Genomic DNA, 71,764 nt, shown 5'->3' on the forward strand with positions numbered 1-71,764 from the left:
ATGCAATTTACTCAGGGACTCACCCTGAGCCTGTTTATGCTTATTGTAGAGAACTCTAGAAAACTTGATTTTCTGATTTTCTAGTACCCAGTAAATTAGAAGTAAAATATAGAATATATTGGAGAAAGCTACTGCTGAGGGCAATGAGAAGTGATAATTAACATCCTGACAGGGGAGAAAAAAGAAAGAGGAAGAACATTACATAAAGGGGAAAAAAATTCAGACCTTTTTAGTCTCTGAGGCCTAAATACCTTACTAGTTGCTGGAGTGGGCATACTCTACTGGCTGAGAAATATGCAGTGTATTTCTGATGGCTTTTATTTTTTTCAGATGGCTTGTAAATGATTTAATATTTTTATTAGTAATGGGAGGGAGGACTTCAGTTTTTAGAAAGATTTGCATATGAAAAATATCTCATTTTCATTAAAAAATGCTGGGTGAGTGAAAAGTGACAGTATTAAGTTATTACAGATGGCAGCCGTTCCTGCTAGCCTGTTTGTGCATGAGCATGTGCGGGATGGCTCTTTCTCAGTATCTTCGGGATAACCTTCTAGTAGTTACTCTACTTGTTTCTTTACCTTTCTCTTTCTCTCTTTCTAGCCGGAGACCACCCCCATCACCAACTCGTCCCACTATAATCCGTCCACTAGAATCCTCCCTGTTAGACTAAACGAAGTGTCTGGCATGGCAGTTAATTACTAATGAATTTTACGAAAGCAAAATAGTTGATAACTGCTGCAGTTAATCATGAGTAGTCGCATGTGTGGACATCAGTAGGCAAGTAACCAGTTTGACTAATGCATTCACCACTCACCTTCATTGCTCATGGTATGTCAAACTTTTGGGGTTTGACTGTTGAAAACTGCTGACTCTTTAAGGTTTTGTATGTTGTATCGACCAAAGTAGGCTGTATAGCAGCCCTCTGCTTTGTGGACCATTGGCCTACCCTGACATATATTTGAAATTGCTTTGACAGGTTTCCCACATTACCTACCAGAGAGCCCATTCAGTATAATTCTTAAGAGATAAGAGATGGTGGGCTTAGACCTAAATGATATATACTTATTTTCCTGCATTCTGTTTTGACTGATGGAAATTATATTGTCTATTATAAATGTTTCTGCCTACTCCAGGATTACCTGTTTAGAACCTCTCTCCTTCCTCTTTATTTCATAAAACTGATAGGGAATAATTTTTAAAATTAAGATTCCTTAAAAATAAAACTTTTCCAGAAGGACAAAGTTGTTTGCAAAGGAAAAGTTGATGCATTGCTTGCTCTAGAAGGCTTCTCATGCCAGTGTGTTTTTGATTCATGCTAGAAGCATATTCAACAGTGAATCAAAGCTTGCTTTTTGGTAGTCAGTCAGTAAATTTGGCTAGTTAGTTTCAGAGTTTAAGGAAGAAGCAAAATATCACATCTCAAGAAGTATCTGGACAAATGTAATTTCTTTATTCACCTGTGTACTTACCTCCTCACAGATTACAGTGAAGGCTAGCATAGAAAATATTTAATTTTTTATATTGATCTGATTTTAGGCATGACTGACTACACTTTGACACTAATTCCATTCGATTTATTTAGTTAGAGCAAAACTATATCTCTCTTTCCATGCTAAATATGTAATTACCTAATGCAAAAATTTAGCCTACCTTTGAAACAGGTTAATGTAACTTTTTATCCATTCTAGGTTTCCTTAATAAATCCTGAGCCTTATTATAGGATAGCCATATTTTAAAAATGGGACCTCGCATGGAAAAAAAAGATGCCCCGGTTTAAGAGCAGAGCTCATTCTCCTGCAGTCAAACAACTTCAGGGTCTCTTTCCAGGTCCTTCCAGAAAACAGTTAAGGCATCAAGATTTAAAGCAAATTGGCAAATTCTAACATTTCTAAAATTTACAAGTACAGCTTAGCCTGGGGGTTAATAGTTCAGTCTCGAGGCTGACTTTTGGACTACCTAGGAGTAGATGATTAGCACGTAGGAAACGGCCAGCAGCCAACTGGAATTTTGTCTGCTAACTGTCCCCAGACGGCAGACCAAATATTCACTGCCTATTTGTGTCCCATGACACCATTTCATGTTCTGCAGAAGTAAATCAGGTTGGCCAACTGAAATGTCTCCCTTTGAAAGCAGCAAACATGATTTGTACATTACCTTAACTTTAATTTCCTGTGTAGTTTATACCCAAAGCAGACACCCGTAAAGTATGAAGTAAAAATGCTTAACCGTTATTAAAAAGAGAACTTGCCAAGTTGAATGGTGTTGTTTTGAACTTATTCTAAAGGGTTAAAACTAGGCCACTCAGGCAAAAACAGAGAATACAAGATTTACAAAAAGAGCCCTTCAACTTTTAAATTACAAATGATTGTATAAAGAACTCCACCCTAAATCTTCTCATATCTTATGTTTTCTCCTGGAAAAAATTAACTCTTTGTGAATGGAACAGAGGTGCAAGATACATACTGTATTTTTAAAACAGCATTGCAGCTGAGTGGAAATATGTTAAGTAAAAGGAATAGTCTACAGTGAGATCTTTTTAGAAATTTTCCTCTTTTTAGGATTCCCTTTGCTTCTTCCTTTGAATTCTCTAAAATAGGCATCTAATGGATTATATACTTCAGGGTTTGGCTTTGTGCTGTATGTGGTTTTGCGTTTTTCTATATTTCAAAAGTTTCCTTTGGTTAAAGGAAAATATTGTGGATAACCACTGGTGTGTTCTTAGATCAGCACAAACCATGTCAAAGAAAATTGGAGATTGGTTTTCCAAGTTCCTTTGCACTGGTTTTATGCAGTCATAAACAATGGCATTTGCCACCTTTGGCTTTTGCTCTAGGTTTATAACTCCAGTTTCCCTGTCTCAGTTGTCTCATCTTGTGTGTACATTTTTATTTCATTTTACTTCTAAGCTATTTCTAATAGAACCCAGCCTCTCTCCTGGAATCTCAGCATCATGTTGGAAAATATTTTCACTTTACTGCAGTGTCATGTGATCAGTATTAATCCCATTTCCCAAAGGGTTTGCATCCTGTAAAAAGGAGATGTCAATGTAAGTGAAGTCACAAGCTCTAGGATGTGCAGTTTGGAGGACAGCGTTCATATCAGGCCTTTAGATGGGAATGTCACTTACTGAGCTTTCTAAGTATTCCCCATACACTTCAGGTCTTTCGTGTAACTGCCCCCTGATTCCTCCAATGTTGCCTGAACAACAGATGTAGTTCCATCATGTCTAGTATAATAAAATATACAGTGATTTTAGGATTTTGAAAAATAAACTGTGTGTTTATTTGATGGGTAAATCTATTTTATTGTCACATGCTAAATCTTGCATGCTTATTGACTAATTGGACCTGCCATCAACTCAGTTGTGGACAGATGATTGAAATAGTATTGATTTAGAGCAGATATATTACATTTTCAGATGTCATCTACCAAAATGATTCCTCTGAATATTGCTTCAAGCTGTAGTCTGTAACATAGAAGAGCAGTAGGGTCTGTTTAATTAGCAAATTGCCTACTTGTTCAGATAATAACACTATTCCAAAATGTGATAATAAAACCAAGTTCCTGTGATATAACTATAAGCCTTCTGACCTTAGAATTAAAGAGTAGTCATATATATTCATTTTATGACTTTTTAGTGTAGACTGTAGCCATAATTCTTAAGTATGAAATGGGACCTAATACCAGTATGTGACAAATGTTGCTGTTTTCTGTGTACACACATACTTTCTATGCATGTGTCTCTATACAGACTATGTGTATAGTATATACATAGTAAATTTGTGTAAGTACATGTATTTTGTGCCCTTTTGGGCAAGTAGGTTTAAAATTACTTGTTAAAATGCCATGAGCATGAATGTGATTGTATGTGTATCATGTATATATGTATATGTATGAGTGTAAATATGTATACATGTGCTTTGTATATGTGAGTATGAATTATTTTTTAAATTATGCTACTACAACAGTTAGCCTTAGAGTATCTGCCATAATATGTGATAACAGTGGTTCATTTTCCAAACATACATGAGGTGTACAAAATTTTTTTTGTATTGTATTCCTTCTGAGAGGCACAGGCTCAGAATTTCCATGACAACATGGTAGAATAACATCTGCAGACAAAAACAATAATGATAATCTACAGACATTTACATCTAAATTCACAACATTGCTCTTAAAGAAGAAATTATCTTTGCTAATATAGCTAGCTCATAGTAAGTGTAAGATCTGTAAACCTACCTTTAAGATCGCTGATAGAATTATAAAAATTACTCTTAGATTGCTGAGCTGAATCTTTTAAAGCTAAGTTGGTCTATATAGTCATCTTTTTCTCTATGGTAAATGTCAAACTTTTAGAGGGATCTAGCAGTATAATACAAGTAGTGGATTTTTCTGAGTAAATTGCTTAAAATGCAGGGAAGAAGTTATGTAATACCTCAAAGGCAAGTCATCTATTCACTTTTTCAGGTAGACATTTTTCATTTGTCAGACAGTATAATTATTTGAAATCAACAGAAATCTCCTTAATGTTGAGAATAAAGCTTAAATAGTAGGTCTTTGAACTATGGAACTCGATGAAAGAAGATAATATTTGAGACTCAAGCCATGAGTTTTATATTATTTCACCAAGAGGACCGAAAGCTATGAACTCAGAGTTTAATGTGAATGAGGCTGTTGATAGTTTCCAAGAAACAGTTATTGGTTCACTAGATTGCTCATTGCTTTCTCAAAAGCTCAAGTGTGTCTTTTAGATAATCTTCAGTCACCCTGTCTAGTTGGTATGTTTAACATTATGTGGTGTTCTGTATTGTGAAATTTTAAGATTTTGAAGCATATGTTGTATATGCATTGCTATCTGTATATATGTGTAAGAATGTTGGTATATATGAGAACAAAAGAGAGGGAACTCAAGGAAGAATCTCATGTTTGTCTTAAGACCTGTTCATACTGGTATATTGGTGAGACTTCTCACCTGTCTGGGCTTCCCTGGTGGCTCAGACAGTAAAGAATCTGACAGCAATATGGGAGACCTGGGTGGGAAGATCCCCTGGAGAAGGGAATGGCAATCCACTCCAGTGTTCTTGCCTGGAGAATTCCATGGACAGAGAAATCTGGCAGGCTTCAGTCCATGGGGTCGCCAAGAGTCAGACATGACTGACTTACACACACACACACAAACACACACACTCATCTCTCTGGTCTGAGGTTTTACATATGGCTCAGCTCAAGGCTTCATTTCTTTTTTACTTTTACCCTCTGATTTCTTAATGTAATGTTTTTTAAATTACTGTAAAATTATTCTGTCTAATCTCTTGCATTGTCTGTTGTCAATTTGATAAAAATGATCCTTCCCAATCAGAAATTCTACTATTACTTGATTTCTGTTTAATTTCATATGTATAGCATTTGTTTTGCTTGCCTATGTTTCTTTTCTCTCCCTTTTCAAAATCAAACTCATTTTTTTGCTTTTTTATATTAAGAAGGAGTGTACAGAAGCAAAATCTTGCCTTTTGTGTCAGTTCTTTAATTAATTTGAGCCAGAATACTTTTCACTGTCTTCTTGGCACTTTCAGGATTTCTTATTGCTGATATAAATGGATGGACTCTGTGAATGGACATTTTGAAGCAACTTCCTTTAAATCCTGTATCATTCTAGAAGGTCATGTGTACCTATTGTGAAAATGTGAAGCTGTACTACTGAACCTGAAATAAATGATAACATTTGAAGGACTCCCCCTTCCTCATTCTTGTATATATTTGAGTCATGTCTTTGCTTATCGGTAAGATCTGACTTGTAAATACTTAGAACTCTTTTTAATCCAATTGTCCCAGAATTACCAGTATGGAGAATGATAGCATTTGACATTACGGTCATTAATTTGGGAAAGAATGAAATTTTTAAAGGGAGAAAGTTGAACAAATCAAAGGCAGGAGAGTGGGAAACATTTTACTGCTGACTTGAAGTCATTGTTTTACTAAGTTAAAGAAGGACATAAACCTTAGGCTGCTGGAGTGTGCAAAGTGACACTTCCCAAGAAGCACCACGACACTTGGCTATTGAAAAGGAAGTGATTCTGAAAATCTAGGTCTACAGAAGGCATTTCTTACAGAAAGTAATTGAGCTTCTGACTCAACAGTTGACCTCCATTGTTTACTCATGGTGCATTGATGGGAAAAGTTACCGCTTTTCATTTCCCCAGTATTAAGAGAATGGAAGATTGTTCAGTAGTTACACATGTCCTTATCCTACCTGAATTTCCAGAGAATAGAGAAAGACTGTTTGTAAGAAGGGAATGGGAGGGGAGAAATTTTGATTTACTTTCCCTTTGTGTTCAGGATAGACTCCTTGTGGAAAGATGAATTGGAAAGACTGTTGGGTTAATTCACACTTTCCTGTTGTAATTTCTTTCTCATGTCTATACACGTTCTGTGAGAGGATCCATAAGTGTCTTCAGAGGAAGCCTCTTAACGGAAGAAAGACTCAGGATGCGAATCCTGCTGTGCCCCTGTGTTGTGTGTGTCTTACTGCATGATTCTTTATTCAGAATTGTTCCTGATAGAAATACCCAAACTGAAGGACCTTATTGTAACTGTTTGGCAGATTTCCATTTGTATTTTTAAAATAGTTCCGACATCAATGTAAATATCTGCCCGATTAGTTTTCAAGATTCTTGTTTTTCTGCTGGAATCTTTAAATCTCATACTGAGAAGTACTCATTTCATCACACACCTGACATTGCCCCTTTTAAGACCATTTCTTGAAGTTCTTTCATACTGAGGCAGCCTGATACTTAGAGAGTGCATGCAACAGATGTTGGCTAAAACTACAACTTTAATTTGGAGTTTCCCAAAGTCCACTCCATGAGATTTTAATGTTTTACACATTCATACACCAAGACCCTCTTGATTAAATATGCTTGGGAAAAGATGACTAAACACTAAAGGTTTCTTTACTAGAAGACTCTACAGGAGCTCTCATATCAGATTACAGGGCTAGTGTCTCCATGTTTCTCAGATTTATTTTAACATCAATGCTTTGTTCATAGAACATCTATGAACAGTACTACAGGACTAGTGTTCTGAGGTACATGCCTTAGGAAACACTGCTTTAGTGGCTTTAGGCTAGGTTCAGTTCAGTTCAGTTGCTCAGTTGTGTCCGGCTCTTTGCAACCCCATGAACCACATCATGCCAGGCCTCCCTGTCCATCACCAACTGCCAGAGTCTACCCAAATCCATGTCCATTGAGTCGGTGATGCCATCCAACCATCTCATCCTCTGTCGTCCCCTTCTCCTCCTTCCCTCAATCTTTCCCAGCATCAGGGTCTTTTCAACTGAGTCAGCTCTTCGCCTCAAGGCAAATGCATTGAGTGAGATTATCCCAGTACAGACCATCACTAACACAAAGTTGGGTGATAAAATAAAATGTCATCATAACGAGAGATCCCAATCTAGGACCATCCTCCTGGTATGCTGGTGCTTTGTCACAGTGGGGTCTGAGATGCAACCAGGAAGGTCACATAGGAGCAGGAGACCTGAAAGCAGGTAGCGACAGATGTGCCATGCATCCCGGGGAGCCTTGTGGAGAACTCAGAGCAGTTTCAATACGACTGTGACTCTCTCACTCCAAAGTGAAAGAAAATACTGAAGGCTTGGGAAAATGAGACAATAAAGGCAGTAAGAACAGGCATTCTTCTCAATGCTTCTCTGATGATCTCCACTTTTAAGTCAACTTAGATCTCTCCCTTCAGAAGAATACATTGGGGGTCATGTAATTACCTGAGAGAGGTATGCTGAGCCAGTCCCAGTATTTTCAGCAAATGCCTTCAAGCACTTCAGCATTGGGTTAAGTAACATAGAGCAGCAGTCCACAGCCTTTTTGGTTCCAGGGATTGGTTTCGTGGAAGACAATTTTTGCACTCCTTTGAATTAATTACATTACCCCTAATGTATTCTTGTGAAGGGAGAGATCGAAGTTGACTTAAAAGTGGAGATCATCAGAGAAACATTGAGAATAACGCCTGTTCTTACTGCCTTTCTTGTCTCACTTTCCCAAGCCTTCTGGCTCACCCACTTCTTAGGGATGTGAAGTTATCTAAGTGATGGGCAAAGGAAACAAGCAGAGCATGCTTTGTGAGATTGTAACAGAAGAGAACAAAAAGTTATAAGGAAGGCCTTCCCAGGGCTCTTCCCAGAGGAATGTCACCATAAGAACAGATTGCAGCATTGAGGTAGATCCAAGAAAATGTGGGTAATTCATTATTCTTATGAATAATGGGGTCTTTTATGTATATATGAATTATGCCCATGTTGTACACACAGTTTTTCCTGCCCTTTTACTTCCTGTTTTGGCCAAATGATTCTCTGAAGTTATTTTCAGAAAACTTAAGGAGGTATAACCTGAAATGATCATCTTGACTAGGGAGAATTTGCTTGTACAGTGAATGCTGGCATGATGAGCTTTCAAAAGTGTTAGCAACTGAGTATCCCCACTCAGTAGTCCAAACTCAGTACTTCAAGTTTCAATTGTTAGAAGTGGCAACGATAGAAAGTTCTTTGTTGCCCTTCATATAAAAAGCTCCAGTATTTTCAGCAAATGCCTTCAAGCATTTCAGCATTGTGTCAAGTAACACAGAGCAGCAGTCCCCAGGCTTTTTGGCTCCAGGGATCGGTTTCGTGGAAGACAATTTTTCCACTGACCAGGGCAGAGGTTCAGGGGGTGGGGATGATTTCAGGATGATTCAAATGCATTACATTTATTGTGCACTTTATTTCTAACTATTGTTACTTCAGCTCAATCTCAGATCATCAGTCATTATATTCCCAGAGGTTGGAGATTCCTGATATAGGAGATTCTGGAAATAGTAAAAAAAAAAAAAAAAAATTAGCCAAGATCCGTAATAGAAGTAGCTCTGAGCCAATGTATGGTGTCATCACCAAGGATGCCTTTTTGGCAACAAGTGGAAAGTTAGATACAGGGTCAGTGAAGAGGAAAGAAAAGAGCTAAGGGGATAAACATATACACATTTCTCTGATGGTTGAAGCAAACGTTCTAGCTGTTCATGAAATATATTCCAAGACATAAAGCTTCTGACCCTGTTTCTAGACTAGAACACCAAACTCAAACAGGAAAGTGCTTTGGCATATGCTGACAAAATGTCGCTTCAGCACTGTGGACTTGCTGTTCAATTTAATGGCTCACCTCCCCACCCTGCTGAGGTCATTAAAGTGTTCTAAAGCCCCTTCAGAACTCAAAAATAGTTTCTGTTTGCTGGGCAGGTGATAAATCTCAGCAAGCCTGACAGGAATTTAATTACACTTTCTTCACAAAAACACTAGGGATACCCATTACCTGGATCTCTAAAGCTAAAGGCTTGCAGACCCCCCACAGTTGAAAGGTTACGGACCCATAATAAGTTCATCATATAAATGGATGGGAGGCGTCCTTAAGTGCAGCCAGCTTAAATTGGACCAAAGAAAAATTGGTCTTGGACTTTAGGAAAGGTAAGATCATTTTTCACTGTTGCTAAGAACTAGCCCAGTCAGCTTGGCTCCATTAACATTTTATAGAAAATGAAAAAGAAGTTTGTTTTTGTTTTTGTTTTTTTGTAGACCTCCTTGCTCCACTCACTGAAGTGTTACAGAAGTAGGATGGAAGTGAGTATGTTGTTGAACACCTGGATGAGTAGCCAAAAAGAAGTCCCACAGGGAGCGGGGTACTGAACTAACCTCGCAGTTCTATGGCTTGCTGTAACGTTGAGCTCATTACCAGTTGGGTTAGAAAGAGGAAATTAAATGTAGACTTTTGCAGGAAACCCATGGGAAAGCTTCACTGGCCTGCTGTTTTCCTACTTACAGAGCTGTGCATTGCTCTGTAGCCTTTACTGTATCTGCTCTACCAGCCCATTATCCAGAGACGCTGATGTCAAAACTAACCACATCTCTGGATCCTTCTTTCACATCCAGTGAACGTGACAAGATGCAAGCCAGGCTAGGGATACAGAGAAAGAGCCAGCAAACCAAATTTCACTTACCCTGGACCCAGTTCAGAATGAATCAGAGCTTCAGTTGCACCTAACTCGGAGTCAAAGAGAAATTTTACAAAATCCTCACATCACCATGAACCAGATGTAGCCTCTGAATTTGCCTGCACCTAGAAAGGCTATCACAACAGGATTTTCACCTGGAGGAAATTCTCATTTTCCAATCCTTTTCTCTAAGATCGACCCCTGATATTTTCCACCTTGTGATTACATTGCTCACTGATCTCTTGCTGCCTTCTACTGTCCTTCATCTTAAAAAAAAATTTCCCCTGTCATATTGCTATATCAACTCCCTCTCCCCCTATGGCGATTTCACATTTATTGAAATCTTTGAAAATAACTGAATGTCACAAAATCAGGGTTGGGAAACAAATACTCAAGTTATAAAGGTATGTGGCTCTGGTACTGTTCCCAGTTTTCCTGAATATGATTGCGTGAATATCATTCCATGGTACAAAATAATACAGGTTTGGAGTAGACTCAAATGGCTCATACCTAGCACAAGACTGGTAGCCAGGAAACGGCCCAGGAGCTGCTTACTATGCCACGTGATTTCTCATTTCCCTTGCATGTCTGCATGTTTTTTGTCTGATTTAAATTTGATTTTTGTGGGATTATTTTTGCATGCTCTTATTTGGATTTGTTTTCTGGTTTAAACTTTGTTTTCTTCTTCCACATCTGTGTTTTTCTTTTTATTATTTTGTTTTGTTTTCACTAGGCGACCCCCTCCTGCAGTTCCTGGACGACCATCCTAACCCCCATCATTCATCTCCTTTTGTGTCCGACAACATGTCTATCTATCTGTGGTATTTAAAAGCCTTTCATTTGCACTGTATGTCATATGTACAGAAAAACTTTTATTTTTGATCCATGTCTATAATAAAAACAAAGTTTATTCTATATAAAAAATGAAATGTGTTCTGTTTCTTTTTCTAAAGAAGATCCAAGTTAAAGTAGGAGTTTGTTTCAACTAAAACCAGGTAAGGTGAAAAATACATAATTTGACCAGCAAAGGAGCTTCAGTTGAAAATGACTGATTTGAAGTTCTTAAAGCATTGTGATTTAGGATATTTGGTGGAGAATAGTAATCAATCTTCAGGTGAAATGTCTGTCCAATAGAAGAGTGAAAGATGAAGTAAAAATCCTGGGTGTCTAGAAAAGACACAGAGAACCGAATAAATTCAGTCTGCTCCCAGGAATCTCATTATTATTGCACCAAGACATTTTGCACCAAGACATTTTGGAGGAGGAGAAGGGGATGACAGAGGATGAGATAATTGTATGGCATCACCAACTCGATGGACATGCGTTTGAGCAAGCTCCGGGAGTTGGTGATGGACAGGGAAGCCTGGCATGCTGCGATTCATGGGGCCACAAAGAGTTGGACACGACTGAGCGACTGAACTGAACTGAACTGAAGCAACTGAACTAAAGACATTTTTTCCTATTTTCATTGTTTTTTAGGCAATAAAGTACATAAGATTATTTTAGATTATGGGAGAAATTTTTGGTCTGAAACATGTAAACCTCATATATTCTATTTGGCAAGTTCAGGGGAAAAAACATATCATTCGAGTAAAAGTACAAGGCAAAGAAATGTTGACACATTGAGAAGATTCCTAATGATGTCAGTAAAGTACTGGAAGAACAAAATCTTTATGAGTTTTCAGGAAGAGAACTTTTTTTTATACCTTAATCCTCAAATGATAATTTCAACACTGAAATTTTAAGCTATCATTAAAAACTAATCCCAAAGACTTACCCAAATAAAATGATTATTATTAACACACTATTGACTGGGGGATTTTTGGAGAAACTAATGTCTGTGGCTGGTGATTTGTTATATAAATGACTGTTGAAACACTCTGGACAATAATGCTTGGGTAACAAAAGATGAATTAATATGTCTGTGGTCAATAAGTTGTTATGGTAACACCTGCCAAATATGTGATCTGAAGCCTTCCACTAAAGGCTTGAGATTTAATTCGGAGTTTTCTTTTTGAATATTTATTTGGTCTACGTTAGAATTTTAAAGGCTCTCCTCTTGGATCATACTCCATGGGCCTCGCTTTAGCACATGAAGAAAGAAGCTACAGGATGGAAAAGTAAAACACTTGATCAGGACTCCATGTTCCACTCACTTCCTGGCTGATCTAGACAAGCACTGGCAAGGAGAGGCAGCTCAGATGTGGGCAAGAACCACCTCAGTACAGCAGTGAGGACCCTCGCTACCAATGTCCTTTCTCTAGGCCATAAAAACCTTTTTCAAGGACTACATCTCCTCCCCAAAATGCAAAACCAGCTTATTTCTCAGGTGAAAATTTTCATCTTGCATGTTAATACATCAGTGTGTACTTGCATCACAGGTCCAGTGACTGAAAGTCAGAAGCGCTGGTGACTAAGGAAATTCAAAGATACCAAAGCAGAGGGTCAACCAAAGCTCAACTTTACCTCAAAGTAACTGAACTGATGCAGTCTACCACACTGCTTGCAGTCTGTTGCCCTTCCTTTCACCTTCAGTCCAGTCATTTAACTTTTTAAATCAGTATTCTTATCGTGTAACATTCTCATTTGACAGCATTCTCATCCCAACAGACCCAGAGTTCCTGGGTTATATCACACCACCTCCCCAAATACAAACAGGAAGCAGGTTGTCAACAGGAAGGTTTTCATCAATTCATTTCTTTTTTTAAGTGTTTGATATTTTTCCACTGTCTTAATTTTGAACTTGTTTCTATGTGCAATGTTATACCATTTAGATGTTTAAAACTTAGATTGATCTGACGACCATGAGAACATAAAGCTCAAGTCATAATTGAATGAAATGATTCCCTGGCAATCCTAATCCATCTCTTCAACCAACAGGTATGGCCCCATCCTCACATTAGACTGGTGAGAAGAAAGGGGACTGACGGGATGGGGTGGTGGATGTGGGAAGAAGCCTGGAGTAAAATTAAACTATTCAGAGGTTTGTTCATTTTTCTTTATTGTTCATACCGTTTCTGTGTTTTATAATATACCCTTGCTCAGCTCTCCCACCCTCCTCACCCCTCAATATTGGATAGAGAGCTGAAGAAGTACAGTTCTTCAGAGGTGATTCAGGATCTTTGGGAGAAATAAACTATTATATCTTTAATACATATTCTTAAGTATTCCCATCCCTTTATTTATGTATCAAACATTTCTTGAATTTATAAGAATGTCCTAGTTACTGGGAATATCAGAGACGTTAATAGGATAAAAGTAGCTGACAAAATAGGTAAATAAGAAATTCCAATATAAGCTATGACAGGATTAATTTTTGGACTTTTTTCCAGGGAGAACTGTTACTGACTTCCATGCGAAAGCAACTATTTGAGTCCTAGAATCAGATTATCCACTTGACCCAAAGCCTGCTAGCATTCTAGAATGTGGTGATTTTGACCTCTGACAAAGAAATAATAGAACTCATTTCAGCCAATCAGAAACCAAACTTTTCATTTCTCATGAAATAGTGTAATAGAAGACTCTAAATCACATTAAGTGTGGGTTAAGGAAGACATAGTGGGATTGAAACTGAAGCAGTCTGTTGTTAACTTCGCTTTGGCTTCTAACAAGAAGGCTTTAGATTCAGAAGGTGTCCTGCATTGGTCTTCCACTGGACTCAGTGAGAGGAGTGAGAGTCCTCCAGCCTCTAGCTAGAAACTCCCAGACCACGCAAGAGATGGAGAAAAGAGAACTGAAGGTAGGGAAAAGTTTAAAAAAAAAAAAAAAAAAAAAACTTGCCATACTCTCCTTAGAGATTTCCACTGGTAAGCCTTAGGAACCACATGTACACTGAAGCATTTTTCAGCAAACATCCTCGAAGTTGAGAGCCAAGAAGAGATAAGGAGATAACCTCAGCTGTTCACATACAAACACTGACACCTTCAGTGGGTTTGGAGCTTGGACCCTTCAGTCCTTTTCATCCCTGAGTTTGAAAAAATACTGTACTTGCCAACATCTGTTTTATAATCAGCACTAAGTATGATTTTTTTTTAACTCAGGAAATTGATATTAGAATCTTTAGTCCAGTTTCATAGATTCTGAAATAAGTCTTTGCAACTGTGAATCCATTTCAAAGACATGATCCTCATCCACAGAGAGAAAAGATTGCTAAAAAACAAGAAAACCTCTATTGCCCTTTATAATCCTACAGAATCTATATCTGAATAAATCAGATGGAGCTCAAATGCCACCACACCCCTGTATGTTCCTCATTTAAATGGACACACTAGCTGTCTTTATTACCGTAATATACATCTGTTTTTTAAAAAATCTTTTTATTTTGTATAACCAAGTAACAACGTTGTGATAGTTTCAGGTGACCAGCACAGGGACTCGGTCATGCATATACATGTATCCATTCTCCCCCAAGCTTCCATCCCATCCAGGCTGCCACATAACACTGAGCAGAGTTCCTTGTGCCATATGGTAGGTCCTTGTTGGCTATCCATTTAAATATAGCAGTGTGTACATGTCCAACCCAAACTCCTTAATTATCCCTTCCTCCCGTCCTTCCCCCCAATAAGTTCATTCTCCAAGTCTTTGAGCCTCTTTTTTGTTTTGTAAGTAAGTTCATTTGAATATACATCTGTATTTTGTTTTTTTTATTTTTTAATACTATAAATTACTATTAGATCACAGTACTGTCAACATTTGAGATCAGATTAGGTGGTAGGTTGTTGGATGAGTCAAGGCTATAAACTGCTACTCTCACGGTGTTTTTAATCAAATCACATTTTACAGTACTTCTTATCAGATCCTGATCTCTCCACAGTTCACATCTTCAGTGATCCTCTTGAGGGGGCACACAGTAAAGACAGTCTTAGCAAGCCCCAGGGTCCAAAGAGATTACGATCCTCAAGATAGTAACACTGAAGTGGGTCCTCCCTCTCAAAACAGCTGCTAACAAAGGATATTTTTGAAGCTCCATATAACACAATGGAAAAACAAGTCTTTCAGATTCTTAAGGGCTCACTTTTCATCCTCCTCTCTGTGACTGTATTTTAGAGGCAGCAAAGAGAAGTTAGTGCCAAGGAGACTGTTCCTCCTGCTGCATTTTTCTCTTTTAAAGACAGAAACACACTCAGCCTCAAACACAAAAGCTGCCTGGGGCCTAAAGATCTGTTTATTTTGCAACTTAGAAAGAGCAGGAGACCCGCAGTATTCTCACTGACCAGAGTCCAAGTGTTCTTGGGCTCTGCAAAAGGCCCCGGGGCCGTCCTGTGAGTGAGCTGGGAAAAGCAGGAGCAGCCCCCTTAGCTGGGGAAAGCTAGCTTTTCAGGGGACTGAGGGGACAGTACCTCTCGACCTCAGCTCTGGTAAATGTGCTCCACCACCCCTGCAAAAGTACAGTCAAGGGACTGGAGAGCTCGTCTGTTAGGGCACAAGACCTCGCTCAGGCTGATCCTGAAACCCAGGTGCCAGCCGCTGCTGGATGATGACAGAAAAGGCCATGCCTTTCTAAGGCTCTTCCTTGGGCACTCTTTCCCCTGTGTCATACTACAGGCGAGATGGCACCTGAACCGTGGTGTTGCTAGGCCCCTGGTGCCCAGCAGATGTTGGCCTTTGGGGAAGCAGAGCCTCCCTTGTCTCTGCAGAGTCTTCCTGTTAATCACAGTAACAGATCTGGGAAGAAAAGGGCTTTTTGATTTGGCTGGTGATTGCTATTGTTCCCCAAGTAAATGAGCCAAAGTTAATTGCACCTGTGAGTTGTAAATCCTAAGCCAAAAGCAGTGGGCTGGTAAGCTAGCTCATTCCTACAGAACCTCAGCCATTTCTCCTCCGCCTCTGGCTGCAGCCAAGCTGGCCAGAGCCCTGTCAGTGGTCCGAGGAGCAGCCCTCCTCAGTCCTGATGGTTCCCAGGACCTTGGTCAAACCCTGGCTCTCACTTCAGCCCTGATCACTTTCCCCAAAATCAAACTTTCACTAGAAATGGCATGGCCCCACTGTTGGAAGTTTGCATGGTTCTCAGGAAATTAGTTATTAGCGCCCCACAAGGCTCTGGTCCATATGTTCATTTATCTACCAACCTTCAGTTCTTTCTCCCTTATCTCCTGATGATTTTAGCTCCTGTTTCACTGTCATTCTCCTGTCTTAATTCTTGGAGCTTTCCACCTACCTGTAGGTACTACTTCCAACACCCCACTCCCATCTCACTTCTCATTTCCTTGGACTTCACTCCTCCAATATCGTTGCCCTCCCCCCACCTCAGCTATTCACTTCCAAAGTCACAACCTTGTCTTTATCTTTTCTCCGGCCTTTACTTCCTGGCTTCCAAACCCCGTGAACCTCCAGTCCATAGAACTTTGCCCTGTCCTTCATCTCCCTGTTTTTCACCTTTCTTGAGGGTCATTCTCCCTCTTACTCAATTTAAATTCCATGGCCAATCATTATAATCATGCCCATGTATAATTACTGTTCTCCCTTGCCTTTCTCTCAATCTGATTAATCACCATCCTGGGTAAATTCAACTCCCCATCTGCTCTAGTTTGTGCTCATGTAGCTGTACAAGGTCAGCAAAACACACACACACACACACACACACACACACAACCAACTTCACTTTAAATTCATGACTACCAGTCTCAAGTGAGCCCTTCCTTACTACTGCTGGGCATTTATACTAAAGCATCCCTAGTTCATCCACTCCCCCAGTGTACCAAACTGTTTCATATCCCCTCATTCCATCAGTTCCCTTCACTTTCACTTCTCAGCTGATTCTTTGCCTCCTACTTCCCTGAGAGAATTGAAGCAATCAGAAAAGAACATCCACAGATTCCCATCACCTCATCTGTCCACTAGCCATCTACTCACTTACCTGCATCTGTATCTACGCGTTATGCCTTCCCACTTGTTCCCAGAGACCAACTCTTCCTTCTCTTCCTGAAGCCAGCCCCTCCCCTGTGCAGTAGATCCCATCACCTCTCACTTGCTCAAGAACATGACCTCAGCAGTTAATTCTCCTCTTTCTCACATCAACTTTCTACTGTTTCATTTCCATCAATATACAAACATTCTCCCATCTTAAAAAAAGACATTTCCCTTGCCCTCACCTCCCTTCAGTTTCTGACCTATTTCCTGGTTCCCTTTTGATGCAAAACTTCCAGAGTTGCCTGTACTTGCTGATCCGATTTCTCTTCTCTTGTTCTCTTAAACTTACTTCAAATAGGTTTCTATTCTCACCACTCCACAAATATATATATTAAGGGACACCAATCACCTCCTCCTTGCTAAATCCAATGATCAATGCTCAGTCCTTGCTTTCTTGATTTTTCAGATTTTGATCTAATCACAGTTGACCATCCCCTCTTCCTGAATCATTTGCACTTGGTTTCCAGGATTCTAAACTCTTTATCTTCCTCCTGCCTCAGTGGTTGTGCTTTCCAAATCTTTTTGTTTATTCTTCTCTCCAACATTTTACTTTGGATTTCTTAGTCCTCTTCTATATGAAATTCCTTCCTAGTGATGTCATCCAGTCACATAGCATTAAATGCCATTTATATACCAGCAAATCTTAAATTTATATCTCCATCCCATACATTGCTCCTGAAATTCAAACTCATATCCGCAACTCCTTACTCAGCATTTCATCTCGGGTGTCTACATTTCATACATGTCTACATACCCCAGACTGAACTCCTGACCCTCCTCCCCAGAATCTTTACCCCATATCTCCTGGGCCCCCATCTCAATGGATGCTGTCTCCATCTTTCAATTTGCTCAGGCCAAAACCCTCGAGTCTTTTATGATTCTTCTCTTGTGTTCATGCCCTCCATCTGATATATTAGGAAGCTCTTGACTATACCTGCAAACTATATCCAGAAGGTGACTGTTTTCCAGAACTTCCTTTGCTATCACTGTGGTCTGCGGCACCACCATATCCCCTGCTTGAGCCTCCTCTAACGCTTTCTGCTTCTACTCTTGCCCCACAGCATCCAGAATGAGCCTAGCCTCCCACATTCCCTTTCTGGCCTCCTCTTCTGCTCTCCTCGTTCACTTCATTTCGGCCACTCCTGGCTATTCCCCAAACACATCATGCCTTCTTCTGTCTCTGCAGCAGCTCCTCCCTCTGCCTGGAATGCTTTTCCCCTGAGACCCTGGATAATTCCCTCACTTCCTTCCAAACCTTTTGCCAAATGTTACCTTTTCTGTGAGACCTACCCTGACCCCCTTATTGAATTCCATTGCTACTTTTTCCTTTTTTTTTCAATAGTTTTATTACCTTCTGCTTATGTTTATCATCTGTCTCCTCTTGCTAGAATGTGTGCTTCACTAGGTCAAGGAACTTGGTCTATTTTACTCCTATGTAGGTTTATCTCAAGCAGACAGAACAAGTGGTATCTGTCATATAGTTAGTGTTCTGTTTTTGTTGAATGAATACATTTCTAAGGTTAAACATCATAAAATGTGAATGGTAGAAAGTGAATAGAAGTGGGCCTAGGTGGACAATAAATAGATATTGGGGAAAAGAATAAGGGATAAAGAGGGACTTGATAAAGCATTAAAAGCAACAGCCTACCAGTTAGCCCTGGATGCATTTCAAGACTTACATTGAATTTCATTATAAAAAGGAGTATCAATAACTTCCACAAGATGGCACTATGTCCCAGGCCTATTTTCCTGCATTTGAAGAGTTTGAAATATTGTAAAATTGTGTGACTGGTGCCCTCTGCTGGCTTGCTTTTGTTTTTGTTTTGTTTTTGTTTTTTGACCTTGAGCCTTTGGTTTAAAGATGTAAGTGCTGGGCTCCATATACTTCCTTGAAGATGCTGTGTGAATTCTTAAATCCATAATTTAAGCCAGCTTCCCAAAAGCACACCCAAAAGTTTACAGTACTAGCACAGCATACAGGCGTAACACTGGTACCAGTTTGATGGCCACAGAACCACTGTGGTGTGGGAACACTCAGATCCATGCACAGCATTCTAGCTACATACCAGTCACGCTCCACACCACAAAATCCAGCACACCTGCTGCCCTGGGCCTCTACCTCTCCTTGTTCCTTCCATCTCGACTACAATCCCTGGTACCATTTTGGAAGGATGGGCAAAACTGCCTTCCCATCCCTCTACCCTTGCTCTAGCTTGCCACCATCCCGCCTTACTTATAACTTATGGTAACAAGAAACAGAGCTGGGAGAAAGGAGTATAGCTTCTTATATAAATAAGTATTTGATAGGTTGGGCTTTTTTTAATCGGAGGATAATTACAAGGATTTTTATTCCAATGCTACTCTTCCCTTCCTCCCTCTACCAGCCACCCACATACACACACCATAATTAATATTCCCTGGAAATTTAGATCATTGATATCCTACTTGGACCCTTTCAGTGTGGTATAAATTTAGAAGGCTGATTAGACTACATACTTAAGTGATGAGTAACTTTCTCAGGAATTGTCACATTAGGGCCTATTGGTCATTAAGCAGGCCTGCACCACTATGCCAGCAGCAGCCCAAAGAAGCTGCCATATATGAGTTCATCACCCTTCAGGTGGCAATGCCTAAGGGCTTGGGATTTCTGAACATGTCCTTACAAGGCATTTATGGCTTTTTTATTTGCATCCCCCCACCCCGCAACTTTTGGATCCCATCTATATCCCTGGCTTGTGAAACATTTTGGACTTGCATGTAGAACGTTTTTAGAATTTTTTGTCTTAAATTTTCTGTTCAAAGGTGTCTGTCCTAGAAGGGCTCCCCCAGTGGCTCTGCAGCAAAGACTCCACCTAACAATGCAGGAGACGTGGCAGGAGACGCAGGGTCAGGAAGACCCCCCTGGAGAAGGAAATGGCAACCCACTCCAGTATTCTCACCTGCAAAATCCCATGGACAGAGAGGAGCCTGGTGGGCTACACTCCATAGGGTCGCAAAAGAGTTGGACACAACTTAAAGAGACTAAACAACAAAAACCTTCCTATATAAAGCATGATTTGGTGAGCAAATAACATTCACTTTCGTCACTAACCATTTTATAGGCAATGACTGGATCTCTTTTGAGCCCTTCTTGCAGGCTGTGGTGGTTCTATGCTCTAATCTGGTTTCATAGGCCAGCCTCCTTTCCCTCAGATTCCTACCATTTTGGTTATTCCAGTTATCCTTCTGTGATCCTTTTCTAATTCCACTATAGCCTGGTTGTGAGGCAACCAATTCTGTACAAAGAATTCCAAACACAACAGTGCTGGATTCTGTTTATATCTCAATAACCTCCTTGATAATGCCCAGAATTCTGAGCCAGTGTCCTCCAGATACTACATATGGAACTAAGGAGTTCGCTTGGGTGTACCACCTCAGGCACCTCGAACTTAACATGACCCGTTCCTTTCTTATCTATTTCCAAACCTGTTCTCACTTCTGTTTTCTCATGGTATAGTTGTTAGAAATACAGACATCCACTCAAGGCAGAAGCCCTCCCAGTCATCCTCTTCCCCTTCTACCTTCCAACATGAATTTTCCAAGTTCTAAAACTCTCTCATCAGAACCCTCACCTCCTTTGCCCACTGTCACCACGCTTAGTCTAGACTCTCTCATTTTTCACTATTGCCACGAAAGCTCCCCATGCTCAGCCTCTGTAGTTCAGCGTGAACACTGCTATTAGAATTTCACACACCATGGAAGTGTTAGGTGTGAATCCTAGATCCCTTTTTTTTTTAAACAAAAAATTTATTTACATTGGAGGATAACTGCTTTACAATATTGTATTGGTTTCTACCACACATCGGCATTAATCAGCCGTAGATGTACATATGTCCCCTCCCCCTTGAATCTCCCTTCCACCTCAGGTGGGAATCCTATATTCCTTTCCAAAAGCTCCTTCACTTGCCATTGACTCCAGAATCCAATAATTCAACATACTCACCACTCTCAGACCTCAGCTTCTCTGGCTGCAGCTCTTCCATTCTGCACTCCCCTCCACTGCCGAGAGGTATCAGGCCCTGTGCACCTGGACATACATCCATCCTTCTGCCCACAGATACCTCTTTTCTATCTGGATTGAATCTGCCGCCACACCCTGTACCCTAATAGCCAACCCACGACACCCCACCCCCTGCCACCTCCCCTCTGAACTACAACCACGAAACTGAACAGGGTCAGGCCTTGGGTAATGCCGAATATTAGACAGTATGACAGAGCTGAGCATGACAGCACAGGCACGTTAAGTGACCCCACTGAGCAAGTGTTCTTCAGAGGGGTTCAAGTCTGTGGAACTTTCTGCTCACCAACATGGATGCAGTTGCTATGTGAGTTCCCTAAAGTTGATCATCAGAAACCCATTCAGATAAGGAAAATATATTAAGACATTAAAAAACAAAAACAATTTTACTTGATGTTTGGCAAAAACCAACACAATATTGTAAAGCAATTATCAAAAGTAAATTTAAAAACAATTTATACAACTCTTATTACATTCCACCACCAACCCCTATCTTGTTTCTCATGTGGACTATATAACAATCATGAGCCAATTCTGGTCAGTCAGAGCATAGAGAGTAGTGTAGTGGTTACCTTGTTTGGACAGGCTGTGCTCTCCCAGTTCTCCAGCTGCCATTAGTCACACGAAGCATGCCAGCTCCACTTGCTCAGCCCAGGTATTGCTGACCTGAGCTAAAGGCTTTTGCCACTTTGTCTCCCAAACCATTTTTTCTTGCTGAAATCCCAACCTACCCTCCAGGACTAAAGCTCAAGTGCTGTCCCCTCTAAAAAATATTTCATTACTCCAGCTCTCTTTGCCCTCCAGCCTCTTTGAATTCCCCCAACATTTTGCTTGTGTATTATGGTAGGTCATACACCCCTTGTAGTTAGTTAGTGGCATACAGGCTTCATTAAGAACTAAGTGGAAACTCTGAGTCAAGGTTAAGAGATCAACTCTGTGATCTTTGGCAACAAAACTGGACATATTATCCAGGGTTCTAGCATTTAAGCTGTAGATAAATAACAGAGCCTGCATTTGGTATACTGAGAAAGGTAGAGAGAAGTGACTTTACATGCACACACATACACAAATTCTTACTCTCCATGGCCCTACTGTACGCCTTCTGCTTACAGAAAAGTCATGAGACAGCTTGATGTGTTGTTATTTTTTTAATAACTAGAAACCACACCACTTCATTTGTTACAGAGAAAAATGACAGGCAATAATTCGAGAGCCCTAAGAAGCTTTTTCATCCATAAGATAACAGAAAGGATGATCACCTTCACTGCCCAAGACTTTTGTTAACATTTTCTTTTGATCTCTGATCTCCCACCCACATCAGCATGCCACTTCCAGAATGGAACTCTGCCTTCAAATCTTCTACTATTTGGAAGGCTGGTCTATCAGCTTGTCTTAGTAACGGAATGGAGGTCCCCAACTCAGCTGAGAAACCTGGACAAATCTTCTTTGATTTCAGCCTCATCCCAAGGCCCATGAATGTTTTCTTTAAAAAGCTGCAGGCGAATGAGGTAGAAAGGGCAGAGACATGAGATGGAAACCAGCAGAAGAGCAAAGAGTATGGCTCCCACAGCACTGATGGACAGCAGGCCTCCTAAGGCTGAGAATGCAAAGAGCAGTGTGACCCCCACATAGCTGCGGGGCGTACATGCCTTCAGTTTCTTCTGTAACATGGGCCACAGGGCAAAAATCTGGATGGCAAATGTCACCATGATGAAGGCATGGAGGGATCGGGGCAGGCGGGAGGCAAGGCAGACAGAAGCAAAGATGGCCATGTTCAAGGACAGTGTGCTGGATACAATGGCAGCATTGGCACCATAGTCGAAGAAGATGAGGTGACCTAACAGCATGAAGACTGCCATGGCATAGATGGTGTCAGTGCTGACTGATTCTGTCAGGGTCTTCAGCACCGGCGAAAAGCCATATGTGAAAGTAATGAAGACTAGGGCACTCTTCAAGTCAGCCCACCGGGTCCGCCCACTCTTCCTCCGTCCTTCACCTCCGTCGATGAGATCAAACAAAACATAGCCAATCAGTGAAGAAGCCAGGCCGGTCCCAAAAAGCCACTGAGGGGCCAGAAGACCCTCATCCATATACCACCAGATAACCACAAAAACACAGACACTGCACAGCTGCTGTATCACCACACTGGACTCAAACACCACAGCCCAATATTGGTATTTCCGGGCATAGATGTTTTTCCGGAGCTCTTCCAGGAACCTCCGATCCACGTAGTTATCAGGAAAGGGCTGTCGCTCATACAAGACCTTCTGCCACCTGACCTCTTTGGTGTTAGCTACAGGCTGGGCACACATTATCCTTTCGCTCATACTCAGGCGACTTCAATCTCCCTTGCAGAAGTCCATGTGGTTCTTGTTCTTTATAAAGTTTTGAAGTAAGACGTCTCTGGAAATTCCATGCTGAGTTGTGGTTGATATTGTACTGACCTTCCCGTGCTATCAAAGGCAGCAACCCAGGCTAGGCCTACAGTAGATGAGTTTGTTCTCTGAGGCAGGACAATGCAGCTAAGTTCCTACAAAAAGAGAGACTATGAATCTATGAAAGGTCAAGGGTAGGACTGAGCTAAAATCAAATCAACTTGGTTTGTTAGCAGCCTGAACAAAATATACATACGTGGTGGCCGTCTTATACTATAAATATGAAAATTTCATTTCAGATTTTACACTGTAATTCTTTTTCAGCTGTCACTTATCCAGTGCCTACTATGTCCTGAGCCTTTGAAGCTTCTTCCACTTAATCTCCACAACCTTGCCAAGTTAGTGTCAGTCCCACTGTATCTAGTAAAACAGCTGAGATTCAAAGTGTATGCTTTACTTCAGTTCAAGCTAACGGTGGTAGTGGAGCCAGATTCAAACCAAAGTTTTGCCCAAAAGCCTGTACCTCTAAACCAGTTCTTTACTCAGGGGTTCACACACCCCTGAGGTCTATCGATGATCTTCAAGACCGTTCAAAAACCCTCCCTGTTAATGCATATTTGTTGCTGTGATTTATGCAAATTTCTAGGACTAGAATCCAAGTTTTTATTGGGTTCTCAAAGGCATCTGTTACTTAGAAAAAGTAGAAAAGAAGAAAGTTACCGGTCTATAGAGAAAGGTAAACCTCACAGTACGGAAAGATACGAGCTCTATGGTTTGTTTAACCAAAAGCAAAGATTCAAGATTCTTAATCCCTTAACTGAGCTCAACATCCTTTAAAGAGCTATCATCCTACTTATAAACGGCGAAACTCGGGAGGATCGAAGATAATGATCCCCTTTCCACAAAGGGAAAACTAAGTCAAAAATACCAAGGTCATCCAGTAAGTCTGAGAAGAAAATTCTTATTGCCCCACCTTATTTCTTCCAAGGGGACCACGGTAGGGTCCGAGGCGCCGAAAAGGGCAACTCCCACCCAAAGGGTGGGGGACAGGGCCGGGTGGGGTGTCCCCGGGGGCGCCCCACTCCCCCTCCTGGGCCTCCCCCGCCCGCCGCAGCCGCCGCCCTTCACCCGCATCGGGCCTGCGGGAGACGGCGGAGGAGGCGCGGAAACACTGACTCCCAATCGGAACCCACCTGCCCGCGAGTTCCTAGGGGTGCGCGGCCGGGGAAGGGCGGCCGCCCGCCTCCTTCCCCATCCGGGGCGCCGGGGTCGCGTCGATGGCTGAGCACTTCCGGGGCCGCCACAACCTCCGCGGCTAGAGCGCCCTTTCTCAGCGGGTGAGGCCGCGATGTCGCTGCTGCCTCCTCCTGGCCACTTAAGAGGAACCTCCAGTTCCTCTCCCAAAGGGGAATGCTCTGAGCCAGGAAAGCTGATCTTCAACAGCGAGACCCGGAATGTGGCATCGCAAGCCAGGCTGGAAGAAGAAAGGTTATAAGCGCGACTTGATTGAGCTCCTATTGTGAAGTCAAGCCCTCAGCTAGGGACATCCCATGCATCCGTGCAACCACTGGACACATAATAAATATCTACAGGTATCACGCACTGTTTCAGGTGCTAGTGATACAGCATTGAACAGAAGAGACAAGAATTCCTCCCAAGAGACGATGTCCTCCTCCTCTCATGGAAGACAAAACGGAGGCTCAGAGAGGTTGTGATCTGTCCAAGGCCACACACTTGGAAAGTGGATTAACCTAGATCAACATCCCATTGTCTATCGCTTGGAAGTGCAGTTCTTTCCTCTGCCTCCTGGAAGGGGTGAGGGTGGGGGGCCCTGTGACTGAAAACAGCCGGACACTTGGAATGGGAGACTGCTAACATTCAGCTGAGGTTGTGGAAATATAAGAGGATGCGTAAACAGATGGGAGTAATGGAGGAGCAAAGGGAGATAGGACACAAGATGTAGTGGACACAGAAGTCAGAAAACCTAAGTCCACTTACTGTCCGTGTGACTCAGCAAATCACACTGACTAAGCTTTGGTTTCTTCATCTGTAAATGGAGATAACACTGTTTCCTCTTGGCTACTTAATGGGAGAGTCAATGGGGTCAAATACGAAACATAAAAAATGTGAAGTGCTGACCGATGTATAGCTGCTATTAGCCTGCTTTCATCATCCTAATGATGGAAAAGGCCAAGTGAAATACATTCTGCAAAATGATCTCTTTCCATTTTTCCCTCTAGGTGTCTGTTCCAAGATTTGACAAGATTCCCTGGTTTAGTGAGGCCAGCTTCATGAACAAGCCATTAGTGCTCAGCCTCCCCAAAAGGTAAAAGCCCAACCACTGAGAGCAAAGATTTCAAGCAAGGTCTCATGGAAGATGATTTCTTCAGGATTAGGGACAATCATCTGAGGGGCATAGCTGGTCGCTTAAGAGGCTAAGTCAAGTGCTTAAAAACCAGAAAGGAGAACTTGCCCAGTAATCCAGTGGTTAAGATGATGCCTTCCAATGAAGGGGGTGCATGTTGGATCCCTGGTTGGAGAACTGAGATCCCACATGCCCCAGGGTGCCACCAAATTTTTTTTTTAATTAACAGCAACAAAATGGAAAGGGCCATGGTTTCTAACACAAAAGTGAGCCCTGAGAATTGGCCTGGCTAGTGTTCTTGCCTGGAGAATCCCAGGGATGGGGGAGCCTGGTGGGCCGCCGTCTATGGGGTCACACAGAGTTGGACACGACTGAAGCGACTTAGCAGCAGCAGCAGCAGAGGAGATAAGACCTCAATTAACTTCCTTCTGTTCCACTACCACTTAGCAATACAAGAAAATTTTGCCCATGGACACTGCCTTTCAAAACAATTCCATCCTCTTCATCATCTTACCCTGTCTCCCTGCTTTAATTTGAACGTTTTAAATTTTAACCATTAAAGTCTAGAATCATAAATTCTTATCTTCATAGAGTAGCAACTTCCTGTATTTTAATTTTGTTTGAGACAATCTCCTCCAATCTCACCAGTCCTGCCCTTTCAAACAAATGCCTGTGGAACATGTGTCTATCCTTTAAAATTGGGGGATTTCATGTGTGGGGAGTAGCTACTTGAAATAACTGAGTTCACTCATTCCTCCCCCATTTCGGATCCCCGGGTGTGATCCCCAGGTCTTATACTCTCCTCTGAAAGGGGAAATAAAAGGAAGGGTGAGTGTGAGGTTAATGTCAGGGTGAATGGGAAAAACCAGGGAAGACTGGGAGAGGGCAGTCCAGGAGCTAAGTTTATAGGTACACTATAGGTGAGAAATTGGCTCCCTGGCATGTAAGGTCATTTGCTGGAAAGATAATGCTCTCTGAAAGAGCCTTTCCTCGTTTTGGTAACTGTCATGTACCCTCTTGTCCATGGATAAATGACTGTGCATGATAAATATTCCCTCCACATCCCATTTTAATAACATACACCTTTGCTTCATCTGCTGCCCTTCTTAGAAACCACATTCTCAGTAAGCAGCTAGACAGTTTTGTATATTCTCAGAAGCACCTGTAAAGTGCTTGTTGTTCGGGGTTTGGTTTTTTTTTCCTCATAACTTGGAATATATCTAAACTCTAGCTAATGTCTTAATATAAAGCAGGCAATCTGAGATTGAATAAATCCAAAGGCTTGTTGACTAAATAAAAACACCAATGACTTAGTTCTTTATTAAGAGTTGTTAGCAGTTCAGGGATCAGCATGAGTACTGACAGTTTAGCACCCTTTAATTGGGGGCAGGGTACAAACTCACATGACAGTGGTAGATGGTCAGCACACATGAGTAGAGCTGGCCGAAGGGAACTATAATGAAGGGGAGATCACCTGCCTTCAGGAAAGGAACAGTCAGCCTCTACCCTGGTCAATGCTGCCTGCAGGTATGTGACCCCGTCTGTATTTCCAACGGTAGCAGAAACGTGGATTTCCATGTGAAATGGGTAGTGTCTGACATCTAACTAGGGTAACATCCTGCTATCCCATCCCACCCCACACCTCTTAGACCTCCCCCTGCAGCCATGAGCAAAGCATCCCTGTGCACGGCTCTCTCACTCCCAGCTCCCTTTTGCCTTGATTGTACAAGCCTTTGGTGGGAGGTAGGAAGGGAGCACTGGAGTAGGCAATGGCAACCCACTCCAGTATTCTTGCCTGGAAAATCCCATGGACAGAGGAGCCTGGCAGGCTACAGTCCATGAGCTTGCAAAGAGTTGGACATGACTGAGTGGCTGAGCATGCCCACAGGGAGCAGGGGTATGAAAAAGGCAGACCGAGAACACAACTGGGCACTCTCACGACCTGTTCAGTTTCACAGATGGGTCCTGGGGTGTCCCAGGGGCCAGCCAGCTGGGGAGAGAAAGAGTAGTTTTTCCATGCAGCCAGCCATGCTTGAGCCAGTTGCAAAGAGAAATAAGTTGGTATGGTATGGAGCTCTGCCCGTGTCTGTTCTGGGAGGATTTCTCAATACCTCTGAAGAGAAATGGTGCTTATCTACCTCACAAGAACTCTAAGATGACTAGACAGCACCTGTGAGGTGCCCTACCTTCAGAAGCACAAGATAGGAATGGAAAGTCTTTTGAAAGGATTCTCCAAGTCTCAACTGTTCCTAAGGATTGGAAACCCCTTCTCTGGCCATAGCTTGGAGTTCCAAGCTGTTTATTTCTGGAAAAAACCCTTTTCTAGGAACTTGGTTGGGAAGTTCTGAATGTGCTTTAAGTATTACTGAGCTTTGGACAAGGAGTTCCAACACAAAACTGTCTGAAAAAGAGAAAGGAAACTTCAGTGAAATGCACTCAGAGCACCCCTAACTGCGAGTTCTGGATACACATCTGCAGGCTTGGAGGAGGTGAGACCCGGTTCTGAGGGTCACTGCCCACAGACCCCTTCCTTCTAGGAGGTCTCTCTCTCAGGTCAGCCTGACTGTGCTGAAGCCACATCCATCATTTGTCTCAAAAGCCCTCATGTCACACTGTGGTCCTGTTTGTTTAACATTCTTGGGCGCCAAAGCAGTTCTAAAGGGGCCTCTGATCTCTCCTGGTCAGCATTTGGGTATAAGTTCAAGGCAAGCTGTTCACACGTCAAAGACAGAGGTGGTGAAGGAGCTGGATCAGACCTACTTCCCCACTCTCCCAGAGCAATGGTGGGAGAAATAAAACAATAAATGCCTCATGAACACCATGTGCATGACTTTGTTATAAATGAACAATGGACAATGAAATACTTCCTTATAAAAGAGGAGAGGTGTTCTTGGCAGAACTACCAGCATTCCATGTGAGTTTCCATTTCTCAGAGGCCAGGGAAGGCCCAAGGCTGCACACACAGGCTGCTTATGAGGCCCAGGCCCCCTGCACACCTTGGCTTCTTACAGTGTAATTAAACAACCCACAGTGGCCAGCAGGGTGGGTCACCCTGGGAAGAGAACTCTTGTTATTGCTGTAGCATCTCTGCCTCACCTTCTACCTGGAATGAAGGAATGTTCAAAGGAAGAGTATAATTGGAGGGAGATGTTCCATGGTAGGAAATGGGTAGATCATTTTAGGGTACAGGGACAGAAGCTCCGAGAAAGCAGGCCAGGCAGGAAAGGACTGCTCTTATTACATATCAGTGGCTTGTGTGCAGGCCTTGCCAAGAAGGAGCTCTGGGGTACATTTCACCCGTTATCTTTCTGCTTTTGTCAACAATTTTTTTCTTGCTTTGTTTGTACACCATCCACTAACAACCTACAATTGGCATTGGTTAGTTCAAAAAAAGGGATGAACTTCTCTGGTGGTGCAGTGGTAAGAATCTGCCTGCCAATGCAAGGTGTTTGATCCCTGGTCTGGGAAGATTCCCCGTGCCACAGGGCCAGCTAAAGTCTATGTGTCACAACTACTGAGCTCACGTGCTCCAGCTACTGAAACCCACGTGCCTAGAGCCTATGCTCCAAAACAAGAGAAGCCACCGCAATAAAAAGTCCACGCGCCACGAGGAGTAGCCCCCACTTGCCGCAACTAGAGAAGGCTGGCACAAAAGCAGCGAAGATCCAGTGCAGCCAAAAATAAGTTTAAAATTTTTTTAACATTAAAAAAAAAAAAGAAAAACTTAAAGGGCCAGAGAAGCCAGAGGGACTAAAGAGGAGAAATCTTATGGCAGCCTCAAAATGGCCGGGGCCCTCCAGGTTCAGGGTGAGAAGCAACAACTTGGGTGTCCCCCAGGTTCTCTCTGAAGTGCCCAAGGGCCTGACACTTCACACGGGGCACCTCGGTTCTAACTTACTCTTGTTTTGCCTTCTCAGATATCCTCATTCCTCTGCCACTTTTCTGGTTGCATCCAAGAAGGATATGAATTTGCCAATTTCGTTCCAAGTTCCAGACGTCTTATCTAAGGTACTCAATTATTTTTTAATCGAAAAGAAACCCGAGGCTATAAATAGTTCCAGGATGACAGAATATGAATACAAAGGGTATCGTATCTCCCTAACACAGCCGTGAGTCTGGATCATCCTCAGTGTTCAGCAGAGATTTGTTAAACGAAGTGAGTGAACACTGCCTGCCCCCTGTCCCATCCTGTCCTGAGTATCTTAGGGCTCCCATGCACTAGAACTAAGAATAAAGGCATCAGGTTACAATTATCAAAACGGGAACCCCCCACCCCCACCCCCGACACACACACCAAAAAAAAAAAAAAAATTCACATTGAAGGGCCTTCCCTGAGACCTTCAGGGACTGCTGCTCAGCCTGTGCCCAGAACCAGTCCGCCTTTCTGGAGTCTCTAACCCCTTCCCCCCACCACCATGAAGCCCTCTGTCTCCCACCTAAGACCCCCTAAACCCAGGGGATTTCACATTAAGAACTCCACACCAATCCTTCACCTTGCGGAAGCTTGCCACGACTGGCTGCTGGGGGACACTGCGGGGGGTGAGTTCCCATAGGAGGGGTGCTGGTGCAGCGAGCACCCGCCCCAGGTGGAGAAAGAGCATTCCAGGGGATGTGGGCAGTGTCTCCACCTGAAAAATCCCAAGTCACACTCCTAGGGCTGCTAAAGGCGGCACGCTAAGCGCTTGGCACAGTGCCCTTGGGTCAGGGGATGAACGCTTCCAGGGCCCTCGCGTTATGTGGTTGAAAGAGATGAGTGAGTCAGATGCCACCCACACACATGAGTGGGCGGACGGGCCAGGTACCCAACCGCGGACTCAGAGAAAGAGCAAAGTCCTGGCGAGGAGCTGGGGGGAAAGGTCACCTGCGGCCTGGGGGAGGGGCGAGGGAGGCTGCGAGAAGCAGCGGCACCTGCGCCGGATCTGGAAAATATCCTTTCCACCTGAGGAGGAAGGGCCGGGGCTGGGGGTGGCCAAGACTTGGAGCCTGGGCTTGCCGCCAGAGCATCCAGGGATCCCGCCGGCGGGAGCGCGGGCCCGGGGTGGGAGGGGCCCGACCCGAGGAGGCGGGCGGAGCCCGCCCGGGCACGAAGGTGTCGTTCCAGGTCTACAAGCACGGGAGTGGCGGGGTCAGGGCTGTGCTTGAGAGTCAAGCACGAATCCCCCGAACACCTTAGGCTGGACGGGCAAGTAGGTAAGAAAGGGACGGAGGGCCCTGAGCGGAGACGGCGTTGACCCCTTGTTTGCTGCAGCGCCAGCAAGAAGCCTTCCAGCCAGTCAGTCTCTGCAGTTGTTCCTGAGACAGGCTCTCCGCTGCCACCGAGCGCCTCCTCTTCGCGGGTGTGCCCTGGGTCTCAGCGCACCGTGTCATCCTTAGGCGCTAAGGCTCTGAGGGAGGAAAGCATCATGAGAGACAGGCCTGGTTTAGGATTTCGCGGCTCCAATACTCTGATGTGGCCACTAGATGGAAGCCAAGAGCAACAGCTCCCGCGGCCTCCCTGCAGGCTGAGCCGGGGAGGCTGGTCTCTGAGCAGACCCGGGAGGTCACAAGTCCATCGCTCCTGCTGCGACAGGAGACTCAGGTACTTCACCCACACCTTCACCCCCACCTTGTCAGAGACTGACCCTCCACCAGTGAGCGTGTGCGCGGGTGTGTAGGCCAAACAGGTGTAGGGGAGGCAAAATTTTACCTTTGCCGTCTTAGGGTTTGGGGCTGAACTAGAGATTTAAAGGGACAGCTTAATGGGAGAAAATTTTATTTACCAAAAGTTTTATGTGAAACAGGAGCCTTCATAAGGAAATGAAGATCCAAAGTAGCAAAATCGGAATGTTTTTATAGTAGGTGTCAAAAAAGGCAGTTGTGCAAGAGTGACTAAACTGAGGAGGCTGAAGGAGAACAGTTCTTTTGGCTTCATTTCTTGTCCTTGACGATAAGCACGTTACTTTTCTTCTGGTATTAGGACATCTTGTATATGCGATTTTATCTCCTTTTAGGAAGAAAAGGAGGAGGTTAGAGCACTTTTCTGGCCCGTGCTGTTTTTACAGAGCATCTTAGCTCAAAACAAGGCTTAGGCCAGTGTGGCCGGTTTGGGGAGGCATAGTCTGCCACCCTTCTTAGGGTGCTGGCATCTGTGGGGCATGGCGGGTACCTCATGTCAGATCTGAATCCAGCACCCAGAGTCAGTGGCAAGCCTGAGGCGCACATGTGTGTGCCTCTCCTCTCTAGAGAGAAGCTGTCTTCTGTCTCATGGGAGTGGAATGTACTGTCCCTCTCTTCCTTCCTCCTCCACACCAGGCACCTGTCAGGAGGCTGTGGTAGCCCTGAGATCCTGTCCGCAGGGCACAGGTGCAAAGGTCCTGCCACCTGGCTCCCTTCCTTCTCATCATCACGGGTCAAAAGGCATCGCTTTGAACATCCACATTCCAAGTGGCCTTTGCTGCCCAGGAGCAGTCCTGGGCAGGGCCGAGTGTGTGTGTCTGGAGCAGGACGCCTGCGTGCATCACCATAGAGACACAGAACCAGAGGCTCAGAGACAGAAAGACAGGGAGAGGGAGACAAACAGCAAGAGAGCAGAAGCCAGACACACAGAAGGGTCAGGGGACAACACACACCAAAAAGGAAACAAAAAAGGAGAGCTGGAGTCACAGAAAAGGAAAACAGGATGAAGACCGAGAAATGAGGCCTGAACGCGTCCCCTCTCAAACACCTGTGGAGCAGCTCTTTACAAGGCAGGGCTTTCACCTGCCTGTTCCAGGCCTGCACTTGACTCCTCCAGATTCCATGAGAGAAGAAAGTGACCATGGTAATCAGGTGACTGAGGCCAGGAGGTGACTCCCTCAGAGCTCACAGCCCAGCAGAGCGAACGTGGAGGCGATCGGGGAGCCATGGTGGGAGGCCCTGCAGCCTTGCCTGCGTCCTGGGTGGGCTGTGACCGAGTCCCCCCAGCCCTGTGCCATGGAGTGCAGAGTACCCCCACTCCCTCCATTGCTGCCCCATCCCCGTCTGCTCTCCTTGACTGGCTTTGTTGTTCCAGTCTAAAGAGTCACAGAGAAGAGGAGAACATTATCCACGCTGCTTCTGGCAGACTTGTGACAAAAAGCCCTCATTGACAAACACCATCCAGCAGCAGAGATGTGGCTGGGAACACTATAGGAGGCAACTTCCCATTTTCTGAGAACTCTTATTTCTCTATCATTGACTCTCAAGTTTTTGCAAATTCATGACCCCTCACATACGCCTCATTCCTTCTTTTTGTGTTGATCAAACACATATAACCACAAATCCAAGCTTTAAAGGAAAGAACTGACCTGAAATAATGATCTAGATATAAATAATGGTCTAAATAATGAAATCAAAACCAAGTTTCCTAAGTCTGGATGATAGTTACACGGCTGTTGATCATTTCGTGTATGTTTGAAATTTTTCCTAGTGAGCAGTAAGAGCATTTCTTAAACTGTGTTCACTTTTGTTTTTGAGATGCTTGGTATTATCCAAGAGCAGGGAAATGTGTAATTATGATGGGGGCTTTTTGTTTGAATATTGAATGTGGTTCTTCTACTGTTACTTTTTGGCTTCTAAGGGCTGCAGGAATCATCATGTCCTGATATGGACACTAGGAGTTCTCTCTCCCCCTGGGAAAAAGGTAGTCTTTCTTTGACCCCTTATCCAAAGAACTTTCTGGATGACAGAAACTACATGTATGGACAGTTGGACAAATCTCTTAACCTGTCTGAGCCACAGTTTCCTCACTGTGTCCACTGAAAGGGTGGAAGTAAGTGACAGTTGATGAGGTGTCTCAGTTAAGGCAGGAGTGAGCAGGAGGAAAGGAAGACAGGTGTGGGGTGAGAAGATAGGAGGCAGGCCTGTCAGTGCCCCTCGAATCATGTTTTTGATGGATATTTTTAAATTTGCCATCTGGTGCTTACATTTTTCAGTTTTTGTTAGGTGGACAGGTGTGTGTCTGAAAGAGAGCAAGAGACAGAGAGAGGAAGAGAGAAGGAGAGGGAGAAAAAAATTCTTTTTTTCCCTCTAAGATTCAAGGAGGCCCAGCACTTTGGCCACAAGCCAGAGTTCAGGGGCCTCAGCAGACACTAAGCTCAGATAAGAGGCTGTTTCCAGGTGATGTGAAGCGCAGGCTTTGGCCCTGGGGGTCGGCTGAGCTCTGCATCACCTTGGCTGGGCTCTCCTGGGGAAAGCTGCTCGGGAAATGAGAGACCCGTGGACATTTCAGAGCCTCTTTCCCTGATGGCTCCGACTCTGCAGATGACACAGCCGGAAGGCCTGTACTCAGAACCACCAGCCTGTTTATCTCCATTCCTGCTAGTATGCCAAGTGGGCATGAAGGCAATCAGGAATGAGAAGGAGAGACCGTAGAAGGAAAGGGCCTCGGTTTCAGAGCTGAGGCCCAGAAAGAACACATAATCCCAAAGAGTCTGCGTTAGTGTCTTTATAGACCGGCCAGGCAGGATTGCTCATCACGGCCGCCTCCCACACTGCACAGACACCCCTCTACCCCCAGCCCCCCACCTCCAGGCTCTCGCCCACCTCTCCAGGTGAGGAGGGACACAGTGGCTCTTCTGGGGACAAGGATTGGCTGACAGTGAGTCTCAGATGGGAATACCGCCACTCTCCTGGCAGAGTGACTGAAGCCACACATCAAAAACTGGTTCTTTCTGTCCCTAGAAGGCGTGAGCAGGATGAGAGTTAGCCTCTGGCCTTTTGGCCACAGAGACCAGCAGCAGCAGCAGCAGCAAGGGGCTGGGAGTAACAGAGTGTTTCAGTGATCGCCCAGTCAAGCTTCTCAGAGCCAGGTCTGGAACCAAGCAATTTGCCTTCCAGCCTTGGCTTTTCTAAGAACTTTGTGTCCATGAATTGGTTGCACACAAACGTTTCCCTGAAGAAAGTGCTATTGCAATAATGATCTTTGCACACATCTGTCTTGTGTTTTAGAGATTTATGGACATACATGTATGCTGCTGCTGCTGCTAAGTCACTTCAGTTGTGTCCAACTCTGTGCGACCCCATACACAGTGGCCCACCAGGCTCCACTGTGCCTGGGGTTCTCTAGGCAAGAACACTGGAGTGGGTTGCCATTTCCTTCTCCAATGTGTGAAAGTGAAAAGTGAAAGCGAAGTCACTCAGTCGTGTCCAACTCTTCGTGACCCCATGGACTGCAGCCCACCAGGCTCCTCCGTTCATGGGATTTTCCAGGCAAGAGGCTGCTGCTGCTAAGTTGCTTCAGTTGTGTCCGACTCTGTGTGACCCCATAGATGGCAGCCCACCAGGCTCCCCCGTCCCTGGGATTCTCAAGGCAAGAACACTGAATTTGGTTGCCATTTCCTTCTCCAGTGCATGAAAGTGAAGAGTTAAAGAGAAGTCACTCAGTCGTGTCTGCTTAGCGAGCCCATGGACTGCAGCCCACCAGGCTCCTCTGTTCATGGGATTTTCCAGGCAAGAGGCTAGTCCTGTCTATATACCTGATAGTTTAAAATGCTTACACTGACACATTCGTTCAACCAACATGTGTTGAGTGCCTACTGTGTGGCACACAGTAGGCTCTAGATTCCGGTACTACTTTGGGTCAGTGGTAATTATCAGTACTTCCCTCTGAAACTTGTATTTGTCGCTGTATGTGTTTGATCAACATGAAACTGGAGGACTTAGGAGATGCAGGGTAGTTGCTCTAGTGATCACAAGCTGTCAAAACTTGGGAGTCAATGAGAAGGAAATTATAAAAAGAGTTCTCTGTGGTGAGAAGATTGAAAGTCAGCCTCTTATATATCCAAAGATGTGTGAGATACATTCTTGCTCTTAGGAGGAAACAAACATGCTAAAAAGAAAACAGAATAACAGCACAAATTGCAACAAGAGTTATACTAAATCTCTGATGCAATCTGAGAGGCAGACACCCAGGTAAGGGAGTCAGGAGAAAGACTTTCCGAGAAAGAAACGTCTAAGCTAGATTGTACAGGATAAGGAGTTGCCAAAACCAGATCAAACAATATATATGACATGTTTTTCTCTCAGATTCCCAAGGATGACAGTCCTCAGAGTGCGGGACTCAGGTCACAGGTCCAACCATCGTTAAACTAGCAAGCTGCTGCCAGGCACCTGGTATGCTTGTTGCTTGATTTGGAATGAATCCTGTGACTCCAATCCCTGCGGGCTCTAGTGTTTTCTTCTGCAGACACCAGATGTCTGCAAGAGGGGCAGAATCAACTGCAGGAAACACAAGCACCTGCTTCTAACTCTACTGAAAACAAACCTGCCGAGGACCCTCCCACCCCACCTCCGCCCATCCAGGTCTTCCTCGTCCTTTCAGACCAAGCACAGATGCCACTTTCAGAAGCCTCTGCTGAGTCCTCCAGGGGGATACAGTCCATCTCTTTGCCGAAGGCCCAGAAGTACCCTTGCTTCTTCAGTGATGCCTAGCACATCCAGCCTTGAATTGCAGTTTCAGAGAGATGTCTTAGTCTCAGAACTCAAAGACATGAGGGACAGGGGGAGAAGCCTGGGCCCCAGGAGGTCCCATGCCCAGGATATCTGGGAAGAGAAGGTGGAAGTTTGAATGGGTCCAGCAGAGCAGAGGAGTCAGCCCAGGGTCAGGGTGAGGGTTTGTGGGGGGTCCTCTCCAGCCTCTCTTCTCCCCCCTCCCTCCTCTCCTACACAACTGGCCGTTCCAGGCTGTCCTAACTTACCTGAAGTGGATTTGCCAGGTCTTTCTTCCAAGTCACTGCGCAGTGTTCCTAGGTTGGAACACCGCCCCCTCTCCTTGCTCACCATCCAGCACCTACCCAAGCACTGCCTGTTCTTTCAACCCGCCTCAGAGCTTTCTCGTGACACCCCACCCCCACCAGGTGAGCTCAGGCCTCCTTTTGGCTCCCGGTGGCCTCAGCGTCTTTCTGCCTTCAACACTGGCACGCTTCTTGGTACCCAAACACTGGGTGCTGAGCAAGTTGCGGTCAGAAATGGTTTCTTCTTTATCTCCACATCCTCAGTACCTGGGGTTCCCTGGTGGCTCAGATGGTGAAGAATCTGCCTGTAATACAGGAGACCCAGGTTTGATCCTTGGGTTGGGAAGATCCCCTGGGAGGGAATGGCAACCCACTCCAGCATTAATGAATGGACAAACACATGAGTCTGTATTCTTCCCTGGTCTTCCTTTGGGCCAGAAATCTCTTATTCATCTTTGTGACCCCATCTCAGCGCCCTCCAGGCGGTGGAGTCACAGTGAAGGTTTGTGGCTGAATGAATGGATTAAGCTGTTCCCAGTCATGCTTTCACATGCCAGCCCAGTGTGGGAATACTGTTTCTTTGAGCTGATTCTTTGAAAATGGACTATAAACATGAAATGTATTTTAGATATTTGTCAGAAGAATCCAACATGGTGCATACTTTACAGTCCTCAGACCCCTAGTAATGCCTCACCCAAGTGTATCTCATGGAACAGTCCGGCAAAGGTCACCTTAGGAGCACGCCGCAGGCACTCCCCGTGCCATACGGGTCTATTCCCCACCTTCCTGTTCTGCACACCTGGCTGGAGAGCAGGAATGCATCAGGGCGCAGGTGGGCACACCTGCAGTGACAGATCACCAGGTCAATCAAATGAGAGAAAGCCTTCAGTTTGCAGTAACTGTCTGCTCGTCTCTGTGGCCCTCCTCTCCCTTGTATCTACGCTTCCTAACAATCTATCTCAGGACTCTGGTGTCAGTGTGAACAGGAAAGGGGAAGAGAGAATCCCCACACGGGATGCTAACCTCAAGTTGCCATCTGTTCCCTAACCAAGCTTTCACCAGCTATGCAAATGAGAAGCCTGCGTTTCAGGTGGAAATGCGCCGAAGCCCACCCTTTCCCCTTTTGGCAGAAATTGAGTCTGAAAGAAAGCAGTGAGCAGATGCGGCACCACTATCCCCCTGCTGGTGGTTTCTTTGCCTCCCTCCTCTGGGGGGAGACGGGGATCAGAATCCACACACCGGCTCCGGTTCTGCCCAGGTCTTGATCGGCCTCTCGGGTGGTGCAGAAGGGCCACGTGGTAGCAGTGTATGCTTGAGAGCTGATGTCACCCCAGAGTGAAGGCCTGACAAGAGAGGCTAGGATTTCAGAGAGACTGGAGAAAGCGGGCTTGCAGCAGAGAAGCCTTCTGTTTGTTTTTCTCAGGCCATCGGAGGGCCTCAACTAGTCAAGATGGTGGGAGTTGTACATGAAATTTAGAAAGTGTCACCTGTGAGAGAGGAAAGCCCCTCACACTGGAAAGAGGGACCTCACTGGATTTCAGCCCCCACCCACCCTGCCCCACCCCGCCCCCTGCCAGCTGTCTGACGCCCGTGTCACTGTATGTGGGCGCCCAAGGCCACTGTTTAGTCTGTGGCTCACCCTCCTGTCTAAACCCTGTCTGAGTCTAACATCCATCCTGGGCATGGCTGGGACCAGAGTGTTCATCTCTGTTTTGTGACAGAAGTAACTTATTCCTCCCACCCCTCCACCCCTTCCCCACTTCTTTGCCACCCAAGGTCCTCACCTCTCTCTGTCTCTCTCTCTGTCCCTGCAGGCCGGGTGGAACCAGAATGACCCCACACTGAGCAGAAACAAGCAGCTGTGCTCCACATGTCAAGATGTGAAAATGGTAGGTGAGGGGATGGCAGGTGTGGGCATGGGCATCCCCAGGGCACAGCACTACACCTTCCGCACCAAAGCCCAGCAGAGAGACCAGGATGGAGCCTGGCAGGAAGGGCCGCAGATGAGCAGCTGCTAGCCTGGGAGCACCATCACCTTACATGATTAACCCCCTCCATTTGCAACAAACCACAGATGAACCGAGGCAGGTTGAACCAGAGGAGAACGGAGTTGAGCTGCTTTGCTTGGACTCAGGTGACTACCCTACAGAGGTGCCGGAGGTTATGGAGCCTCTTCTCTGCCTAAACATGTCTCCAACACAACACTCCAGCATCACAGCCATGAAACAAGCAGCTTCATCCTGGGCTTTGTCATACATTCCGTCATCGCCTCAGTGGTGGTGGAGCTGGGGAGAGAATCTCTGGTACTTCCTGGCTGCAGGTGGTTGTTTGTTACTGGTGGTGGGGAATGGTGGGTGGGGGGAGTTTTAGGAAAGAAAAGGCTATCAAGGGGATGTGGGCGCCTCAAGAACAAAGCTCCGACATCTGAGTTGCTAAAGAAAGAGGTGTGTTTCAGGAGGGAGGCTGTACATACTGGAGTTAAGACTTGGGTCAGTGTAGGAAGCAGGGTTAGGGGCCCCCCGAGAAAGCATCGGGCTTGGACTGAAGGTTGGTTTGGGTTTGGGAAGCATCTCTTCAGTTCTGATCCTCTTTGACTCAAGGAGGAAAGTGAGGCTAGTCGTAGAGAAACAGGAAGGGGGCAAGGAGCAGAAGACAAACAGGACGCACGAGCGAGGCCCCTTTAATGAGTTCACGGTGAAACTGCTTCCAACGAGCGAGTGTTTCTCTGGGTTTATGAGTTTGTCGTGTGGGATTTGGAAATGTCACTGAAGCTACCAACAAAGGTGTACCTGGATGTTACAACCTCCATTCACGGTCTGCATAATTAGGACCACAGTGTTCAATATCAGCTTTGGCTGGGGTCTGGGAAATTGGGATTGGAATTTCTCCTGGTCCTATTTCTGGAATCACTTGTGTCTACGTTTAGAAGGCCCTGACCCCAGGCCTAAGCGGGCCCTGGCCAGTTGGCTCCCTGGGGACCTCAGCAGCTGTTCTCTCTCTCTCAAGACCTCTTTTCTGACTTTTGCTTTTGCCCAAACCAGCCCCAAGTGGAAGCACACAGCAGGGTTTTAGCATTCATTGGAATGCCCAAAGAAAGGGCCTCAGATGCAAAAGTGCCCGAGGGCCCTTCTCTAGTGCTGTCAGAACCGGGGCTCGCAGAGCCTGGGGGAAATGAAAAGAGGTTAGAAAATAAGTGTGAAGTGCTCTTGGCTCACTGTGTGCAGTAGCAGCTCCACTTCCTTGCTGGGGACCGCTTTGTCACCGAGAACCCTCCATTCGTGGGGTGGAGCGGAGATGCTGGCAAGGTATAAAAAGACTCCTAGGAAATTCCCTGGTGGGCAGTGGCTGACACTGCTTCCACCACAGGAGGCGTGGGTTCAATCCCTGGGCCTGCATGCCATGGGCAACGGCCAAGAAAGGAGACTCATAAAACTAGAAGGCACTTCCTCAACTTGACGTAGGGAGTCTACCAAAACCCACAGCTAACATCAGACTTACTGAGGAAAGACTGGATGTTTTTCCCTGAGATCAGGGACAGACCTGGATATGTACTCTTGCCTCTTCTGTTCACCATTGAGTATTTGTTCTAGTCAGGAAAATTAAGGCAAGAAAAAGAAACTGAAATTAGAATAAAAGAAATTAAAACTATGAAAACATAAAACCATATTTCAAATGATGTGATTTTATATATAGAAAACCTTAAGGGATCCACAAAACATTTACTAATAAATGAGTACAGCAAAGTTATGGGACACAAGATCTGTGTACAAAAAATAATTTTATTTCTAGGTATTAGCAATGAAAAATCCAAAAATGAAATAAAGAGAACTATTCCAATTATAATAGCAGCAAAAAAATTAAAATAGGAATAAATTCAATAAGAAAAAGGAGAAAATGATATATGAATGACTCATATTAAATGCTACTTGAGTTTGCTAAGATGGTATGTTATTTCTATAACGTAGAGTGCAGTTTTGGGCATTGTTATACATGAGACTTTCTTCCATAGGTGCAACCAAAAACTCTGATAATTCCAGATGATCTGAAACAATCCTTTGCAAATATTATGAATCATAGGTAAGTTAAAGATTTAAATCAGGACACAGATTTATATCTGGTTATATTCATTTGGGGACATAGGATAGTGGGTTGAGTAATAAGTAAAATGTTTAGGGAATGCTTAAGTGATGAGTTTCTTGAGTGGTTTCATTTTCTGGTTAAACTATCAGTACACAGTTAGACCCCCAAAATGGTTGTTTTTACCTTTTCCCTAAACAGCTATTGAAACTAATGTGCAAACTACAATCTTCCTTTCTACCTTCATAAGACCTGTACAAGGCATAGAATAGATTTGTTTGATAACTTAGAACTAAACACAAATTTTCCATGTAGATGACCTATCTAATTCATAAGACATGAGAGATCACGCATCATTTCTCTTGGGACTGGGACAGTCTCTGGTACGTTGCAGTGACTAAAATTACTGTTAACCATTCCTTTTGTTGTCATCTGCTGCTTTCTTACCAAGACCAAATATATCAGAAATAAAGTCCAGTCAAAGTTTGATTAGTTGGATTTCGGGAGGTTTTTCCTGCATGTTACTACCAGACAGGGAAGAAGAATTCAGTTTTCATTTTATTAAAAAACTCAAAACATGGAGTCACCCTGGATAAGGAACCGAGGTAGGTGGACTGGCCTTGCAGTAGACGGTTGAAAGGTGAGCCTGCACTGACCCTTACATATGACGAAGCCAAGAAGTGATATGTGATCTAATGACAATCAACTTGTTTCCTCTACAGAGAGCAATAATGTGGGAAAATAAATAGGCCCTTTTGTAACCTAGGATGGACAGTCGTAGATGTTATATTTCTCTGTATGAGTTTGAGGCCATTTACACAGACTAAGACGCGGACTCAGATGCATCAAATCCATGCCCTGGCCCAGGTAGACATGGTGGTGGCGGAAATGGGCGTTTGAATGGGACGGGCTCCAGCATGAACATTACCCACACCAACTCTATACTTATAAATGCTCTTAGATCACAGTAAATGAAACTCTCATAGATATTCTTTACAGACTTTAAATGGAAAATTGAACTATGTAAACTCAGGAATTTCTGAGCTAAAGTTCATTCTTCTATGAAAGAGACTTTTGAAAAGTTTTGACCCAATTTATTTATCTTGTATATTTGGTACTTTAAAGAAAGTCTCAAATCCTGAGTCATTAATTTTTTAAAAAATCAAGCTCTTCTTCCTTTAAAGCTTAGAGTGATGGCTGAACCAATCCTAAAATCATGTCAATCCCAGTATTATTAGATTGGTCATTTTTAGTTTTTATTTTCTAATAAAATGAAGGAAAACATCCTACTCTGTTTGAGATTTAGCTTGTGTGACTATAAAGTAAGATCCTGGTTCTGTTTGTAGCTTATAATTTCTCTCCTCACAGTCTCCAAGTATCAGTACGCATATAGGCTGATGGAATTGTCTTCATTCAAATACTTTTTAAGAAACTTTAATTATAGTCATTGTGGGAATTAAATGATGTTTGTTGATTGGAAGGAATGAAGGAAAAAGGAAAGGGAGAAAGGAAAAGACAGAGGAAATAAGTATGAGCAGATAGATATATATTTGCTGTATTATAGTGTAGGCAGTTCTTAAACTATTGTCTTACAAATACCACCTTCTTGTTTGCCAAAAATGGGCAGTTAAAGGTATTTTTCCTTTTCTCAGTACCAGTGAATCCTCCAATGGCAATTTAATAAAATTAACTGGCTGGATTCGCCATACTTTTAGTAGCAAAGTTAAAATAATCTTGGAAAATCTTTGTTGAAATAGATACCAAGAAATGAATGTAGAGATGTAGCTTGCCCATCTAAGTTTACAGATTGGTCAAGCTTTAGAAATAAAACAACTTAAAATAACGTAGAAATGGTTTGGGGCTTCCCTGATGGGTCAGTGGGTAAAGAATCTGCCTCCTAATGCAGGAGATGCCAGAGACATGGGTTCGATCCATGGGTCAGGAAGATCACCTGGAGAAGCAAATGGGAACCCACTCCAGTATTCTGCCTGGAAAATTCCGTGGACAGAGGAGCCTGGTGTCTACCATCCATGGGGTTTCAAAGAGTTGGACATGACTAAGCAATTGAGCACCTTTTGGTTGAGAGTCACTTCCAATCTTAGCTTACGGGAAAAAAAAGACAGTGGTCAAGACATTTTCTCCAAAATTGGAAGACTGTGATAAAAATTTGCTCAATTTTGCACTTGAAAGGTAGATTGTAAGTGTTACGTTTTTCTTGAGAACTGGAGGATTCTCTCCTTAATCCCTTCTATTTTCAGACTGTACATGTTCTGACAGTGAAATAAAATACTTTTTTAAATGCAGCTTTTATCAAAATCCATAAAAATATCACTTAAGTAAAAAGAGCTTCTGAAGTAGTGGTCTTTGACCAGTCATCTCACACTGCAGCCAAGTAATCTGAACACCAAGTTAGCAGGTGCTGGGTTCAAGAGCCCATCGGTGTTTTAAAATTTATAAAGACACATTCCTTTCTGTCAAGCCCTAGCCAAATCACTAATGTGTATTCTTGCTTCTTCCCATCAGAATGATGAGTCTCCATCCACCAAAAGCCCAGACTGTACCCAAACGTTCTTGTGATGACATCCTAACAGGTTTGCCTTCTTTTGGAGTACTTGTAGGGGGAAACATACCACCCTCATGGTAACAGAATGAAAAGTTTACTGCCTAAGATAATTTCTGAATTTTCTGAACAAATTCCCACTCTGCATCCCTTCTCTTTCACATTCTGCTTATTGACCTGCTTCGGTGGGTCCACAGCCCTCCCTTCACTCCAGCCCTCCCTGTCCCCTCTTCAGCCCTCACTTGGCCTTATCCGTGGTGTGTTCCTTCCCAGGTCTTCTCCATGCCACATTGCTCTGCCCCTTTTAAATAGCCCCATAATCCACTTGCTGAAGAATGTGTATAGATAATTCCCTTCTCAGACAGTCCTAATAGTCCCAATGAAGGGGAGAAAGCATGTATGTCCCCACTCCACTGGAATCGCCTTCCCAAGCCCTGAACCCTCCCTCCCACAGGCTCCTTGGAACACCTGCCTTCTCCTGGCAGCTGCCCAGTGCTATTCTTATATTCATTCACTGGTAATAGAATAAAAGGATAGCAACTCTATCTCTGGCTTCAGCATAAATCTTATCTTTTAGAGAAACCAATACAGGGCTGGTGAAGGAGGGGTGGCCCATTCTTTGGACTGATGTAATTTAAGGGTTTGATGCAGCAGAGGCTGTCACTTTATGTCCGTATTTTCATCCGCTCCCAGATTAACTGAAGCCACTTTCAGTTTTTCTTTTGATACACACAGTAAGGAAAATCAAGAGCACTTTCTTTACTTCATTCTGATGGAAAAGTCTAAGCTCTGTCCTGGGAGGTTGCAGGGGAGTTAGAGCCAGAATTGAACTGAGAAGACATCAGAAAGGAAATTTAAGGACAGAAGGGGTGTCTTGAAGGAGTGTCAAAAGGGAGGATCAGAGACTAAGGGGACAGCTGAGGTTAGGAGATTTCCACTCTAGTGGATCTCCAATCCCTTCTTATGTATGCAGAAATATTGGCTTCTCTTCTGCCTGTCATTTAGCCAAAGTGGACTGAAGAGCCAAGAGTTAAGCGCATCCTTCATGAAAGTTCCCCCATCTGCCTGCAACCACCTCATTCTCTTGAAGCCTAGGGAATGCTGGGCGAATAAACCCATGTGAGGCTGGTTTCAGGGTTCTCTCATCAGCTGCACATTCATTCTGAGTTTCCCTAAAGCCTGGATTTTTTTCAGGTCTGCCTCACAAAAGATGAAACCTATGTGTATACACACACTCACACATAATTACATGCCCTTCCCTAAGCAAAAATGTTTATTTTCTGATTTTACAGCACAATGTGATAAGATGCTTCTCATGAATTTATTAACCCTGGGGATATATTTTCAACCACCAATATAAGAGCTAGACTCGATGAATGTAGATCACATTAAGTTCTCGATAGACATGGTTCTTGTCCATAGTGTTCATCCAAGAACCACAGTCTTGGAGGTAGGACTTCAGGGAGTGCTTTTAGAGCTGAGGCTTTATAGATTGATAGCTGATTCCAGTTGCGACCCTTCTGAACTGAGCTTTGCTCTTGCGTATGCTTTCTGAGGTTAAAAAAAAAGGTACCTGGGAACAGAGAGACCTGGGTTTAGATCCTAGCCTTGCTAGACAGGTTTACCTATCTTGTTAAAACTCTCTGGGTCTCTGTGTTCCCACTTTTAAAACCACTCCCATCCTGGAGAGCCAGACACTCAGTACCAGCAGCCTTCACTTTTGATTGACCCAGAAAAGCTGCTGACACTGCCCCAGCCCCACTGGCTTATACAGCTTAGACGTGTCCCTATGTTGCATAGCCTGTGGACATGCTGCAAAATACCAAATGCCTGAGTCATCCCAGCAAACATCACTGCCAATGACTGCCCAACTCATTTTGTTGATCACGACAGTAATCCCTAGTGTTTTTCTGGATTCAGCTAAACTTCATAGATCCTCAATAATTACTAGTGAGAACTAAGTAAATGGAAAGAGCCTATCTCTATTAAGTGATGGGGTTTCTTCATCTTGACTTTGGCCTTGAGTCCAGAGTTCCATAACACTCACAAGCTCTTGTCCATAAACATTGGTACAGCTGCTAACCACCTGACTTAAGTCTACCACCTGGCCTGGTCTACCACTCCACCAGAGCTAAGCTGTGACACGAAGGGTTAGGATTAAGGAGACCTGGCTTCTGATCCTTAGTTCATCATGACCCTGTACCTCGGTTTCCTCTTCATTACAGTGATGACACTGAACTGGCTTGTGATCTTCTGACATCTCTTAGCTCTCATTCGCCTGGACCAGGGAGCTTTTCCAGAGAGTTCAGGACACCAGTTCCCTTAGTCATTCAGTGACTTCTGATAAGAATATGCTATTTTAGGCACTGATATACTCTCCTTCACAATGAGTAGTCACAAAAATGTTGAATAAATCAGCCATCTGTAAATAAACTGATAACCAAAGAAGAGGTCAGGATGGTAAGAGTTCTAAGGAGCCCTAAAATAAATTATTTCATAAAATGAAGGTTCCTTTTGAAATACAAGTGCGTTTGCCCTGCTGTAGGCTTTCGTAAGATCCCATTTGTTTGTTTGAAGAGCAGAACCACACATGTGTCTCTGAAAAGTCTTTTGAGGATTGTATCCTCTTTTCCCTTTAACTCGTTACAGTTCCAGTCTCACATTATCTTCATTTATAATTTAATTGGCAGTCTCTCTGAATATTTGAGTTTTGTTTCTAAACACTCTTTTCTGGCCTCTTTGACCAAGATATGTAAAAGCCCACGTGTGGTGGGGTAAGATGGTTCTCTTAGAGAGGATTTTCATGTGAATCTTGAAGCTATTTTATAAGGTTGAGAAGTCTTTGGTGACACTGGTTATTTTGAGTGTATTTTAAAAATAGAATCTAAGGAGCCCTTCTCCTTCCTTCTTGCTCTGTTCTCCAGAGAACGTTCACTACAGACTGCCCATTCTGGGCCCCAGGACAGCTGTCTTCCATGGACTGCTGTCAGATGCCTATGAAACCCTGCGGGAGACAGGACTCTCTTCCTTGCCCAGCAAAGAACCAGTGAGCAAAGCAGTGAGTCAGTGAGTGGTGGGAACGCATTGCCTTCCAGATGCTGAGGGAAAGCCACCTCACCAAGCAAGTTTCTGACACTGGTGCCTTCACGTCACTACCTCTCAGTATGAAGAAGGTGACTCAATTTTACCTTCCTAACCACTGTTAAAATTCTAGCTTTTACCATTATCTTCTCATTTCTCCTAAAGATAAAATAGTTTAATGGACATGATTATAAATGTGGTGATTAAAATGGAACATTTTGAGTGTCATTCATTTTATTTTGCTAAAGAGTCTCTATAATAGACAACAGTTTTGTTTCTAAGACATGAATTTTCTGTGAAAATCATTTCTTTCAGGATAAGGGCCGGAGATGGTTCCAGGAGGTCAGCATAGTAAGAATAAAAGAGAGAAATGGTGGTCGCCCTTCTGTCCTTATCTCAGTTAGTTAACTCAGATGACAGAGGTTACTGGATTGCAGTAACTAGTAAGTGGTAGGTGAAGTTTGTGTGTTCATATCACGTTAGGCTCATGGCTACCCAGGGCTTCCCTGGTGGCTCAGATGATAAAGAATGTGCCTGCAATGTGGGAGACCAGTGTTCGATCCCTGGGTCAGGAAGATCCCCTGGAAAAGGGAATGGCTACCCACTCAGTATTCTTACCTAAAGAAATTCCATGGATAGAGGAGCCTAGTAGGCCCAGTCCATGGAATCACAAAGAGTTGGACATAGGTGAGTGACTAACACTTTCACTTTTTTCACTTTTACTCTTGAGGACAGAAAAAGTATTTGTCTTGCCTTCCTCATGTAACCTCCATTAGTGTCTGGAATGTACTAGGGTGTTCATCTCATCCGTGTTCAGTCAAATTCAAATCAAATGCTTCTATTCTGTATTTTGGTTACTTTGGTTTGGGATGTATATCCAGCTCTGTCACAGTCCGTGTATGTGAGATAAAGGAAAATTCTAGGCTTGTAATATTATATTTGTGGGCACATATGCTCCATGTCCAGCTTCAGGAAGGCTCATGTAAAAAAAAGATCCCTTCCATTGCTTAGGAGGCAGTGGCCTTATGGAATCCCAAGATCCTGTCTAAAGGGGCACTGGGCCAACCTGTGGGAATGAACCTCTGTGCTGTGTTTGAAGAATGTAATTCAGAAGTCTCTAACAGATGGCCTGGTGACCAAACTGACCTCATTTCTTGCACATGCATGCATGCACAGAGACACTCACACAAACCCCCAAGCCGGAAAAGCTTGCTTGATTACCCTATATTCCTGGTAGGCTATGGATTCTTGGTTTCAGTTCATTTAGAGTTCAAGAATTCCAAAAATAGAATGCATTTCCTTTCAAATGAAGGCTGTATGCATGAATTGTGATCCCATTTCAGATAGTTGTCAAAGGACAGATGAAAATGTTCCCTTATCTTTTTTCTTTGCAAATTAACATATCCAGTAAAAGGATCTGGGCACACATACCTGTATGTTAGAGGAGGGTACATGCCCACAGCACAATTATTTAGAGGTTTTGAGGTAATCTGAATATTATCTACTTAGATAGAATACTTCCTAAATCTCTTTAAGCAGTCTTCACCTAGAATACTTGGGTGTTCCCCAAATCTCATTGAAAAGAATAACATGATGGTATTTTATTAGCATTCTAGCATGGTGACTGACAATGATGGTCTATATTGTGGTTCTTAAAATTTTTGATCTTAGGAACATTTTGCACTCCTAAATGTTGAGTGGGTTATATTCATTGACAGTTATTGTGTTATAAGTTAAGATGGAGAAATTTTAAAACACAACAGTACACAAGTACACCTTCCAACTTCTGTCAGAGTGATAACATTGTCACAGGTCATGCAGCCTCTGGAAAACTCCACTGTACCCCTGGGAGACAAGAAAAGAAAGGCAAGTAACATCTCAGTGTCATTATGAAAATAATTTTGACCTCAAAGAAATCCCCCAAAAGGATTTCAGAGACTCCAAGGGTCCCAAGACCATGCTTTGAGAACCAGTAATGTACAGGGTGTATGTACCCTTGCATCTTCAGCCTTCCAGGAGAAGGACTGCTAAGATGCTTTCACTCATCTACCTGAGAAATCTGGTCCCTTGGGAGAGATTAGAGAGAAGGCAACAGCAAGTTTTCAAAGTTTGGAGATATTAACTTTTTGAACACCTTTTACCTCTATTTGAACATCTTTTACTCTCTTTCCTCACATCATCTGTTTACCAACCTTAACTTGGTTTCTCAAATAGTGTCCTGGTGAGAAGAGGATGGGTTGATGAGTTGGCATAAGAACTCAAGTTCCCTTTGAACTCTCATTTTTCTATATGAATGCTTGTTAGCTTATTTGCTATGAAATAGCTAATTGGTTACTATGAAATCATTTCTCAGAATCTGAGGTCCAAGCCTTGACCCAAGGTGGGCCTGAACCCACTCGTGTTGTCCCATCAGCAGCTTTGTTGAACAATTAGCCAGCTGGTGAGTTTCCTTCAAATTTTACTCTGTAACTATACCTGTAATGGCACTGAGGGCAGATTGTCCTAGATTGGGAAGTCCAACCCTTGACTGCCTCTCCATACAACCTACCCAAGGCAATGATTTCAATTTAAACTCACAGATAGATCTATATGGGTATAGCCTGTTTTTTTCTACTGGTGATAATGTTTATAAGAAATTATCTTAAACATGCTTCTCTTTGTACCACGGGGGTTAAATGGTTGAGTCTACCATCTTCCTTGGTGCAATCTCTTCCTTACCTAATTGAATCCTTGGAGGTAATAATTGGGACTTGTCAGTTATGCTTTTATCTACTGCATGTTCCTAGGCTTCATCCACAAACCTCTCATAAATTGACCAGGATAATTTCTTCATGGTAAAAATCTAGTCATAATGTTATTCCTGATTCAAAGTCATGTACTGTTTGGATTAATTTTTTAACATGGATAATCTTGGCTAGATTTGTTTGTTTCAAGGCTAAAGCCTGATTTTTCTGTTTTAAAAATAAATGACTCTTGTTAAATAAAAATCCACAAACATGAGTCAGACTTACTCCTACTCTTTTATCTTCTTTCACCCCAACAGGGAACTTAAAAACCAATCAATCAGCATAGTTGTTGCCTTACTGCCAGGATTGGAGAGAAATGCTATATTTAGGAGAATCTGTACAAAAAATCAAGTATGTAACCCAAAGCCATTGTCATCTCCAGTCCCCAGTTTAACTTTGGGAAATCCCACAGGCCTTTACTGTCTTGTACCCTCCTCAGGGTCACTCGTCTTTTCCCTGGCCCCTGACTGTCAAAGTTAATGGGAGGCCAGTCAGGGGCCTGTTGGCTCCTGGGCCCTGCAATATTAACACTGGAGCTGCCCATCTTCCTAAAAATGCCCAAGAATCACGTAACTCCAAAGAGTAGATGTGAAACGGTGTTTGGCAGAATGGCCTTATCTCCTTTAAGGAAGCCCTGTTGAAGTATCCTGTGTGGGTGTAGTTCCCAGGTTGGGAGAGTCTGAGGATGAGGACGCCCATGCCCAATAGAATACAGATTTCCCAGAAGAGGAGGAAGCACAGACTTGTTTCTGTTAGTCAATCTGTGAACTGTAGTCTTAAGAATCAAGATTAAATTAGAATGTCTAGAAATAGATACACGTAATCTCTAGAGAAAACTAAGACGGTCAGTCCTGTTTCAGCCATGTCCCCCTCAAGCCCACCTCAATTTAGCACCTTAGTCAGCTCTGCCCATTTCGTATGTGTGACTCTTGTCTCTCTAGAAAAATGTGCCACTTCATGAGGATGAGGACAGTGTCTCCTGCTCCCCCCATATCCCTATGGGAACCACTCACATTCTAAAAATCTAGAAGAAAAGTCCATTTCTCAGTTGCTAAGCAAAATGAAAAAAATAGGAGGTGAGATCCTCGTATTTGGGGCTCTGAGGATACGAAAGGTTTAGGTACTAGGACCCTGCCTTTGAGTAACTTATCATTTCCGTTGGATAAATAACAAACGTATACACAAACAAAGAGCATGTGTACAGGCCAGTATGGAAACAAGTGTGAGTAACTCTCTAACTGCACCCTGGTGATTGCAGCAATAGTGCTCTCCTAGCACCAACCGTCCAGCTCTCTGGGTAGGAACAAAGATGCAATTGTGTGTCAGTGCCAGGAAAGTTGGTCAGAGGAGAGATAGCCATATCCACCCACACAGGATGTTATCTGGCATTCTTTGCAGGGTCTTTGGCAAGACATTTAACTACCTGCCTGGCCAGTGGAGTGCAAGTAAAATTAGGCATTGATAAATGTTTGCAGTTTTGAGGAAGACTTGTTCCTAAACTTCTTGGGATTGGCCTCTGCTCAGTCCTGTGTCTCAGTGACTATACTATGGGATGTCATATGGCTAGAGTCAGGAAACCCTTACAACCCAGATTCTCACATGGAGAAACTTGTGTGAAGAACAAGATGTGTCTAAACAGCAAGAGAGATACTGGTTCCCATTAGTTGACTCTTAGGAGTGGAACTGAATGGCTAGAGAAAAGACATTAGCAAAAGGAGAGTTTCCATTTTTCTTTACTCTTTGAATTTTACACCACAGAAATGGTTTCATTGACTCAAAAACAAGAGGAAATGAACAACAGCAAAAAACTCTGCAAAAGTTGCTAGGGGGCTTTCTAGCTTTAGAATTGGAAACCTAATAAACCTATCAACATCATTAACTGTATTCCTGACAAACAAGACAACAGAGTCCTTGAATACCACAAAGTTCAGGCAAACATCCAGGTCAAAGATAAATTTTATCTCTGGCCTTTGGAAGTTTTGCTACTGAAATGCTGCTGCTGCTAAGTTGCTTCAGTTGTGTCCGACTCTGTGCAACCCCATAGACGGCAGCCCACCAGGCTCCCCCGTCCCTGGGATTCTCCAGGCAAGAACACTGGAGTGGGTTGCCATTTCCTTCTCCAATGCATGAAAGTGAAAAGTGAAAGTGAAGTCACTCAGTCGTGTCTGACTCTAGCGACCCCATGGACTGTAGCCTACCAGGCTCCTCCATCCATGGGATTTTCCAGGCAAAAGTACTGGAGTGGGGTGCCATTGCCTTCTCCAACTGAAATGCTAGTTCTGGCAAATAGTAACTGATGTCTCATGCTTATGGAGCATTTTAAGGTTTTCAAAGCACTTGTCACTTACTTTTCCTCTCTCTTTACGTTCAAGTTCACCAGTGTTCTTCCATTAAACAGGAGTTGCAGTGTTCCACACAGTGCTGTCTACTCAAGAAACGGTCCTTGCCTGGGAACCTCTGCAAAACTGCTCATTCTGTTGTAACAGGTGCATCTGCTGCTTTTTTTTTATGGCACTGCCTGCATGGGACTAGTCTCTTGCATAAAACCCTTGAAATATTTGATGAAATGACCATGTTCTCCTTAGTCCTATTATTTACTTGTTTATTTACGTTGATGTATAGTTGATTTACACTATTTGGTTAGTTTCAGGTGTCCAGCAGAGTGATTCAGTTATACATATACTTTTCCACTTTTTTTTCCACTATAGGTTGTTACTGTGCTAGATAGTAGGACCTTGCTGTTCACCTTTTTAACGTAGTGTGTATCTTAATCCCATACTCCTGATTTATCCCCTCCCCTGCCTTCCCTCTGGTAACCATAGGTTTCTTTTCTATGTCTATAAATCTGTTTCTGTTTTGAAAATAAGTTAATGTCTATCATTGTTTTAGATTCCACTTATGAATGATATATTTGTCTCTGCCTGACTTACTTCATTTAATATGATAATCTAGTTCCATCCATGTTGCTGGAAATGGTGCCCACTTCTCGTCCAACACAATATACCTAAGATTTCCTAGCAGTCAATCACCTCAACCTTGTTAGAGTTAAGTCCAAAGTAGCAATTCCTCGGTGGAATCCTCTACCTTCTGAGGGATGAAACTGGCTGCAAACCAAGCCATGCCAAGCCCCGTCTTGGGTTTTCCTGGCTGAGGAATGCCACATGCTTGCTCCAGGCACAAGCCTCTGTTCTCTCAACCTGCTAGATGTTCAGGGTCATTAGCATGGGTCATGTCTTTGGAATGGGAAGCCAGGGTGGGGCCATAAGGAGCTGAGCTCTGGCATGAAACTTGCCTACCAGGATAGACAAGGCTAGGAAGGGGAATGGTAGAAGGTAGGAAGGTAGACTAGACCCAAGAGTGTGGCAGGGTCAGTGGACGAGTCTTCCGGCAGTCAGCCCAGGTGTTCTGGTCTGCAGTCAGAGCCCAAAGTGGAGGAGAGCAGCAGCTGCCAGGGAAGTGGAGGAGGATGTGGGAAGGAGGAAGGGCTCACATCTTGGAAGTCTGGTTGTCTGTGGGAAAGCCCGTCACAGGTTCAAAGGGCTGCCCATGGAAGGGAGTCTGGCCAGAGCAAAACTAGAGGAAGCCCAAAGGATTCCCATAAGAGCATATCATGATCTATGGGGGAGTAAGAAAGTGCACATAATATTTTAATATTTTGCATACATACATATTTAAATATTCTCGTGTTAAAATAGAACATAATGAAAGCAAATCTGAACAAAGTCATTTTAGCTGGTGAGGATGTACAGAAACTAGACTCTAGCTCAAAACTATTCTCTTTTGCATGTTAGTGACTTTCAAGGGAGTTGTGAAGTTTTTATGTTAACTAAAAAAGAGGGCATCAGTTTCAGTATTGAGAAACTCTTGAAAAGTAGGAGAGAAATAGAGTCCAGTTCTGGGGATAGGCTTTGTTGCCCCCACGGGCAATAAGTTAGCCTAGGACTTTCTTCCATTTGTTTGCTTTGCTTTAATTATTTATTTTTTATTGTTTTTTATTTTATCTACTTTTTGGTGTAGCAGTAATTTCTTCTCATATCCATTACAAGGCAGAACTAAAGAAATTTGTGTGGCAAAATAATCTTATTAATATTAAAGCCTGATCTTTAAAGTCTTGTTACTATAATTAAACCTTTAGGTCTAGGATCCAGTGGGAATCGACAATGCTGTGTTTTGAAGCCCTTTGTGAAGTTCTGCCTTGTCTTCTCTGACTTGGCTGAGAACCAAACAAAAGAAAAGAAACTTCTATTTCAGCAGGGACCTTTCAGTTATAAGAAATGTAAAAATATTTTTTTCTGACTCAAGAAAGAAAGATAATTTTCTTCACTCAGTGGAATATTGGGTTTTAAAACCTTATTCCCAAGGTTTGAGAATCTGGTAGCTAGGTATGGGCTGTCCCATGAGTTTTGGGGGGACCAGAGGATCTTTGGTGACAGAGAAGAGCTGGGGTCACTCTTCAGTCTTTGGGTTCCATTCTGAAATGAAGATTCACCAGGACTATTCCTAGATTATTTAAATGTAATAGTATGTAAATTAAATGTCATTGACAGCAACAGGGATGAACCTAGAGATTTTCATACTGAGGGAAGTAAGTCAGAGTAGAAGTATCATATGACATTCCTTATATGCAGAATCTAAAAAAGAAATGGTACAAATGAACTTATAAAGCAGAAAGAGACTCATAGACCTAGAGAACAAACTCACGGTTACCAGTTGCAGGGTAACGGTAGTTAGGGAGTTTGAGATAGACATGTACACACTGCTAAATTTAAAATGGATAACCAACAAGGACCTGCTGTATAGCTCAGGGAACGCTGCTCAGTACTATGCGGCAGCCTGGAGGGAAGAGGAGTTTGGAGGAGAATGGATACATGTATATGTATGGTTGAACCTGGAACTGTCACAACATTGTTAATCAGCTATACTCCAATACAAAAGAAAAAGAAAAAATACTATGTAAATTATCATAAAATATAAATAAAACTCATAAAAGTAACTGTGTACCATTTTGAGCATTTTATATTACTAAGACTTTACTGCTTAAAGAATTTTGCACAAAATAAAATGGGAGTCTTTCCCCTTAGATTTAAAGAAAAAGGAAAAAGAGAGGAAGGGATGAAGAAATGAAAGAAGAAAAGAAGTGAGGGGTTCTGGGCTTATAGAGATGCACAAAGGACAGGAGAAATTTTTCCATTGATCTCAAACATTTCCTTTTGATCTTGTTGGTTCTAGCAGCCATTACTGTTTATGAAGAAAACACAAGTGAATGAGTTTGTAACCAGTTCATAGGTATGGTCATTTAAATTTTTTTGAATCCAGTTTAGTTAAGGTTAAAAAAAATAATCATCCATTTCTTCTACTCCCCATCACGCCTTGCCTCTCATAACCATCAATCTGTTCTCGGTATCTGTGAGCTTCAGTTTTGTTTTGTTTCAGATTTCACATTTAAAAAAATCATATGGTTTGTGTTTCTGATTTATTACACTTAGCATTATTTCCTTGTGGTCCATTTATGTTGTTGCAAATGGCAACGTTTTGTTCTTTTTATGGCTGAATAATGTTCCATTGTGTGTGTGTGTGTGTGACTTCTTTATCCATTCATCTATTGGTGGACATTTAGGTTGTTTCCATATCTTGGCTATTGTAAATAATGCTGCAATGAACATGGCTGTGCAGATATCTTTTCAAGTTAGTGTTTTTATTTTCTTCTAATAAATACCCAGAAGTGGAATTGCTGGATCATAGAGTAGTTCTATTTTCAGTTTTTTAAGGAAACTCCATTTCTACTAACAGTGTACAGGAGTTCCCTTTTGTCCACATCTTTGCAAGCATTTGTTACTTCTTGCTTATTTTTAAATCTTTATTTATTTATTGTGTGGATCTTCACTGCTGTGCCGTCTTTTCTCTAGTTGCAGTACTCAGGCTGCTCATTGCAGCAGCTTCTCTTGTTTTGGAGCACAGGCTCTAGGGCACATGGGCTCAGTAGTTGTGACTCCTGGGCTCAGTAGTTTTGACTCCCAGCTCAGTAGTTGTGGTGCATGGGCGTAGTTGCTTTGTGGCATGTGGGATCCTCCCAGACCAGGGATTGAACCTGTATCTCCCTTTATTGGCAGGTGGATTCTTTACCACTTAGCCATCAGGGAAGCCCTCTTGTTTTTCTGACAATAGCCATTCTGACAGGTGTCAGGTGATATTTTATTGTGGTTTCAATTTGCATTTCCCTGATAATTAATGATGTTGAGCATCTTTTCATATACCTGTTAGCCATCTGTATGGAAACATGTTTTTCAGGTGAAGAATTTTTACATTTTTAAATTTAATTTTTAAATTTTTAAATTGGATTGTTTGCAAGTTGTTTTTTTTTCTATTGAGTTGTATGAGCTTTTTAAAAGTTATTTTGGATAGTGGATCTTTACCTAATATATTATTTGCAATTATTTCCTTCCATTCAGTAGGTTGCCTTTTCATTTTGTGGATGGTTTCTTTTGCTGTGCAGAAGCTTTTTAGTTTGATTTAGTCCCACTTGTTTATTTTTACTTTTGTTACTTTTGCTTTTGCTGGATGTCAGATTCAAAAAATCATCACCAAGACTGGTGTCAAGGAGCTCATTACCTGTGTTTTCTTCTGGGAATTTTATGGTTAAAACCATAAAGGCCTAAAGGCCTTACATTCAAGTCTTTAGTCCATGTTGAGTTAATGTTTGTTATGGTGTAAGATTGTGATCCGGGTTCATTTTTTTGCATGTGGCTACCCATTTTCTCAATACCATTTCTCAAAGAAACTGTCCTCTTGGCATTGTATATTCTTGGTTCCTTTGTTTTAAATCAATTGACTGTGCATGCGTGGACTTTTTTTCTGGGCTCTCTGTTCCATTGACCTGTGTCATTTGCTTTCCTTTAATTCAATGAACATTCTGTGAAAACTTACTAAGCAACAGGTATTGTGTTGGGTGCTATAGATCCAAGAATGAATACCATTGTTTTCTGCTCCTGAGAAGTTTGTGATCTAATTGGGCAATAGAGGTAGGTTGACAGATAATCACAATGAAATGTTAGAAGTGCTTTGATAAAAGTCCACGCAGGATACTAGGAGGGGAGGGCAGAGGGGGTTTCCTAGTTTTAGGGAATAGAAGATTATCAATAGTTCTGAATGTAGGGAAGTCAAGCAGGAAAGGAGTGAAAAGGTCACCAGAGTCCATAATTAAGATGTTGGGGATAACCTTATTTCATGCATTGGTTGTTAAACTGGATTGCAGTGAATTAAAGAGTCCATGATTAAGATGTTGGGGATAACTTTAGTTCATGTATTAGTTGTTAAACTGCATTGCAGTGAGTTAAAGAAAGCAGTTTGGTAGTGAGGATGAGTGGAGGGTATGAAGAGAAGTTCTCTTTAATGTGGGAGAGTCTGAAGCATGTTTGGAGCCAAGCCCATGAGCACCTAAACATTCAACTGCTTTGTTTCTGTGAGTTGCTTTTTTTAAAAAAGAAAAAAGGTATTTATTTTTGGCTGTGCTGGATGTTCATTGCTGTGAGGGCTTTTTCTCTAGTGGCAAGAGGAAGCTATTCTAGTTGGGTACAGGCTTCTCACTGCAGTGGTTTTTCTTGCTGTGGAGCACAGACTCTAGGGTGCACCGGCTTCAGGAGTTGCAACACATGGGCTCAGTAGTTGTGGCTCACGGGCTCTAGAGCACAGGCTCAATAGTTCTGGTGCACGGTCTCAGTTGCTCCATAGCATGTGGGATCTTCCTGGATCAGGGATCAAACCTGTATCTCCTGCATAGGCAGGCAGATTCTTTGCCACTGAGATACTAGGGAAGCCCTCCATGATTTGCTTTTAAGACAAGAAATTTTGTAAAATATTGTTATGGTTAGGAATCTCATTGCTAGCATTTTTTAAAACATACCTCTTAGTGTTATCTGAATCCTCTGGGCGCACTCCAGGCGGGCTCTGCTCCCAATCCTCAGCATGCCCACACAAGAAGCCCAGGACTACAAAGAGAAATGAATGGCACCTGCTCCCCAAGCTCAAGGCCCTCCTCCAGCATCCTGCTCTCTGCCTGCTTTCAGAGCCCCTCACACATCAACTCCCCTCCTCCCTAATCCACTTGGCTTCACAGTTTGGCTCCCACCTTTAGTGCCTATGAACCTTAGACTGTCTGCTTTGGGTTGGGTAACTGGTCCTCCTCAGTGCTGCAAACTCATGCCCGAGCCCTGAGAATACCCCTGGCAGTGCCAAGAGTGACCCATCCATCACTTATTCATTCATTGCATGTATGTTTATGAAGCCCATAGCTGGAATACTCCTCCCACTCATTACCCTGTGAAATTACCCACCCTGATAAAAACTGACAACCCCTCACCCTGCTCTTGCCTTTTGAGCTGGCCCACATTCTGTCTATGGAGTGTATTTCTCTCTGAATAAATCCACTTCTTACCTATCTCTTTGTCTCTCACTGAATTCTTTCTACGATGAGACATTAAGAACCTGAGCTTCATTAAGTCCTGAGATCAGGTGTGTAAATTACATGGTTTCAGAAGCAAAAGTAAATCCTCATAATCAAGGTTCTCAATGCTCATGTGATAGCTCCAACTCTAGTAATAATCAGTCAGTACGTTCTAATGCAACCAAAGGACACTGGACCTGTGGGAGACTCCTTTGTGTAAGGATTTAGACTATAGTTTCTTTCCTGTGAGTTTCAATTATGAAGGTAATATTTTATCTATTGCAACCACTCCAGAATTATAGATGGAGAAACCAAGGTTTCTGAACCATGGCACTGGGTGCTCATTTAATGCTCCCCAAAGCCACTTTTTTCCTCTGAAAGATCAGAACTTGTCTGTGTCTGGCAACTTAGGCTCTTCCTGAAATGAGGGAAAGCTACATGGTAGGTTTTATTATCATTCTGGCATCTAAAGGTACAAATGTAAGCTGCGGAAGGCATGAGATGTAATGTTGACAAACCCTCACTGGAGACTAATTCTGGGCTCCTTATCTGGAAATTACAGATGCTGGTAAAGATTTTGAAAGTGAAAGTGAAAGTTGTTCAGTTGTGTCCAACTCTTTGTGACCCCATGGACTATACAGTCCATGGAATTCTCCAGGCCAGAATACTGGAGTGGGTTGCCATTACCTTCTCCAGGGTGTCTTCCCAACCCAGGGATCGAACCCAGGTCTCCTGCATTGCAGGCAGATTCTTTAACAACTGAGCCACCAGGGAAGCCCAAGAATACTGAAGTGGGTAGCCTATCACTTCACCAGGGGATCTTCCCGATCTAGGAATCGAACCAGGGTCTCCTGCATTGCAGGTGGATTCTTTACCAACTGTGTTATCAGGAAAGGAACCATAAAAACTATTGTGAAACAGGAACTAGGTCAGAAAGGTAAAATTCTGGGGTTTAAAAAAATTTTTTTTTTCTTTACCAGAAGGAATATCCAGAGACTATTTCCTCAGGCCATCTGGCAGGGCTGCTAACAGATCAGATTTTTGCATGGCTCAACCTTTTGCAAAACTCTATTTAAATGTCACCCTTCCAGAGAAAACCTTCTTGATTATCTCATCTATAATAGCCTGCCTACAATCCAGGACATTTAATTCTTTATTCTGGTTTTTAAAATCACAGCAATTATCACTAACCAATACTGTCTAAAATGATTAGTTAATTGATAAAACTTGCTTTTTTTCTGTCTTCTCCCACCAGAAAGCAGAGACCTGGTTCAACCAACTCCATAAACCCAAAGCCAGAACAATACCTCTAAAATAGAAACTTAAAAATATTTGTTGAATGACTGAACAGTGAATGAATCAATGAAGAAAATGACAGGAGCTGTAATTATTTCCATTTCAGACAGATCAGATCAACTTCCATGTCAGGTTTAGAGCAGGTTTTAAGTGGTTCATTTTCTCTCAGGAACTAGCTGTAATGTTTCTATATCACTGATCTGAACTTAGTACCTGACATGTACAAGGCTCTCAGTAAATCTTTGCTGGATAAAAGAATATGTATCGTATACTCCTTAATGGATGAGCTGCTGTAGTTTTCAAGAAAAGTAATCAGCAAGCAACATATAATCTTAACAATAAAAAAATTGGAAAATGCAAATAGATTTTATATGATATGAAAATTGAAAGATTTGAAGATTAAAAATAACGTTTTTAGAATAAGAAGTGGAAAATCATGAAGGCAGGAGACTTTTAAGAAGGAGAAATTCAAGTTGTCATGGTTGTCCATGTTCCTCTCAGCTCTAAGGAAGTTATAAAATCTTCTTCCAAGAGGGCTTTAAAAAAAGAGCACTTTCTCCTTGACTGGATGCCTATGAATTTGCCCCCAGAATGAGGGAAAACCAAGTGGCCTTTCCAAACATCTTCCATCCTCATGATAATTCTTAATTTGGACACTGAGAAACTACTCATTTGTTGTTCAGCTGACATTTACAAATACGTTCTATGTGCCAGAGAAGAGCCAGAATCCTTTGGCTGCAAGTGACAGAAACTCAGTTCATACAATTAAAAAAAAGAAAGAAAATGTACTTCAAGGATCCTGGCTTTTCTCCCAGAGCAACTAAGCCACAAAAAAGGCAGGGATATAGCAGACCCCAGGAGCTGCTGGAGCCAGGGACCTAACATGGTGGGGATTCTCTCTCTACCTTTTCCCTTATTTCTGGAGTTATCTTTTTCCTTTCCCTGCGGCAGACTGCCTATTTCCACATGGTGGAAAGCCTGAAGACTGATAAATATCTTCTAAGATTTATGCCGTATAGCCTTTGGCCACTGTAGTTCCAAGCTAAATAATCGAAAAGAAGCCACTTAGCCCAACTCGGAAAGGCACCCTATCAAATCAAGCAATCAGTTATGAGCATTGCAATAGGATGAAATAAGTCCAAAAAGATAAAGTGGTGGGGAGAGACAGTTTTCAAAGGAAGGGGGTGGGGCTGAGCAGGCAATAACATATACACTCATTATGGTCTGGCACTGTGTTGGAAACTGGTCAAAGATGATTAAGCCCTTATACCTGTAAAACCAATGTGTCATCAGCTACCGAGCTACACAAAAATGCTGGCAGTAACATCCCCGGGAAGTCTGAACGAGGTGCTGTGTATGGGAGCAGCTGAGTTTGGCATCTCTCTGAGAATGCCTCCACTTTTTTTCATAAGTCGTTTCCTCAGTTCAGAAGGTTGACTGTCCCTTGGAGCTAGTGATGACTGTGCAGGCAGAGGTGACTGTTAAGGAACTGGTTTGTCAACTCTTTGGAATCTGAGAGGAGAGATCACTCTGACCCTCTTGGGGATGAGCCTGATCAAGTACTGTAGATGTAGAGAAAGGGAGAAAACAGGAAAAGAAGAATGTTGTTAATGGAGTTAGTATAAAATTAACTCCAAACCTCACTTCCTCGTAGCTCTCCATGTCTTCTTCCACTGAGGAAGGAGAAAGCTGGGGTTTCCTGGAAAATATTGAGAGGGCGAAGCCTTCTGATATGTGAGTTTCTGATCACAGACTGCTGTCCTTTCTGCTCTGTGGCTGTCTGCTCCATACTGCCCCGCCCCCACCCCCAGCAGGACCTGGTAAGAAGGATGGTATGAGACTGAATGAGCTATTTATGTCCTAGTTTTGTTTCCATGACAACTGAGCTTCAAGCATTGCATTTAGGCCCTTAGAATTCACACCTTTCTGAGGAGGACCCTGTACGTTTGGGGAAGGGATGGAGTTGGCTTCTGGTTACATAGTTGGGCTTTTCAGAGATTCTCCAAAGAGCTGACTTGTTTAAAGAGATATTTCTGCTTTCAGTGCTTGTGTGTGTGTATGTGTAAGTTGCTCAGTTGTGTCCGACTCTGCAACCCCACAGACTGTAGCCCACCAGGCTCCTCTGTCCATGGGATTCTCCTGGCAAGCATACTGGAGTGGGTTGCCATTTCCTTCTCTAGGAGATCTTCCCTACCCAGGGATCAAACCTGGGTCTCCCACATTGCAGGCAAATTCTTTACCATCTAAGCCACCAGGGAACTTCAATGCTTAGAGTAATCATATTCTTTCCTAAGTGACTTGAGATAAAAATTCTTCACTTTTCCCTTTAGACAATGTCTGCAGCCCAGTAATTCCCAAATAGGCTGGTAAGAACCCAGAGGGGTGGGGGTTGGGAGGAAGGTTCAAGAGCAAGGGGACATATGTATATCTATGGCTGCTTCATGTTTTGATGTATGCCGGACACCAACACAACACTGTAAACAATTATCCTTCAATTAAAGAAGAAGAAGAAGAACAGCACAGGGCACAGAACCCCAGTCGTTTGTTAGTCAAATGGGAAAGTAGGAGGAAGTAATGCATTGGTGGCAACTAGCTCAGCCGGTCAGCCCCTGTGAGAAGCCGCCTCTCCTTTCCCTGAACTAGAGTGAGCGTCCAGAACTGGATCCTTTCAGGGGAAGAAGTGTCTTAAGATTTACTGCAAGTGAAGAGACGCATGTGGCAAGAAACTCACGGGAACCTGAAACTATCACAACATAGTTTGTTAATTGGCTACACCCCAATACAAAATAAAAAGTTAAAAATAGGAAGGAGATGGAAGTGTTCAGGCAGATAAGGATGATAAACGTCCATACTGTAAGAATTTCACTGACTGACTGAGTTCTTCCTTTCGGCCTAAAGCAAGAAACCATGACTTAAACATTTCCAGGTATCTCGGCAGCGTGGTGCCTGACACAGAGCAGGCACTTAGCAAGTTTTGATTGCTTGACTACTTAAAAATAATGTTTGATATTTGCAAGCATATCTCAGGAGCTGTGCACAGTCTGGGGCTTCCTGAGAGCACCAAACTTGCTCTCTACAAATGAAAAACATCCTTTAAAAAATTTTAAATTATCCTTCATTTAACTCTGATTGATTTTTCTTAATTATGCTCCACGTTAACTAGGAATTTGATTCCCCAAACTGGTTCCCAATGAAATAGAGGAAATTAGTTTTGTCTCTCATAGCCCTCTAAAGCAGGAGCAACTCATTCTGATACACAGAAACAGAGCTGAGGATGGGAATTCCTGTGGATTCCCAGCAAAACTCCGGATAGAAATACAGTGAGGACTTGCAGCGTTATCTTCACTGAGGGACCCTGAAACCACCACAGCAAGGGAGAAACAGAGTCCAGTCAGCGGGGAATTCTCTTTGCTTTCAATCTGTAAACCCCTTAGACCTTATATAATTGACATCTGGAGTTTCCATCTCTTATTTGTACATGATAATTACTGAAGTAAATTAGCTTAAAACTGAAGAACAACAAGGAAAAGATAAGCAGTGAGAACTGACATTTGTAAATGAAGAAGGACAACCTCAGACATGTTTGTATCTTAGTGGCCAAGAGCAAGGGTGCGGCTGGCAGCCTGTTTAGGGTTTGTGTCCTGACACTGCGCCTTCCTGCTGCCATGTGACTCTGGGCAAGAGTGTTGTGAGACTGAAATGCATTATGTCAAGAAAAGTGCTCAAAATATGCCTGGCACATAACAAGTGCTCAATAAATATCAGTAAAGCTTACTATTAGAATGTTTTTAAGTTTCTTTGGGACTTCCCTGGCAGTCTAGTGGGTAAGACTGTGTGCTTCCTTCCAATACAGGGGGCACAGATTCCATCCCTGGTCAGGGAAGTAAGATCCAAAGTGCCGCATGACATAGCCAAAAAAAAAAAAAGCTGTCTAAGCCACAGTTTTAATAAGACTATTTTCCTGCTTAAAATACTACTTAAAATAATATTCCGGTAGCTTGTTCTTTTCCCTCTGGATAAACTGAAAGTTCTTTAGCATGGCCTGAGGTTTATTCCAGGGCTGCCCTCCACTTACTCATTCCTGGCCTCTCTTCCCTGATCAAATCCTAAGCTCTAGCTTTACTTCGAACCCTTGAAGTGCCTTGTGTTCTTTATACATGTTCTTTTTCTTCTGCTTGAAACATCCCTTCCCTACCACTTTCCTGGCTAATAACTATGTGTCCTCAAACTAGCCCAGATGTCTCCTCTTCCAGGAAGCTCCCCCTAACACAGTTAGCTTGATTTGGGGACCCCCTCCCCATATACACGCTTTTCTAGTCCCTTGTTCTACTGATCGCATCCCCTAACAGACTCTGCTCACATCTTCTCTTTCTCTCTCACATGCTCGCTCCTTTGTGAAAAGAAATGGCATCTTGTCCAATGTCTTCTCAGCATGTATCACAGAGCAGATGTTCCAAAAAATGCTTACTATCTTAAGAACAGAGGAGGGTTACAAATGAAATATTCTAGAAAAATCAGCAAAGGTAAAGAACAGAAGCCCGCAAGAAAGAGAAATAATTGGTGAAAATCTGTATTCCTTCACCTCTCAGCTCGCTTGTGTACCCTCATCTGTGCAGGCCTGGGATTTGCTCCTTTGTGAACTTCTGTTCTCAATTTCCTCTGAAGAGAATACCAGGAGTGGCATTCTCTGATAACTCAGGTCTTTGAAGGTTACCTGATCCTGCTTTATTTCCTGTGAGCAACCACAACACCAAGTCTTGATCCTCAATTCAAAATCCAAGCAGTTAGGGTGTCAAGTCCTTCTAAGCTGATTATAGTTCTTAGAGGTAAGGAATCCAGGCTTTCCGTCATCTAGACAATGCAGAGCCTGTCTTGTGGACTAGCCAGCACTGGATAAATAGTAACCAATTGCTTGTCCCTTTTCTAAGAATCCTAGAGGGCCGCAGTTAATCCTTTAAATATTCCTGTGGGTGGAAACGCATTCTGTTGCATATTGATTAGAAACATGATAGCTCAAGGTCATTCAGCAGATAAGTGGAAGAACTAGGAAGTAGCAGGGCCAAGTAAGTTTGAGGTCATGAGTTTGAGCAAACTCTCAGTCATGTCCGATTCTTTGCGACCCCGTGGGCTGTAGCCCATCAGGCTCCTCTGCCCATGGGGATTCTCCAGGCAGTAATACTGGTGTGCATAGACTATACCTTCTCCAGGGGATCTTCCCAACCCAGGAATTGAACCAGGGTTTCCTGCACTGCAGGCAGATTCTTTCCCAGCTGCACTATCAGGGAGATACTGAAGGACAGGGAAGCCTAGTGTGCTGTAGCCCATGGGGTCGCAAAGAGTCAAAAACGACTTAGAGACTGGACAGCAACAAAGGGTCATATAATGCAAGTCAGTCTCTCTTTCCCTTTGGCATTTTAAATTCTGGACACAGAGCTATGGAATAAAAACCAGAGCAGAGGGGCAAGCTAATGAGAACATTATATGTTTGAACAAGATTTAAAAATAAATGGGAAATAGAATTTATGGAATCCTATGAACCTATTCCCAGCAATCTGGAAAGCATTAGCAAAAGCAAATACCCAAGTTATCCAAGGGAATTACCCTACTATCTTTGGGGTTTTTTGGCATGAAAAAAGCCCCAAGGATCCAGAGTAGGCATTAGGAGAAGAGAAAGAGGAAGAAAAAGGTTTCTAAAGAATCAGGGGCTTGATTTTTCTGCCATTTAGTAGACATTTTATTTCTAGATGAATTGGTTACAAGCTTCTGAAATCTCTTTCGCAGGATGTTTGATCCTGGAAAGTAGAATAGACTTCAGAATATTTCAGTCTCAAGTGTGAATAGACCCAAAGATTTTCACCTGTCTCTACAATAGACAGACAAATGGTCAGGGAGCTCGTCACAGTTAATGAAGTCTCTTCTGGTCCAGAGATTGTATATTACCTATCATTATAACTCTTATTCTACTATGAAAAGTGAAAGTGGAAGTCGCTAAGTCATGTCCAACTCTTTGTGACCCCATGGACTGCAGCATGCCAGGCCTCCCTGTCCACCAACTCCTGGAGTTTACTCAAACTCATGTCCATTGAGTTGGTGATGCCATCCAACCATCTCATCCTCTGTTGTCTCCTTCTCCTCCCAACCAGCTCACAAAGTTTTTCAGAAGTTCAGCTGGCTCTTGTGACTGGCAGGAGTCAAGTCCAGCAGACCTGTGCTTGTAGCAGTACATTCTTGGATCTCTGTGTACACAAAGCAGAGCGAGGCCTAGTGTTTTCAATACATTTAGCCCTCAGAGGGAAAGGGGATTCTAGATAAAGCTGGAGGTAACTTGGGAACAGAAATTCTGCAGTATGCTGAGGTCTCCCACATAGAAAACCTCATCAGTAGTGTCCTAGGGGAACTGCCAAGGACCAAAATACTTCTCCATCTCTAGCCTACTATGCAAAATTGAAGAAGTGCATATTAAACTCTCCTCTGCATTCCGCATGCCTCTTCCTCTAAACAAAAAAGAAAAAACCGCTCAGAATTCACAACCCTCTTTAATAGGGTTGAATTTTATGTGAACAATTAAAAAACAGTAATCCAGGTCTAAATGTGTTCACTCACAGTTACCAAAGTAAGCTGTCTTTGTAATGTGGAGATTAAGCCAAAGAGGGTTATTTCCTTTTATGTGTGTGTGGAGGTGGAAGGGTGGGGCTTCCCATGTGGCACAATTGGTAGAGAACCCACCTGCCAATTCAGGAGACGTAGGGTCCTGAGCCCTGGGTCAGGAAGATCCCCTGGAGGTGATCATGGCAGCTCACTCCAGTATTTTTGCCTGGAGAATTCTGTGAACTGAGGAGCCTAGTGACTTCAGTCCATGGGGTCGCAGAGAGTCAGATACAACTGAAACAACTTAGCATGCATGTACCCACGCATATATATGTATATATTTATTTGGCTGCATGAGTTCTGAGTTGCAACATGTGGGATCTAGTTCCCCATCCAGGAGTCAAACCTGGACCACCTGCATTGGGAGCACAGAGTCTTAGCCACTGGAACACCAGGGAAGTCCCCAAAGAGGGCTATTTCTAATTACTTGAATGCTTTTTATCAAAACCAAGAATACTTTTGGTGTGTGATTGGCAGTAAGCATTCTTCATCAAGATAAATAGATCATGATTTCCATTCTCCCACCATTTCCATCATTCACAGGGTTTTTGTTCAGAGTTTCTCCATTTGTTACGCTGCTGTATTAATAGGGTTTCCAGCTCCTGAGTGCTTAGGGGGAGTGCTTGGTGACAGGTGTTTCTTAGGGACACATGTATGTAGCCAGCATGACTTCTTTCAGCCAGTTCATCCTGTCCACTGGACGCTCTCGACAGGTCAGGAGGGGCTCTGGTTATGGATCCCAGGAACGGACCTGGGACCAGGTCCCACCTGAAGCACACGTCCCTCCTCCCCAAGTCCTGCCCTGTCAGGGAGGTGGTGGCCTTGAGTGGGGGGGGCGGACGGTGAGAGCCAGGCCAGCACGGCTCTTTCACTGCGCATACCAACCCTACCACACAAATAGACATCATGTAAAAGACCGGCTTCAGCCTGTTCTCCTGCTCGCAGAGTTAGCTCTACATCACTCGCTGCAGTCTATTGGAATGGCCAAAATGTTTGTTTGGGTTTTACTGTGAAATGTGGTGGGAAAAGCTGAATGAAATTTTTGGTGAATCCAATACTGTTTGCTAGTCCCTTGGTCCTATGCCTGGTCTTCCTCACATTCCCTGTGCTATCGTTTTCTTCGTACTTCCCCAAGATCATTCTTTGGAATTACCCTGCATGCCTGGGTCGGTTCCACTCAGTTTGGTGTAAGAGATAACACAGAATCTGAGGTCAGGTGGTCTGGATTTGTACCTTGGCCCCTTCACTTGCTGGCGGTATGGCCTTGGGAAAGTGGCTTGCCCTCTTTAAGCTTCAGCTTCCTCCTCTGCAAAACCAGGTCACTACACATCCCTATTTTATGAGTGTTGTGAGGCAAAAATCAGGACATAGTGCCAAATTCCCAGCAGATACCTTGGTGGTAGACACTTGAATACATCAGCTCTTGTTAGCATTACTTTTGTCCTTGTTGTGGTCTTTGTCATCAGTAGAAGTGAAGTTTCCACAGCACAGCACTGACCCAAGTGCCTTGGAAAAGGTCCACACTCCAGCCCCCACCCACCCTTATCTCCAGAGGGTCCTACGGCCAAGGTCCCTGAGTGAAGTCTCGATAAATGCTCAATGAAGATGCTTATGAAACCAATGCCAAACCTACCTGCAAGCATAGAACCCTGTAATAATCTGTCCCTTGACATGTCCTGCAAATTTGTCTTGGATAGGAAAATCCTTAATGACTTTTTGATTCTGCTTGCCACATGCTTTGTTATTGCTGACACAAAAGCAGGTCTGGAAAACATGCCTTTTTAAAAGTTTACATTTGATAAATACTGATTTCTTGGCCTTTAAAAATGACAAATGACTATTGTAGCAATGTTGGGACTGAAATGGTTTTATTGTTTGTTTCCCCTCTAAGAAGCTGAACCAGGGATGCTCCAGAGGGCCTCTTGTACCTCTTGTAATTAACGATCAGTCTGGAGTCCTGCTGGAAAGCCCTACCTTTTTTCACTTCCCTCCATTTATTCTGGGGAAACAGCCAAGCTCCTGAAATAGGGCAGATGCTGCCTGGACTTGACAGGTCTGGATGCCCTTGAAACTGTGGCTGGACTCATCTGTCAGGATCAGGCTTTGGAGCTTACCTTCCAGGTCCAAAGTGTCTCTGAATTTTTCAAGATGCATAAAAAGAGATTCCATGTATGTAGTCATGTGCTACCCTCTATAGTATTCAAACTGTGCTTTTTAGATATGCTGACAGCAGACTTTACAGGAATCCGAGATATCTAGAGAAGACAGGAGACGGCCAGGAATAAAGGCCAAGAGAACCACTTGGGGTTTTCCAATGAGCAGGAAAGGTCACTGCCAGGGTCTGCAGTGTTAGGACTCCCAGCATTTCCTGATGGAACCATGACCATTGCATTCTATTCTATCTGAAGCCAATCTCTGCCTTCCTCCCCAAACCTCTTCCTCTAATTCTTGGCCTCCTCTCCACCACCCTACAATCCCATTCAAATCTTCAATTTCAAAATGGTGGGCAGACGGGCCTACATTTAGCAAAAAGGTTCCTGTGAGCTTTGCAAAGGAATCTACTTTCCACAAAACGTGGTCCACTGGAGAAGGGAATGGCAAACCACTTCAGTGTTCTTGCCTTGAGAACTCCATGAACAGTATGAAAAGGCAAAAAGACATGACACTGAAAGATGAACTCCCCAGGTCAGTAGGTGCCCAATATGTTACTGGAGAACAGTGGAGAAATAACTCCAGAAATAAGGAAGAGATGGAGCCAAAGCAAAAACAACACCTAGCTGTGGATATGACTGGGGATGGAAGTAAAGTCCGATGCTATAAAGAAAAATCCTGCATAGGAACCTGGAATCTTAGGTCCATGAATCAAGGTAAATTGGAAGTGGTCAGACAGGAGATGGCAAGAGTGAACATCAACATTTTAGAAATCAGCGAACTAAAATGGACTGGAATGGGTGAATTTAACTCAGATGACCATTATATCTACTACTGTGGGCAAGAATCACTTAGAAGAAATGGAGTAGTCATCATAGTCAACAAAAGAGTCTGAAATGCAGTACTTGGATGCAATCTCAAAAACGACAGAATGATCTCTGTTCATTTCCAAGGCAAACCATTCACTATCACAGTAATCCAAGTCTATGCCCCAACCAGTAATGCTGAAGAAGCTGAAGTTGAACGGTTCTATGAAGATGTACAAGACCTTCTAGAACTAACACACCCAAAAGATGTCCTTTTCATTATAGGGGACTGGAATGCAAAAGTAGGAAGTCAAGAGATACCTGGAGTAACGGGCAAATTTGGGCTTGGAGTACAAAAAGAAGTAGGGCAAAGGCTAAGAGAGTTTTGCCAAGAGAATGCACTGGTCATAGAAAACATCTTCCAACAACACAAGAGAAGACTCTACACATGGACATCACCAGATGGTCAATACTGAAACAAGCTTGATTATATTCTTTGCAACCAAAGATGGAGAAGCTCTATACAGTCAGCAAAAATAAGACCAGGAGCTAACTGAAGCTCAGATCATAAACTCCTAATTGCAAAATTCAGACTTAAAGAAAGTAGGGAAAACCACTAGACCATTCAAGTATGATCTAAATCAAATCCTTTACAATTATACAGTGAAAGTGAGAAATAGATTCAAGGGATTAGAGCTCATAGACAGAGTACCTGAAGAACTATGGACAGAGGTTCGTGACATTGTTCAGGAGGCAGGGATCAAGACCATCCCCAAGAAAAAGAAATGCAAAAAGGCAAAATGGTGGTCTGAGGAGGCCTTACAAGTAGCTGAGAAAAGAAGAGAAATGAAAGGCAAAAGAGAAAAGGAAAGATATACCCATTTGAATGCAGAGTTCCAAACAATAGCAAGGAGAGATAAGAAAACCTTCCTCAGTGATCAATGCAAAGAAATAGAGGAAAACAATAGAATCAGAAAGAGTAGAGATGTCTTCAAGAAAATTAGAGATACCAACAGAACATTTCATGCAAAGATGGGCACAATAAAGGACAGAAAAGGTATGGAGCTAACAGAAGCAGAAGATATTAGGAAGAGGTGGCAAGAATACACAGAAAAACTATTAAAAAAAAAAAATCTTCATGACCCAGATAACCACAATGATGTGATCACTTACCTAGAGCCAGACTTCCTGGAATGCGAAGTCAAGAGGGCCTTAGGAAGCATCACTATGAACAAAGCTAGTGGAGGTGATGGAATTCCAGTTGAGTTATTTCAGATCCTAAAAGATGATGCTATAAAAGCGCTACACTCAATAGGCCAGCAAATCTGGAAAACTCGGCAGTGGCCACAGGACTATAAAAGATCAGTTTTCATTCCAATCCCATAGAAAGGCAATGCCAAAGAATGCTCAGACTACCACACAATTGCACTCATCTCACATGCTAGCAAAGTAACACTCAAAATTCTCCAAGCCAGGCTTCAACAGTATGTGAACCATGAACTTCCAGATGTTCAAGCTGGATTTAGAAAAGGCAGAGAACCAGAGATCAAATTCCCAAAATCTGATGGATCATCAAAAAGCAAGAGAAATCCAGAAAAACATCTACTTTAGCTTTATTGACTATACCAAAACCTTTGACAATTGGATCACAACAAACTTTGGGAAATTCTTCAAGAGATGGAAATACCAGACAACCTGACCTGCCTCCTCAGGAATCTGTATGCAGGTCAAGAAGCAACAGTTAGAACTGGGCATGGAACAACCACTGGTTCCAAATCAGAAAATGAGTACATCAAGGCTGTATATTGTCACCCTGCTTATTTAACTTATATGCAGAGTACATCATGTGAAATGCCAGGCTGGAAGAAGCACAAGCTGTAATCAAGATTGCCAGGAGAAATATCAATAACCTCAGATACTCTGATGACACCACCCTTATGGCAGAAAGTGAAGAGGAACTAAAGAGCCTCTTGAGGAGAGTGAAAGAGGAGAGTGAAAAAGTTGGCTTAAAGCTCAACATTCATAAAACAAAGATTATGGCATCTGGTCCCATCACTTCATGGGAAATAGACGGGGAAACAATGGAAACAGTGTCAGACTTTATTTTTGGGGGCTCCAAAATCACTGCAGATGGTGACTACAGCCATGAAATTAAAAGACACTGGCTCCTTGGAAGAAAAGCTATGACAAACGTAGACAGCATATTAAAAAGCAGAGACATTACTTTCCCAGCAAAGGTCTGTCTAGTCAAAACTATGGTTTTTCCAGTAGTCATGTATGGATGTGAGAGTTGGACTGTAAAGAAAACTGAGCGCTGAAGAATTGATGCTTCTGAACTGTGGTGTGGAGAAGACTCTTGACAGTCCCTTGGACTGCAAGGAGATGAAACTGGTATCCTAAAGGAAATCAGTCCTGAATATTCATTGGAAGGACTGATGCTGAAACTGAAACTCCAATACTTTGGCCACCTGATGCAAAGAACTGACTCATTGGAAAAGACCCTGATGATGGGAAAGATTGAAGGTGGAAGGAGAAGGGGACGACAGAAGATGAGATGGTTGGATGGTATCACCAACTTGATGCACATGAGTTTGAGTTACCTCCAGGAGTTGCTGATGGACAGGGAAGCCTGGTGTGCTGAAGTCCATGGGATCACAAAGAGTTGGACACGACTGAGCAGTTGTACTGAACCTCATTCTACTAGGACTTCCCAGGTGATGCTAGTGGTAAAGAATCCACTAGCACCCACTAAGGAACCCATTAAAGAACCCACTGGAGACGTAAGGGGCTTGGGTTCGATCCCTGGGTCAGGAAGATCCCCTGGAGGTTGGAATGGCATCCCACGCCAGGATTCTCGCCTGGAGAATACCGTGGACAGAGGAGCCTGGTAGGCTACAGTCCATAGAGTCGCCAAAATTCGGACACAGCCGAGCGACTGACCACACACTATGTTCTGTTTGCCTCAGATAGACCTTTTCTCACATACTGTGGCCATAGTGCTGCTCAGAGCCCATCCAGTACTCCTACTGTCAAGTCACAAGATCCCAGTGCTGTCCTTGAGCGGTGAATTTGTATTTTACAAAATCCAATTCAGTTTTCTGAAGAACCTTAAGAATTATGAGCTGCAAAATCCGAGCGATGGAAGGTCATCAGAGGTCATCTTGCCCAGTGCCAGGAACCATGGCTCATTTATACAGTGTTCCTCACCGAGAGGTCTGGCCTTTGATTAAACACCAGATGATGGAGTTTACCTCTTCAGAATAAAAAGGAATATCTGAGAAACAGGAGTGTGGAGGGGACAAACATCTCATATTTTTGTTTCTGTTAAATTTCATCCTGTTGCATGGATTGCCTATTCAAAAAAAAGTTAACCAGATATTTTGAAAATGCCTTCAGCATGAGGAATCCCATTATCCCACAAAGCAGATTGTTTCATTTCAGGTGGCTGGAATGGGTA

The 71,764-nt window shown here is 43.1% G+C and overlaps 3 protein-coding genes across 5 annotated transcripts in view; 2 read left to right on the plus strand and 1 right to left on the minus strand.

Annotated features, from left to right (window-relative positions):
- DNM3 (dynamin 3) overlaps nucleotides 1-670 on the plus strand; it is a 634,763-nt gene extending 634,093 nt beyond the window's left edge. For all 3 annotated transcript variants that reach the window (XM_068986589.1, XM_068986590.1, XM_068986588.1), the window contains one exon: nucleotides 601-670. In XM_068986589.1, the coding sequence (XP_068842690.1) occupies nucleotides 601-670 (70 nt within the window). The remainder of the gene's footprint in view (nucleotides 1-600) is intronic.
- Nucleotides 671-22,168: 21,498 nt separating this feature from the next.
- Nucleotides 22,169-24,615, minus strand: PIGC (phosphatidylinositol glycan anchor biosynthesis class C). The gene is made up of 2 exons (XM_068986199.1): nucleotides 24,561-24,615; nucleotides 22,169-23,522 (listed from the first exon to the last, which is right to left on the minus strand). Exon 2 carries the CDS (start codon nucleotides 23,317-23,319, stop codon nucleotides 22,411-22,413), a length of 909 nt encoding a protein of 302 aa, XP_068842300.1. The 5' UTR covers nucleotides 23,320-23,522; nucleotides 24,561-24,615; the 3' UTR covers nucleotides 22,169-22,410.
- Nucleotides 24,616-25,465: 850 nt separating this feature from the next.
- Nucleotides 25,466-46,169, plus strand: C14H1orf105 (chromosome 14 C1orf105 homolog). Its single transcript, XM_068985732.1, has 7 exons — nucleotides 25,466-25,510; nucleotides 25,608-25,693; nucleotides 29,650-29,740; nucleotides 38,277-38,351; nucleotides 40,472-40,539; nucleotides 43,063-43,130; nucleotides 46,024-46,169. Exons 1-7 carry the CDS (start codon nucleotides 25,466-25,468, stop codon nucleotides 46,167-46,169), a joined length of 579 nt encoding a protein of 192 aa, XP_068841833.1.
- The last annotated feature ends 25,595 nt before the right edge of the window (nucleotides 46,170-71,764 follow it).

This window comes from Capricornis sumatraensis, chromosome 14 (genome assembly GCF_032405125.1).
Source record: "Capricornis sumatraensis isolate serow.1 chromosome 14, serow.2, whole genome shotgun sequence".
Taxonomy (NCBI): Eukaryota; Metazoa; Chordata; class Mammalia; order Artiodactyla; family Bovidae; genus Capricornis; species Capricornis sumatraensis.

Coding starts and splice junctions, on each gene's coding strand:
- PIGC (XM_068986199.1), bottom strand. CDS start 23,319: ATGAGCGAAAGGATAATGTGTGCCCAGCCTGTAGCTAACACCAAAGAG.
- C14H1orf105 (XM_068985732.1), top strand. CDS start 25,466: ATGGGGTCAAATACGAAACATAAAAAATGTGAAGTGCTGACCGAT. Junction 25,694..29,649: donor GTGCTCAGCCTCCCCAAAAG/GTAAAAGCCCAA, acceptor TTGCCTTCTCAG/ATATCCTCATTCCTCTGCCA. Junction 38,352..40,471: donor CATGTCAAGATGTGAAAATG/GTAGGTGAGGGG, acceptor TTTCTTCCATAG/GTGCAACCAAAAACTCTGAT.